At 36.4% G+C, this 72089-nt stretch overlaps 1 protein-coding gene across 2 annotated transcripts; it reads left to right on the plus strand.

Annotated features, from left to right (window-relative positions):
- Positions 1 to 8548: 8548 nt before the first annotated feature.
- Positions 8549 to 51518, plus strand: CRISPLD1 (cysteine rich secretory protein LCCL domain containing 1; the record flags this gene model as incomplete). 2 transcript variants are annotated; one of them, XM_079722718.1, is made up of 14 exons in its annotated part: positions 8549 to 8806; positions 34240 to 34358; positions 34709 to 34841; positions 35873 to 35988; positions 36766 to 36866; positions 38548 to 38688; positions 38858 to 38918; positions 39028 to 39094; positions 39284 to 39414; positions 41073 to 41116; positions 41210 to 41282; positions 44563 to 44638; positions 48611 to 48741; positions 51467 to 51518. In XM_079722718.1, 14 exons carry the CDS (start codon positions 8549 to 8551, stop codon positions 51516 to 51518), a joined length of 1503 nt encoding a protein of 500 aa, XP_079578844.1. The 2 variants fall into 2 exon arrangements, with proteins under 2 accessions (XP_079578844.1, XP_079578845.1); XM_079722719.1 differs by lacking the exons at positions 8549 to 8806; positions 34240 to 34358; positions 35873 to 35988 and having other exon boundaries at positions 34774 to 34841.
- Positions 51519 to 72089: the final 20571 nt, after the last annotated feature.

Raw genomic sequence — 72089 nt, forward strand, 5'->3', positions numbered from 1 at the left:
GATGGTGTATTTGCAGAAAAACATCAGGGATTTTCATTTTTCCACTTTTGTTAAATATGGTTCCTTAAAATTGCCATTAAAAGTGGGCTGCAGGGTTTTTGACAACTATTTCTTCATGGGTTAGCTAATGGTAGTTGAGAAAGTTTTTATCCTCCTTTTATTAGGATGAAAAGCCTGCTCTGACATTAATGCTGTAGATGAAAGGGTAGATACTTTTCCTTTTATCATGCCTGCCTTTCAACAGCCCTTCCCAGTAAACCTGAAAGGCAACCTCTAACCCAGGCACATTGTGAAGCACTTCTGCAGATCTAGAAAGAGAAGTGATCATCAAAAGATGAAGCTGCAGCCAGAGTCCTCATGCCACCCTGAATGTACTTCAGAGACACTTTTTCAATTTAAAACGTTTCTAGCATTTCCTACTGTTGTGGATATTCTGATTTACAGAAATTAAAATATAATATTTCAACTGGGATGGAGTTTTTTATATCAATGAATAGCTCTTTTCAGTTCTGCATCTACAGCTCCTGCTGTAATCTGTAATGCTGCAGATGCTAACAATACACACGTGCCAGATCTTCATAAAAAGACATGCAGGGGCTTCTCTGGTGGCGCAGTGGTTGAGAGTCTGCCTGCCGATGCAGGGGACACGGGTTCGTGCCCCGGTCCGGGAGGATCCCACATGCCGCGGAGCGGCTGAGCCCGTGAGCCATGGCCGCTGAGCCTGCACGTCCGGAGCCTGTGCTCTGCAACGGGAGAGGCCACAACAGTGAGAGGCCCGCGTACCGCAAAAAAAAAAAAAAAAAAAAAAAAAAAAAAAAAAAAAAGACATGCAATATAAGCCTTCAATAGATAAAACATAGTAGAACATCAATCAAGTAGATCAATGTTCTGAAATATACTTAAAAAATTTTTTTATTGTGGTAAAAGTCACAAAATATAAAACATACTATTTTAACCATATTTAACTGTACAGTTCGGTGGCACTAAATACATTCACATTGTTGTGCAACTCTCATCATCATCCATCTCCAGAATTTTTCACCTTTCTAAACTGACCCTCTGTCCCCATTAAACACTAGCTCCTCATTCCCCCTCCAGACCTCCCCCATGCCCTGGCCCCTGGCATCTACCAATGCACTTTCTGACTCTATGAATTTGACTATTCTAGGTATCTTATATAAGTGGAATCAAATATATTTTTAATAAATATTTGACATCTCTTTACTTTAGGAAACTTCATTTTCCTATGAATTTAGAAACGATAAATTGAAAAGAATAAATGGTTTAGAAGTGGATTGCATTCTTTTTTTTAAAAAAGAAAAGTTTACACACATAAACTTTGTCAATAAATGGCATAGGGCTGTACTCTTCAAACTTTTCCACTGAAGAACCACTAATGGTAGTGGGTCTGGAGATTTTGTAGAGAACAGTTATGCCAAGCTTAGTTTTCATTTTAAAATTAATCTGAATTGCCTGTCTGCTTTATAGATCATTTATGACATAAATGTCAAATGTTTGTTTCAATATAAGATAATTTCTCTCAAAAGAAAAATCTCTAGGTGAAAGTCATCTCCAGCATGATGTGGAGCTTTGTTTGCATTGTGGATTCTTGTGCTCCTGCCCACAAGCTTGTACATCCAGGGACATGTGTGTACTTTTCTGGTCAATAAGAATAGTCCAAAAATCCAAATTCAATTGTTCATTTAACATATATTGTAAGTAATATAGAGGTCACATAAACATGATCTCTTTTCTCAAGGAGGTTTAGCATTGTTGGAGAGCTAAGAAAATATAAGACTAGCCATAATTTATATAATAGAAATTGATAAGATTTAGAGGAAAATAAAATAGAGAATATTGTTGACTGGATCAGTGATTCTCTTTGTGGAGAATGGTTAGAGTGTGAATATTCAGAAGAGAATGAATGGAAGAAACTTCAACCAGTGAGAACTTTACCAAGAAAGGCACAGAAGCATGCACAGAAATTACTGAACGTGTTTTTTTTTCAAATGCATAGAAGCAGTTTTGGTGGTAGTAGATAACTTAAAAATGAATCATTGCATTTAGTGATTGCAGATCAGTCAAACTTCAAATGGATGACAAAATAGGTCCTCTGCAAATCTAAAAAGAAGCTTAAAATATTTACTTTTGTTTACATCAGGAGACAGATTAAGGAATTTTCAGGTTATGGCATCAACATGGATCTCAGCACTTGCATTTCTAAATAATCTGATTAAAGCATCCTAACTCTAGATTAAAGAACAAAGACATTTTTCTATCCCTTAATTCTGAAATTTACCTCTTTTCCAGAACAAATTCACAAGGAGTTTTATAGTGATGCTTATAAGATATGCAGGCTTTTAATATAATCTCTGAAATCTTTCTCTAAAAACTCAATTACTCCCTTGTCATAACATAAAAACCCATTCCAGATGGATCAAAGATCTTACTGTAAAATGTAAAATAATAAAGCTAGAAGATAACATAGGAGATTTTTCTTCATGACTTTGGGATAGGCAAATATTTATCCAACAGGTCTTACACATCACTAACCATAAAGGAAAAGATTGAAAAATTGAACTTCATTAAAATTAGGACATTCTGTTCATCAAGAGACATGATTAACAGAGTGAAAAGGCAAAAAAATGAAAGGAATAAGAAATTTATAATATACTTTACATTTAAAAAGGACATGTTCACAACACTTACAAAAGATTCTTACAGTTCAATAAGAAAAATGTATACAACTCAATTTGCCTACTTAAATTGTACATAAGTATATGTTAGTACCCAGAAGTTCTACTCCAAGCTATACAGCCAATAAAAAAGGTGTGAATATGTGTACAAAAAGGCATGTACAGGAATGTCCTTAGCAGCATTAAGTCCCAAACAGGACTATTAAAATTCAACAACAGAATGGGTAGAAAAATTGTAGAAGGCACATAAAAAATAAATAAAAGAACAAAGTATTGCTACATACAACAACATGAATGAATCTTGCAGACATATTGAATGAAAGAAACAAGACACAAAAGAAGCCAGACAATGAAGTTGTCTACTGTATGATTCCATGCACATAAAGATTAAAACTAATTTTGGATAAGAAATTAGAATATTACTTACCTTTGGGGAGAATGCACCAAGAAGGAGGCACAAAGGAAACTTCTAGGAGATGGTTATATTCTCTATCTGGATCCCAGTGGTTTTCACACAGTGTGTTAACTTTGTAAAATTTCATTGAGCTGTACACTTAAGATTTTTGCACTTTAATGCATGTATGTTACATTTCAAAAATAAGGTTATAATAATTGATTGAACACTTGTAGTTAGAGTAGAAGGACTTATGTGTGACTATCTTGAGGCAGAGACAAATGGCTGCTTTGGAGAAAAATGGAAACTGTGTTCTACTGTAAACAGAACTGGATACTTTATCAGCTGTGAGAGGAAAATTCACTAAGCACTGCCAGAAACATTATAGATTGTTTTTATCACACGGATGGCCAGTTAATTCTATCTTCTACTTAAAAATTAAACTCTTATACTGCACAACACTTTGATTAAAGCCCATTGAGTTTATAAAATAGCAACTATAAATCCTCTACTTTAGTTCTCATAATAATAATATTTAACGCTTATTGGGTACTTTGTGTTTATCTGTTTTAAGTGCTTCCATGTATTAACTAATCTTAATATACAAAGTGAAAAAGTGAGATAGCTACTGTTATTATTTTCTTTAAAGGGAAATGGATCCAGGGCTGGTAGAGGCCAAGTAGCATAATCAAGGTCCAAGGACTAGTGACACGTCATGAAACTAACTCGGGCATCTTAATTTAAAATTACATGCTTTAAAACATTGTACTACACTGATTCCACCTCACTAAACATAACACAAATTCTATTCTTACATCCTCCAATGGAGGATGGACTTACTAACAATATGGTGATAGAACAGTCAGTGTGCCTCAGTTTGAGATTAAAGTTTGGGGTCATGAAACTATACAGTGGGTGAAATACCCAGAGATGAATATATACCTGATTTTGCAATCATGGGGATAGAAAAAACACATACGAATATACTTAAAGATAATTCCTAAGTATGCACATGAGCAGAACATAATAGCAGCAGCAGCATAGAGAAAACATGACATTGCCAGAGGAAGGTATCTTCTTTGTAGAAATGTATCTATTAGAATGCTTTGAGCTGCAAGTAACTGAATTCCCAAGTCGGTGTGGCTTAAACAATACATTTACTGTTTGTTATGGCTAGAAAAACGGAGGCTAGGTGTTCAATGATTGTTCAGTGTCAGGGAGACTCAGGCACTATCTGCCTTTCTGCTCAACCAAGATGATAAGTCTGTCTTCAGGCTTGTCCCTCTTTGCACAGCAACAGGTGCATCTTTCAGTTTCACAAACTGATACTTCAGTGCCTGAAGGGACATTTCCTCTTTTTGCATCTCTTTTTATCACAAAAGAAAACCCTTGCCAACCCTCTCTTCACCCCCAAGCAGATTTCTTCCTTTTTTTCAGTAGCCAAGGTTGCAAGGCAAGCCCATGCTAAGTCAATTACCGGTAGCAGGGATGGAGTGTGATGATTGCCTTTGACCAATCAACATTCACCTCCTAAGGATGCCAGTTTGAGAGGATGTGAGAGGGCAAACACCCCCAGTAAATTGGAGGCTATGGGCTTGGAAGAAAGGGGATAGGAGGCTGGTTTTGGATTAGGCAACCAACAGTGTCTGCCACAAGAAAGTAGTAATGCTAAAAACAACTGTGGCTTTATAAGTAACAGCCTTAGCCACAAACCAAAGTGCCCCTTTTACATGAATTCTGTGACATTTTCTTCTGTCTACACACAGATTTCTCAACAACAAATTAAAAAGTAAACATTATCATCTTTGAGTATTCCAGAATATTGTGTCTGATTACTCTTGAAAATGACATTTTCAGCATATATATTAAATCAGACATGACACGATGTATTATTGAAGTGTTAATACTTAATATTGTGAATGTTTAATTATTTTATATAAAAATATGACCTGCAGTACCAAACTGGAAGCCGATAGAATCACTGAGACAAGGAATACAAACTTTTTTTTTTCCCTTACCTGGAGAAAGTTTTGGAATTAAAACCTTAAAAACCAAATCTAATTTTCTTTAATGTAAGCCTTTAGGTGTCTGATTTGTATATTGTGTGGAAAGGTTTATAATAGAAACATTCAAGAGTCAGTGCATTTAACTTCATTTCTTAGCATCTTAATTCCCTTCTTCACAACTTAAATTCTCTTTGAAAATGTTTCAAGTAATGTTATTACTTTTAACTGTTTTTTTTTTTTTTTTTTTTTTTTTTTTTTTGCGGTACGCGGGCCTCTCACTGTTGTGGCCTTTCCCGTTGCGGAGCACAGGCTCCGGACGCGCAGGCTCAGCGGCCATGGCTCACGGGCCCAGCCGCTCCGCGGCACGTGGGATCTTCCCGGACCTGGGCACGAACCCGTGTCCCCTGAATTGGCAGGCGGACTCTCAACCACTGCGTCACCAGGGAAGCCCTACCACATTTTTTTTTTTTTTTTACTTTTAACTGTTTTTTATTTGATACTCAGTATACTTTTCAATACCACATTAAAATTGCAGTATATAAACATGTTTGTTCTTCATCCGATGTGACAAATGATAGTTCTTTTACCACATACTTTGGGGACTTCCATCAGTTTCCAGGAAGGAAAACCAATGCATAAGAGTTATAACTATCTGAAAAGTGCAAATGTTAGTCTTTTTTTGTGCTTAAGCTGCTACAAAATTGCAAAATTGGTGTACTTCTATGAAAGTGGTACGTTCACCAAAACTTCACTTTCTGTGCCCTTCTGATAGGTCATGTTTCCCTTTTGTCTCTTTTCTATATTGTGAGACGAAGGAAGGTCTCACGTTCACCAGGGGCTTAGATTTGAATTTTTTGATCTGATAAAGTGTAATTGATTGGTATGGAAAGAGACAGGTAGCAACTTGGGATGATTTGGGAATTACTATCAGAATGTTTTACTGTATTTGACCATAGGCCATAGACGCTAGCATTTAGAGAAAAAAAATTGAGTTCATGGCTCACGACAGAAGGGAAGCAAAGGTAAGTAAATTAAATAAATGCTTAATAAAAAAACGTACCTGTAGAAGAGCACCACATTAATTAGGGTGAGCCTTTGTGAATTTAAAATGCGTAATTTTCCTACTTCCAAGTATAGCGTGAACAACAGCGAAACTCAGTTCACTACCTGTTCTAGGTTTGGATTTTGAATTCCTGTCAAGGTAGCACTGATCAATTAACTGAGCCTACCCTTCATATCAACTCCATAAATGATTACATCATTAGAAAAAAAAAAAGTTCTGTGGTCATCTTAGGACCCGAATGCAACGCATTTTATGCATGAAGTGGAGCTCTCAAGTGTCAGGTAATCCTGAGTCACAGATCACCCACCATTCTGTGAAACCCCTTCCCCATTTGGTCATTATCATCGAGGTTTCAACGGAGCCAAAAAGAACAACTTCCCAGTTCTAGACAATGAGTCTTGATAATGGAAGTGATGCCCTGGAGAAAATAAAAGGAAAAGACTTCTGCTCCCCAGCCTACCTTCTCCCCAGTCCCCTCTTCCAGCCCCAGTTCTCCTTCTAAGTCTCCAAAACCCAACGTGTTAACCCCACCTCCACCCTCTCAGCAGGCCCGCTGGGGGGCAGCTCCTTTTCTGTAAGGTTGTTAGAGCCATTTTAGCATCGAGTCAGGAAGGAACTAGGAGAAGGACCTCCGAAAGCAGGGGAGCTGTGAGGGGCGGGAGGACTTGGGGACCTCCTTGCATACGCCTCCCACAGGGTCCAGACCTTCCACGCCCGGGTCCCTGAAGACCAAAGCACACGCACAAAGGCCAAGTGTCCCGGCTTCGCTGGGCCGTGGGGTGAGGGGCGTGGGGAGAAGCAGGGAGGCCTCTCGTCGCTCCCGCCGCGGGCCCCCGTCCAGGGCCGGGCAGAGGTGGGGTGGGCGAGGAGGGGGAGCTCACGTCACGTGCGCGCGCGCTGGGACCGCAATAAATGCCCGGGAGCTCGAGGAAGCGGCGGAAGCGCTCGGCGCCTGGCTCTGCGCGGGGCGGCTGCACCGAGCCGGGGAGCGAGGTCGTCTCCAGCCTTCGCCGCCCAGCCCGGCCCGGGTCCCCGCCCCTCGCGCCGACTGATAAGGCTCCGAGAAGCTCGGGCGCCCACCCTGGCGAGCTAACCGGGCAGCCGCCGTTCCGCTCCAGCCTCGGGCTCTTAACTTTGGAGCCCTTTTTGCCTGCTCCTCCTTCCAGGTTCAGGGAGGAGCCGCGGAGGCCGGGGCCCACGTCCCCCTGCAGGCAGCGCCCCCGTCGCCCGAGGACACGCCGTGCCCGGGTCCTGCCCGAACCGGGCTGTCTATGTGCAGTCGTGCGTGCGGGCTGCGGGAAGCCGGCCGTCTTGTTCGGCTCAGCTCTCGTAGGGAACTTCACGCTGGAGAGGTAAGGGCATTGCTAAAACCGCAGCGCTGAGTCGTCAGGCTCCCGCCTTCTCCAATCTACTTTTGGCTTCTTAAACTCTACTTAAAAAAAAAGAAAGAAAGAAAAACAAAATCAACGTGCAGAGAATGGTCGGTCACGGAGGGTGGGTGGGCTGCTCGGAAAGCAGCCACGATGCAGATTTGTGGGAGCTCTTCTTCTGAGTTTGTGAGTTTCACCTCCTCCCGTCGCGCCCTTTGGTTTGGGTTAAGTGAACAGTGCGCGCCTCTGGCGGGTGGGAGGAGAGGCTGTGAAGTTGCCCGGGTACTGTTGGCCTTATCGGGTGCGGGCCACAGGTTAGGCACACACTTTCTAGGAAATAATGATTTTCTTCTTGACCTGTGGCTGTATAAGAAGAGACTTCCCCCAGCGACCGTAACTCTTCACTCGCATTAATTCAGGGGTCCCTCTCGAAGTACCCATGGATATATGTGTGAATAACAATTTGTACTTCTTTACAACATTCACCCTCAATTTCATAATTTCGTTGACATTCTGAACCAGAGATGGGACACTTGAGATAAAAGAATACCTTAAAAGAGAGAGAGAAACGTGAACCTCTGGTTTGATTGATAAAACATTTTAGGGACATCATACCCTTTGCAGGCTGTATGTAATATCTAGCCATTTAAAGCTTTGTAATTCAGAAATTATTTTCAAGCTTTGGCTCCTCTCAGTTACTTTTCCCTTTTATTTTTGGCGTCATGCACATTATCTTGGAAAATATTGCTGTCTATTTTGTGGAAACAATTGTGAAAAGTCCTCTGGAGGAAACATGGATGGGAGAAAATTTATTTCAAAAAGTGCATGTCCATTTGCTGGCATTATATAAACAAATCAAACTGGCTCCACCCCTTTGTAACTGTTGGATTATTTTTGTTATTAGAAAATTAAAATCTGCCGGGATTTTCACCCTAATTACACTGCATGTCCTTATAGCCAGACGGAGTGGAAGAACCTTTCTTGGAGCTTTTCCCGGGGACATCCTGAGATCATTCATTATGAAGTGTACTGTGCGGGAGTGGCTCAGAGTAACCACAGTGCTATTCGTGGCCAGAGCAATTCCAGCCATGGTGGTTCCTAATGCCACTTTATTGGACAAACTTTTGGAAAAGTACATGGATGAGGATGGTGAGTGGTGGATGGCAAAGCAAAGAGGGAAAAGGGCCATCACGGACAATGACATGCAGAGTATCCTGGACCTTCATAATAAGTTACGAAGTCAGGTGTATCCAGCAGCCTCTAATATGGAGTATATGGTAAGAAAATTTTTCAAATGGTATGTACATAGAAATGTTTAATAATGCTTTTAGCTTCCATGGTTAAATTCCATCATGCTAGTATTTAATCTTTTGCTATTTGTCCTCTATAAAATTTCAAAAAAATCTTTTTCTTCAAGAGAATCTTCTTCCGCATACTCTTTCTGCGGTACGCGGGCTTCTCACCGTTGTGGCTTCTCCCGTTGCAGAGCACAGGCTCCGGTCGCGCAGGCTCAGCGGCCATGGCTCACGGGCCCAGCCGCTCCGCGGCATGTGGGATCTTCCCGGACCGGGGCACGAACCCATGTCTCCTGCATCGGCAGACAGACTCTCAACCACTGAACCACCAGGGAAGCCCCCGCATACTCTTTTATTAGTCCTCCTTTCATTCTAAGAGCTCTTTGAATTTCAGAGTAGAAGTAAATACCTTTAGGTCTAATGTTCCTACTAAGTACTTTAAATTCTACTCTTAGGAGAAAGATTCCTATCTTGAAAGTGCTGAGAGTTGGTGTATTTGCTTTTAAGTCACTTAGTAGAATAATTGTTTCCTAATTCCTAACCGATGGAATCTTCTTATGAATGGTGGATCTGAAAAAAATCAAGGACCAATAATTTGAAGATGCTTTCCAGATGGCTGATATACATATATGGATAGATAGGTAGATAGATATAGATATATGTCATTTCTTTTTTTTCTAGAAAAGAGTATTTTTATTAACTGTCTAATGCCCCCATATTACCTTTTTTCCCTACATTTTTTTTTGAATTTTATTGTATTATTTTTTTATATAGCAGGTTGTTATTAATTATCCATTTTATACATATTAGTGTATACATATCAATCCCAACCTCCCAGTTCATCACACCACCACCACACCACCCCCCGATTTCCCTCCTTTGGTGTCCATACGTTTGTTGTCTACATCTGTGTCTCTATTTCTGCCTTGCAAACTATATCATTTCTAATGGGCCGTTGTTTCTTAGAAGTATGTAAATGACATATTGTAAAGTGTACATTTCTGTGCTTGCTTTATGTTAAGGAATACTTTGGCAATGGCTTTTTTTTTTTTTTCTGGATTTGTTTGTGAACTTTGACGTGTGAAAGTAAGCCTGGGTGAAGGATTAAATAAAAATATGTGACTTATCCTTAATAAGTCACTTGCTAATTCACTCTGAGAGTAAATTAGCAAGTTGGGGAAACAAAATTACTTTTTAAAGACTATTAGTTATTACTCTTGTAAGACTATAGCTCATTTATATTAGCATACTTCATACCCTAAATATTCAGAAAAATTTTCAAAAATCTATACTACTTGCATGAATTAGGAATGCACTAGCAAAGGCTGATATTAATCATTGGTGACAGCAAACTTAAGGAACAGTGGTGCTAACATTTCTCCTTTGGACACATTGCAGGGTGCAGTTAATTTTAATACATTCTGGTTTTTACTTTTTTTTTTTGCACTTACATTAGTTTTGATAGGTATTCTCTATTTAGGTAACTTTCATGAAACATGGAAATTCTAAGGTAACATTACACATTACAAAATATTTCATTATATTATTTTAACTTTTTCTAGAAAAATATTTTACCCTAAAGAAAGTAGGTAGCACTCAGGAGAACTCATCAGAGATTAAGAATCAGGGCCCAAACATCAGGCCATCAGGGTTTAAATTCTGGCACTGATACTAGCTAGGTGACTGTAAGCAGCTTATAAATTTCCCTCTACTTCAGTTTCTTCATGTCTAGAACATGCACTCACCTCAGAGGGTTGTTGTGAGGATTATGTGAGGAATGAGATGACCTGTGTAAAGTTTAGCTCATTATCAGGCGTATTGCAATTACAAGGTCCCAGTAAATGTTCCTAAGACATATAACCAATTTTATGTCTCCTTATACTGTTTAAATAGAATACCTGAGGAAATTGTTCCCTCTTTTCAAAATTCTGTGCACGATATGACATCTGTAATGGCTCACATTTCTGATTTTTGTGTATTTTAAAGTGTTTGTTCAAAGTACAAAATTCTATGACTTCTTCATCTGTGAGCTTTCAAACAGAAAGAGCCAGTTATGGAGCTTTTCCAAGTAGGCCACTGTATGCTTATTCCATGTGGATAGGTACTCAGTTGCTTTTTATTTAAAATAAGGAAGAACTTGAGAGTTTAAACCCACAAAAAGAAATCTGAGAATATTTGTGTGTGTTTTAAGTAATATGGGAGTAATGAAAGAACATTCTGTGATTTGTTTTCATGTCTGACTTCCAAAGAAAATAACTGCCTATTGTATGATGTCTGGTCTAAGATGTTTATATGAGTTTCTTTTTAGTTTCACTGGTTTCATTCTGTCCTTGAAATGTAGATTCAGAAACCAGCCAGGGTTTATGTTGTGTTGCCCTTAGATACTGTTAGTACTGGAACTATGTCCTGGCCAATAACTGGGCTGCAGAGGAGTTTATTTCCCAGTGGTAGTACTGGAACACATTTTCTAGAAAACATATTTATGGGAAAGTCTAAATGAACAATACTATTTTATTTGAAATACTGTTGGTTTATAGCTTACATATTAATAATGGAAGTACAGACGTAGATCAACCTGTGAAAACAACATTTGTTCAAATAGTTGTTTAAAGTGTATTTATTTTGATAAAACAAAATTAAAAACTAACTCAAGAGCCACTTCCTATAAAATCTGCAATGCCCTATGATAAGTACCACCACTTTTGGCCACTTACACTCTATGTGTCATATTACATTAAAAATTTGCATGGCCAGTTACCTTATTTACATTTGGTGCTTATTTCAGTCTAGTCTTTGTGCTTGAACTCCAGCAGCCAAGTCACATCCACATTTATTAACATCACAACGCTACCCATACTCTAATGCTCATTTAATAGGGTTAAAAATGGCTTCTGCAAGGCAACCTCTTCCCTTGAAGAGCTTATAGGCTGATTGAGAAGAAAGAATAGACATATTTGAAAATTTTCAAGTGAGCAAGGACACAGAGTTCTTTGTTCACGTGTATGAATAATGCCAAGGGAGCACAGAATAATGGAGAGTAATTTAAGAATATTCCTAAGCGAGAGAGTTAATCAGTGGGGAAGATGAGGTTTATGTTGTTCCTGGAAGGTGATCAGGACCACAAATTGTGGCCAGGAGTGGAGGCCATTTCTCAGTTAGAAGAAGAGAACCAACACACATGGAGTAAGTGGCAGGCTGGTTGTAGGAAACTAGAAGCAGAATAGGTTGAAGAAAGCAAAGCCCTGTGGCAGAATCAGGAAGGGGAGAAACGAGTTGTTAATTATAGAAACCAGTGAACTTAAGGAGAGAGATTACCAGCATTTATCTTAGGATACATTGAAAAACTGGGGCTTTTAGGTCATCAAATGAAGCTGTTACTGAAGAGGCAATGGATTTTTGAGGAAAAAACACTGGCGCTGGACCTAGGTTCTCGTGTTGTCTCCGCTGCTTACTAGTATGTGAAGTCTGATGGTCAGCAATCATTTTGGGCATTGCTTTTCTCATCGGTAAAATCGATGTAGGAATATAAAACCCACAGGCTGCAATGAGGTAAGAGATTTGATCCTGTTGAGCATACTGTTAGTTTTCTTCAAGCCTTTCCTTTCCATGGGTTTTGACCCCCTCACTTGGTTCTTTTATTTTTCTGGTTATTTCTTCAGCATATTCTTGTTTGCTGTTCATCTCTTAAAACTTTACTTTTGGCCCCAACGGTTTTACTTTCAGCCTTCTCCCTTCCTACAGGACTTTATCTACTCCTTTGACTTTAAATACCATCTGTATATTGATGACTCTGTAGTTGACACTCCATCCAACAGTCCTCTTTGAGCATTGTTTTCCTATTTCCTACTGCCCACTGGGTCCTCTCCATGTAATTTGACTCCCCAGTTACTGCAAGTTTAAGATTTCTAAAAAGCAGATGAGCTGCTTTTGTTCCATCCTTGCCCACGGTCCTACCTCTCTCCCTGGATGTCATGGACATCGGCTTAGTCCTCTCTAAACAGAAGACAAACAAACAAAAGGCAGAAAATTGGGCACATCCTCAGCTCCTGCCTTGTTCTCATTCCCCCTACCCACTTCCACGTAAAATTCACGCACAAACATAAATACACAGTTACTTGCCAGATTCTCTAGATTCTGTCTCAGAAATGTCTTTTGAATCCATGTCTTCTGTTTCATCCTAACGGATGCTCGTGGTCTCGCCCTCCTCCACCGCCCCTGTGATGGGTACCACAGCTTCCCCTGCAATGGACTGTACCGTCTAGTCCTACTTTATTTCTACTTTAGTCCGCCTTCCTCCCTGTTACTCAGTCTGTCTTTTCCAAATCTCTGGTGGTCACTCAGCTGCCCAAAGCTTCTGTGAACTTCTGGCTGCTCGCAAGCTAAAGCTCACCTTGAATAACTTACAAAAGGTCTAGCCCAATATGCCCCATAGCCTCAACGCCCTTGCGTATCTTTGAATCTGTGTTCACACTTAAAATATACACTGTTCTTAGAGATGATGGTGTTCCTCATGCCTCTGTGCCTCTTTGCGAGTTCAGTTTCCTCTGTGCCCAGAATGCCTGTGCATCCTGTCTCCTCCTGACAAATTCAACACTGCGCTCAGACTCCGTCTTTCTGTAAAGCTTCCTCTGATCCACTCATTCCCCTGCTCCACTCCTTCTGTGCTCCTAAAGGATTTTATTCAAGCCTATTTACAGTATTGAAATTTTGTTGCAATTCGATATATACATGTCTATTTTCCTTTCCAAGACTGACTTCCTAGAAGGGTAAGGATGCACCCTGCTTATATTTATTACCCTGTGCCTGATGCAAAGAAGTACTCAGTAAATATTTGTTGACTGAACATTGCTGAGTGATAGTAAATATGTGTTGAATAAAGGGAGGGATGGAAGAATAGGTAAGATTATATATGAGATAAATATGAAAGACAGGTAAGAAAGGGGAATTAAAATAATAAAAGTCCTGGAAGGTAGGATATCACCGACACCAGAGATAGTGACATGGAAACTGGAAATACCAGAGATGAAGGAATAAATAATTCAGGATTTTTTTTTCTATTTTTAAAAATATTCATGCTATACTAAAAATTGTCCTGTAATATACAGCTGCCGAGATAATACTCAAATGCTCTGGAATTTAAATAAGAAATTCATTTAAATTAATTTAAATAATAAATTAATTTAAATAATAAATTAATTTAAATAATAAATTAATAATACTTTAATTAAATAATTAAATTAATGAATATTTACCCCTTCTAACAAATTTTTAATAGGGCCTCTAAAACTTATTGATTGGCTAAAATCCAAAATAGCTCACTGTGATAGAAAGCGTACCTAAGTCTAGAATGTATTTTAGCAACATAAGGACATGTTACCTAAAAATGACATGCGTCATTATATCATGCTAATTATATAAGCCATTTTCCACTATTATAACTATTTCCATGTCTTTTAGAGAAGTTTTTTTAATTTAATTTAATTTACTTTTTATACAGCAGGTTCTTATTAGTTATCTATTTTATACATATTAGTGTATATATGCCAATCCCAATCTCCCAGTTCATCCCACCACCACCATCCCCCCGTTGACAGATACTCTGCTGGGAGGGTTGATGGCTGTGCCTGCTTGCTCTCACTTTACATATGGTGAGACTAGGGGCAGAAACTTTGCACAGCATTTTTCCAAATGTAGAACAAAATATATCTGGATATTTATCCTTTTGCTGGGCAACCAGAGGCTCCAAGCCAAATAGCCAGTGGTACTTGCAGTCCATGGTACATATTGATGCAAACAATGGCTTAGTTCCAGTTGTCACATATATTCTTTATATGGTCATGCTTAACACTGGAAATCAAGATATTTTTCTTCTGTGCTTCAGTGTAGCAGATAATTCCAGAAACTGGACAGGGGATAACCTAGTTTGCTGAGCAGGGTGATGCTAGTCTGAGTTCTGCCCTATTTCTGACTCTTTGTAGCATGAATCCAAGCCTGAAAAAGTGATTTTTAGCTTGTGAGTTGCTCTCACAAAACAACTCTCATAACTTCACATTTTCTGACATAATTTGCCACCAATGACATATATCCAGGATAAATGCAAAGAATGAAATGATGGCATCATAACTTATTTACCCAAAGCTCAGTGTCTACACATTTCTTTTTTTTTTTTTTTTTTTTTTTTTGCTGTACGCGGGCCTCTCACTGTTGTGGCCTCTCCCGTTGCGGAGCACAGGCTCCGGATGCGCAGGCTCAGCGGCCATGGCTCACGGGCCCAGCCGCTCCGCGGCATGTGGGATCTTCCCGGACCGGGGCACGAACCCGTGTCCCCTGCATCGGCAGGCGGACTCTCAACCACTGCGCCACCAGGGAAGCCCTACACATTTCTTATCTTGCTAAAAGTGGCAGGAATTCACTGTCAGTAAGGTTTTATTGCAACTCTTGATTCCTCAAACAATGATATTTCTCTCTGTATACTGGCACTTGCCTGGTAGTTTTCAAAAGTTAAATATTTGCATCTCTTAATGACATACAGTATAATCCATATGCACTTAAAGGTACATGAAATATCTTTCTTGCTTCAAAGAATGTTATTCTTATTTAAAGTTTTTAAAGTTTATTCTATATTTAAAATAACATTTAATTTTCTTAAAGTGTTTTTATTTTACTTCACTAATGTTGTTTAGTTACAATAAAGCTATGTTTTGTTTTAGTTTATTTGTCTACTGAATTTAAAAGTTTTCAAAACCTTAATTTGATACATAGTTGTGTGTTTTTTTGTTTGTTTTTTTTAAAGACATTGACACTTTAAATTAATGTAGTTTCCTTTTTGGAAGTTCCACTGTAGATGGCAGTACCTATAGAAAGAGAGTGACATTGTAGCTCAGTCCTACTGAATTTAGTAGTGACATTGTAGCTCAGTTCTACTGAATTTATTAGTGACACTGTAGCTCAGTTCTACTACCCTGGAGTTCTGGGAGGTTAAGATTCCTCATTAAATGTAAGCAGCAAATCTAGGATCTTAGAAAGGCAAGAGACGACAAGCAGTTTCATTTAGGAGAGTGGAACACCCAGAGACAGAGAAGTGTCACAAAATTTCGAAATTGTTATTGTTGTTTATTCCTTCATTCAACAGGTATTAGGAATTTATCAAATGCCAGGCACTGTCTAGGACCCAGCAGTAAACATAACAAACATTCTTCCTTTCCTGGAATATGTGTAAAGATCCTCATATCCCAACTCAGCAAGGGGGCCCATGTGGCTGACAGAGTGAGTGTGGAAGTAATGCAGAAAATGAGGTCAGAGCTTTATTTGAGGAGAACAGATACACGTCATTGTAGTCATTTTAAAGACTCACTCTAAGTCCGAGTGACAAGCCATTTGAGCCATTTCAACAGAGGAATATCATGATCTTACTTATACTTATTCAGAATCGATTTGGTTTGTTGAGAACAGACTTTAAAGTGGTGGGAGGTGGGGCAATGGTGTGAGCAGGGATTCAAGGCTATTGCAATAATCATTCCAGCAATTGATGGTGGCTAGGAGTGCGATGGTAGCCTTGAAGGTGAAGAGAAGTGGCATGGTGTGAATCCACACTGAAACTCCTTTGTAGTCATGACATCAATATTGATAAATTCAAGGAAGCCTTGTTGCAAGACTAGTGCAATTGACTTGGCCATCCAGGCAGCCAATAGGCTGGGAGTTACTGCATCTGGTGCAAGGTCTAAACCCACCCAAGCCCTGGCTGCCGTTTTTGAAAACTGGTGGCAGTTTCTATTTTGGTTTAAATATCGATGGGGAACTTTCAACTTGTATTGACTCTAGAGTGGTTACAGAGATTCTAGAAATCAGCAGGTTACTGATACCCATTTTGCCAACTCAATTCCAAGAGATCAGAGGAGGTGGAAGCAAACTCTGCCTCCTTGCTTCCCAGGATAAAGGTGCTTGCTGATTCTCCACGTGGTCTGCCCTCACCTCCAGTCTATTCTCCCACTCACCCTAAAAACAAGAGAAGGTGAGAACTTTAGCAGAACAGGTCAGTGGCCCAGTTCCTGTTCATTAAGTACTAGTTGCACCATCATGGAGTGGCTGGTTGGGATTTTATTCCATCTTGGAGGTAACACAGACAGATTTTGGATGTGGGGTGTGGCCGTAGAGATTTTGCCTGAGGAATTGGAAGTATTGGAGTTACCATTTTTTCAGATAGGGAAGAATGTGGATAGACCAGCTTTTGGTAGAGAAAGCTGGAGCTCAATTTGGGATAGATAAAATTTAAGATTTCCCTTAAATATCCAAGTGAATTTGTCATGTATGCAATTAGATATATGTAGTCTAATCTGGACCATACAGTTAGGATTCATCAGAATTTAGATGGTATTTAAAGCCAGTAGAAGAGATGAGATCATCAAGGGAATGAGTACAGAAAAAAGAAATGTTCAAGAAGTGAGCCCTTGACATACTTTACAGTGTAGACGAAGGGAAGGAGAGGAGCAGTAGCAAAGGGAATTGAGGACCAGGAAGAAAACCAGGGAAGCAACATGTCCTGAAAGCCAAGTGAAGAAAGACAGAAAGGATTATCAACTCTGGCAAATGTTGCTTGTAAAGATCAAGTAAAATGAGGACCCTTGAATTTTCAGATGTGGAGGCCACACTGGAGGTCTGATAAAACAGTTTGGGTGGCATCATAGTGGTCCTAGGATGGTTCAAGGAAGAATGGATGGGAGAAATGAGCAAGCTTGTTCACCCACTCATTCATCAAACATGAACCACCTCCTATGGGCCAGGTGGGCTCTACAGCCTTAACTCTCTTCTAACCAAAAGTTTTAACTTAGTTTTAGAAGAGGTAGTTTAGTTAGGGAACATATCCCAAACTTATAATTATGGTCAGTAGGAAAATGCAGTTTCTTTGCTTAATTGTTTTTGTAGTTACCTTTACTGAATGCCTTCATTAAAAGCAAATGTGGTCATTTATAATCACAATTAAGAGTGACACTTAGTTCAAGAACATTCTTTGCTCTTGTTCAGCTTTGTTCTTTCACATACTTCTTTTAGGAGTTTATACAACCACATAATTGTACATGATTTAAAATTTAAATTCTCATATTTTTGATGATTTTTAGTAATTGAATTAAAGTTTATGAAACTAGCATAAATCTATGCTCATTTTATATGTTATTATGTATTTTATATATACATAACATAAAACATTTAGTTCATTGGAAGAAAATGTGAAAATTCAAGTGGTAATGACTTGTCTGGTGAAGGTATTACAGTAAGTATGCTTAATAACCCTTTCCTTATTTTTCTAAGTATTTGTTGTCTTCATAATTTCAAGAAGTTACAGAAAGGCATTTATAATTGATTAAAACAATTTGTTATTCTCATTGATAAATTTGTGATTAGAAAAACATTTAATTCAACAACTACTGTTTGAGCATTTTTGTGCCAGACACTGTTGTTTGATACTGAAGCATACAGTAATGTATAAAAGGTTCAACAAGCTAATGAAAATAAGCAAAGTGAGATGATAGAGAATGATAAAGGTGGAGCTAACATGTTAAACAGTTGCGGAAGACCTCTCTGAGTTAGTGGCTTTTGAGCTGAGAGCTGAATTACAAGAAGGAGTCAGCTACACAAAGCTACAGAGATCTAAGCAGAAGGAATACTGAGCAAAAGGTCTTTAAGTCAGGAATGAAGTAGGAGTCTTCAGGGACCACAAAGATGGCTAGGGTGGCTGACTTTTATCTAGTAATGAGGAAAGTGTTAGAAAATGAAGTAGACATATAAGCAGGGGCCAGAATTCCTTTTGGGTGATTGGTGAAGGGAAATTTGGATTTTATTTCTAGTGATCTAGTGAAACAAGATCATTGGAAAATTCTTGGCAAAGGATTGACCCGGTCATATTTTTGGTTTCATAAAATTACTCTATGTTATGGAGAGTGAGCTGCAGGAGGGTCACAGCTGAAAGCAGAGAGATAGTTAGGAAGCCATTGGTATCTTGTGAGTGAGAGATGATAGTGACTGGGACCAGGGTGATAGTGGTAAAGATGGAGAGAAGTGGGTAGTTTCAGGGTATGTTTAGATGGTATTGCTGATAGTTTTCTAATAGCTTTAATGTGAAGGGTGAAGGATAAGGATCTCAGATTTTTACTCAAGCACGTTGTTGGATAGATGAAGCATTCGTTGAGACAGGAGGAGAAACAGAAAGGAGAAGGTGGCCATGAAATCAGGTGTTTCTTTTTGGCCAAGCTTATCTTGCGATGCCATGTCATCCTCAGTTGAGTTTAATGGTCAGTGGAGAGGTGGGACTTGAGATAAAAATGTGGAAATCATGTAGATGCTATTAGGGACCATCTTAACTGACTGAACAAAACCATCCGAGGAGAAGATTTTTATGGACAGAGGTTAAATGCCTTGAATTGAGCCCTGGCCCAGTGACATATGGAGGTTGAGCAGAAAGAAGAAAGCTAGCAAAGGAAGCTGAGAACAAGTGGTCAGTGAGGTTGGGGGAAAAGACAGGCTACACTGGTGTCCCAGAAGCCAGAAGAGAGTTCAACAGCTTCCATACTGCTGAGGAGTGAAGTAAGAGGAAGAAAAGCCAAAGATGGTTTTGTAGACATGGAGGCTGTCGGTGACTTTGATAAGAGTCATTTCAGGGGTGGAGTATGACCCGAAGTCTTACTGAAGTGGGAGGAAGAGGATAAAAGGTGGGGAAGTTGAGAAGGAACTAAGTAACTCCTCAAAATACCGTTGCTGTGAAGATCTGAGAAATGGAACTAGCTAGTGCTACACGGGTATATGGCAATGCTCTTGGTTTTGTTCTTTAAAGAGCATGCTTGTAAGTTGATGGAAATGCACAAGTTGAGAAAGCACTTGACATGGAAGGGAGAAAATATAACTCCAAAGTCAGTTCATTTATTTTGACAGGAAAGGCTGAGGTTGTAGGTACACAAGCAGGTCGTCTGGTGTACTTAATGGAAAAAGAATTTTCATGTGGGTGCTTCTGTTTTCCCAGCGAAGTATGGAGCAAGATCGTCAACTGAGATTGAGAAGGCAGGAATGGAGGGGTGTGAGGATAGGATATTATGAAATGGTAATTTTGGAGTTACTATCTAAAGATCTCTGTCGAGTCAAATGTATGAGATGTTTTGAAGTACTTTAAGTTCATTTGGTTCACCATGCTTTAAGTTACAAAATCTAATAGATAGGGGAGAGGTTTACTAGAGTATGTGTTACTAGAGTATGTAGTAGCAAAGTATTTCCAAAAAGCAGGAAGATTTAAAGTAATGATTTCTCTGGTTTGCCGTAGGTCACCCCACTCTTTCCAGCCACATCATGTGGTGTCACTTGCTTGACCTCTGAAGACATTTGACTAGGCAGCTCCTGGAGATATGAAAGAGATTAAAGGCATGTTAGCCCGGGTGGGGGGAGGGCGGTTGATTTTTTAAGTATTCAGATATTACATAATACAGATCAAGTACAGATAGAGATATAGACCAAATAATGTGTTTGAGGTTCAAATTGCAGAGTGAGGTTAAATACACATAGTTGTATGGGAACTCTAAAAATTAAATTATGGGAATGACCCAAATATGTGACTTGGATTAGTGGGTTATTAAACTCACCAAATGTAAAAACCTGGAACTATGATCCAGTGAAGCTTACTTATTTTTTTTCTTTTAACTAGTTAACAGAATCAATGAAGTGCAATTAATTCTACTGCTTAGATATAACTTATTGGGAAAAAGGCAACAGATTTTCTCTATTAGAAGCTCATTAACCTAAAGGCAATATGTGAATATGGATACAATGTATTTAATAGTCTGTACATGCTTTATATTTTGTTTTTAATCAAAGAAAAATTTGAAGTCAAACATCAGGAAATTGAGTAGCAAGCGTTTTTCATGGGAAAGCAGCGAGGTATGATTTGGGGAATAGAAATAAGGGATGCTTTAGTCTAGTGCCACTCAAACTTTACTGTGCATATGAATTCCCTGGAACCTTGTTAACATACAGATTTTGATTCAGTAGGTCTGGGTGGGCCCCAATATTCTGCATTCCTAACAAGCTCCCAGGTGAAGAGGCAGCTGCCGTCTGGGAATGGAACTTTGAGTAGAAAGCTTTAGGCTCTCTGGAGAAAGCGAGGTCTAAATTAAGACATTAAAAGTTGACTCGAGGATCCAGATTCTTTATTTTTCAGCTCAACTCTCACATTCACCTTCTCCTTTTTATAAGGTAGCAATTCTAACTATTAGTGCAGGGAAATAGCAACTCCTTTTCACTCCCTTTCATGCAGTGCTTAGAAACCAAAAAGATAAAGAAGGTTGAACAGTAAGAGTCCCCAAGACTCAATGTTTAAATCTGCTTGGACGAAGGGTAGAAAATGAAATGTCAAATGTAGTTGATGGCACAGTTCTGCAGGATGGTGGAAAGTGAAGTGCAGTCAGTGACAGGATAGACTCTAAAGGCCATATGAGTGAGAAGGAAGTAGAATTCCAAAGTGAGCAAGAACGGGGCTGGCAGTGTGGGGCTGGGAAGGGTCAGCTAGATCAGATAATGAGCTATTAGATAAGACCCAAGAATGAGCATGGGAGGTACTCTTTATAATTCTCCCCTTTGCGTTATTGTTGCAACTCAAACAGTACAAAGTAACCGTCTAAACAGGGGAATGAAATATAAAACTATATCTTATGTTTGCTCAAGACATGGCAAATCCAAATCTGAAATACTGAAAGATTGACTGATATGATCAAAAGAAGCTACAGTGAGATCAGATGTTGTCCAGAGGCAGGAAACCAAAGAGATAGAAAAAAAGGGGGGGGTGAGGGGAGGCTTTTGAATGAAGATGGAATAAGAGCGTCAGAACTCCTGTCTAGAAAGAAAGGGCTGAGCGAAGAGCTTTGTTAACTGAATTCCGTGAACGTAGTGAATACATCTAAACAAATAAAAAGCAGTGCTATTTCACAGGAACATCTATACTGTTGTTCCATATACCCTGGATTTTTTTATGCTGTAGGGATCTTGCCAAGCCCTGTTGCTTTTGCAGATGTTAGAATGACTTATGTGCATCTCGTTTTCTCTCTAGTGAATTTCTGCTCTTCCTTCAAGACTCACCTCTAAAGACTAATCTGCTCTTGTCTAAACCCTCCTGTACGGAGTTAGGTGCACTTCACCCCAGTTCCCTGGCTTCCACAGCGTCTCCTACCTGCCTTTGCCTCTGTTATTTACATCCTTGTCTCTTTCTCTAGCCTTACTTTCCTTTGTGGGAAGGAACTGTGCTTTCGTAATTTTTGCATTTCCCCAGCTGAGAGGCTGACACATGCTCTAAGCTCAGTTTATGCTAGTTGAAAGGGAAAAAATGGAATGAATGAATGAAAAAATAAAAAGATGATTGGATTTTCAACAGTGATTCTAAAATGGGAAAAATGAAAGAGGATTTGATTTGTTTTGACAAGAAAATACTATTAGAAAGTTGCCAAAACATTCATTTCAAAGTGTTTATGTTTTATTTTTAAGTACATTTAGCTTTTTAGTTAGGGTAAAATCATTCTAATAAGTATGACAAGTGGCTAAATTAGCATTGAATTTTAGTGACTTTTCAGAGTTATATTGGGTTATGGACACCTCTGTCTCATGAAGTGGGGATGGCCAGACCCTTCAGCAAGTAGGGATAGAGTCTTCCAGGAGATACAATGATCAGAATGCCATGGCTTTTGCTGGAGAACTGTTTTCAAAATATAAATCGGAGTGTGATAAGAAGTACAAATGAATATATTTTAAACTGTATATAAATCTAAAAGTATTTCAGAATAAAGCAGTAACCAGGACAGTTTTCTTAGAAGAGGTACATTTTGAAATAGTGTTTGGAAGACGTTATAGTCAATGTGTGGTAGGGACCGTGGGTGAGGGCATTGGATGATGAGAACCTTAACTGATAAGATGTTGATATGAGAATATGTGTACAGTTGATTCAAAGGAGAGGGCATGGCAGTCATGATCTGTGAGAACAGATGAAAAGATGAAAATAATCTTGCTCTATCCAGTGCGACTCATGGCAGACTTGAGCAACATAGCCCTATACATTTTCCTTCTCTGCATACCTATGAAGAAGCATTTTATTTGACATAATTTGGTATTAGTTTGACTTTTGTAAGTTATACAGTTATTACAAAGGATTTCCAAACTTTGATTTTATTAACACTTTTTAAACTATTCCTCTGTGTGTGTGTGTGTGTGTGTGTGTGTGTGTCTGTGTGTGTATGTACACTAAACTAAACCTAAACTACACAGGTACTTACTTGGAGGCTTCAGTGGAAAAATCATCCTGGAAATTTAATGTGAACAAAGGTCCTGACTTATAGAGTTGATTGTCAATAGATTCAAAGCAAAGCTAGGCATAACTTACTCTAAACTTCGTTTTATAACTAACAGTGTGTTAAATTTGAATTCTAAGAAATTTACTTTTTCACTGGAAATTTAGGTGGCAGTGATTATCTTTTTTTAATCATTCAAAACTTAGGATTTAAATTTCTTCCTTAGTCTCATGAATATTAACAATGCATCATAAAGAGGCTCTGTGAATCACAGCAAACGAAGCAGATTCTTAGAGGAACAGAGGAATAAGAGAACATTTATTAAGATATATTAGGTATCAGGTAATATGTTAGGCAGCTTACTAATACACATTCTATGAGATGTTTTTATTCTCAGATATTATTTCTCATTAGGAAAACAAATGCCACAATAACAAGGATTTAACAGGAAAAAATGAATGAAGGCTCTGTATGCAGAGTTGTGGGCAGGGTTTAGGTGAGCCACAAGGATGGGGGGACACCCAGGCATGAATTGTGGTACCACAGCCTGGTGAGGACCAGAGCCTGGTAGTAGGGCTGTATGAAAGGACACAGGCACCATCACTGTGAGGCAGTGTACTCACGGGATGAGTGGGGTTGAAGAGGGGGTAATACATACTGAAATTCACCTCTCACCCTCTGACTTCCTGTCCATGTCTTCTACTGGCCAAATTCAACTAGAACCCGGGAGCCAAGAGAGCCTGAAGTAACTCAGGATGTAGAGTTGAGCGTTTTGGAACATAGAGTATGGCAGCAAGTGGCTGAGCGTGACTGTGGGAAAAAATGAAGAATATTTAACACACTATTCTTTCTCAAATTTTCAAATAAAGACTTTGGTAAACCGTATTTTTTTTTACATCATCTTCTTAGTCATTGTTTAGTTGTTGAAGACAAATGTATAGGCAAGTTCCTAAGGGACACCTAAACATCTGATTGAGCATGCTATGGTTACTAAACCAGCTTTGAGTTTCCTAGCAGCCAAGGAAAACAGGAGACCATATGGTTTACATAGCTCTCAATGACTGGAAGCATAATAATTTACCGTTCTTGAAGCAGGAATTATTAGTGAAAACTTAACACAGAATTCCCAATATAGGAACAATGAGCAACTTACTATAGCAGTTTCATTAAAAGTATGTAAACATATGCATTTAAATGTTTCTTATATTAGCCTTTGGTTTAAGTTGAAGTAATGGTGTTAAATTTTAGGTTTTGGTTCTATTTGTCCATAAACTTTATCTTTTACTAATTTTTCCAAAAAGAAGTTTTCATTCGTTAACCCATCTCTTTTTTCTTTTTGAAAATTAAAAAGACATCCCCAAGTACAATAAATAAAAGCAATTAATATTTTATTTACTTGCAAAACTTGTTACTTTCAGTTTGCTATTTAAATATATGAACTAATGCATGCAGAGGGATTTATTATGAAAGTTTATCTTTCCTAGCATGCATATTTTAGGCTTGACTTTTAGATTAATCGTATATCTATCTAAATTTATGAGCTATAAATAAACTAAAACATAAGTCCTCATTTTTATAAATTGGCTCAATATTTGTAGATGAAGACTTAAATAACTGATAGGTGGTACTGTACTTTCTCAAGTCTCCTTTGAGGTCTCCTTAAACATTCAGAATATAGTCTTGAAGATTAACTACTTCTCTCCTAAATGACAACAAACATAATGAAAGCATTATAGTGTTGAATTTATCACAAAGTCAATACAAAGATAGACATATATGACCTTTACAAAAATAATCCGAGTTCAACTTTTCAAGAATTACCTTTTGTTTAGCCTAGGTACATCATGAACACCCTTTCACCCGAGTTTATATCACACATGTGTGTTTGATGCAGGGAATTTAGGTTCTTATATCTCTGATCCAAGTTATTGCCCAGGACAGGCCAGCTGAGGCTAGAGATAATCGATGAATACATACTGGCAACATAGCCAAGTGTATTAGGTGACATTAGGAAAACACAGAAAAACTATGAGACACTTTTCTTTTTTTTTTTTTTTTTTTTTTTTGCGGTACGCGGGCCTCTCACTGTTGTGGCCTCTCCCGTTGCGGAGCACGGGCTCCAGACGCGCAGGCTCAGCAGCCGTGGCTCACGTGCCCAGCTGCTCCGCGGCATGTGGGATCTTCCCGGACCGGGACACGAACCCGTGTCCCCTGCATCGGCAGGCGGACTCTCAACCACTGCACCACCAGGGAAGCCCATGAGACAGTTTTTGATTTAAAATTCTAGTTTGAGAATTAAGACTGAAAGTAGTAGAAACAGATCTAGGAGAACACACAGTAATTGGTAAATTATATGTTTAAGATGGTTCAGAGAAGGGTGAGATAAATGGAGTATGTATTGTGGTTGAAATGACTTCCAAGAGGAGAGTGATTGTGAACAGGACTTTGGTGAAAGGATAAAGTTTAAGTAACTAAGGAGGGGAGGAAAGAAAGAACAGTCCTGTAGGGGAAAATTTCTGATGGATTCAATGACCGAGAAATATGGACAGACAGGTACTAGAACCTTGCTTCTTGAAGTATTCAGTTTACGGTTCTGGCACCAGTGTTAGAAATGTCATAACTTTGATTTCTCTCCTCACCTACCAAGTCAGAATCAGATCTCCTGATGATTTACCGGCACTTTAACATTCCAGAGAGCCAGCAGTAGAGGACGCATGTTGAGGAGTGGGTTATAAGTGAGGTAGGTAAGTTATAGCCAGACTTGAGAGGGCCTTGGCAGGGACATGAGAGATGAATCAGCAGATATTCTGTAGAAATGTAAAGATTTTGTTGAATTAATGTCTAGGCTGCCTCACAAAGACAATCTGCCCTACACCATGCATTCAGTCTGTCTGTATAATATTGAAACAATGGGTTTAATTAAAATGATCTTGTCAGTTTATCCACACATTAAATTTCCATTCCAAAAATTATTTTAATTTTAGTAAAAGGAAGTGGCAATTCGCTAAATTATCTTTTTTAAGACTTTGAAGGCTTTGTTTTGAAGTAGATTTTAAGTAAAACTCTGCCGCATCTGCCTCGCGTCTCTGTAATTTCCAGGAGACCCTAATATGTGCATTGCCCTGAGGTAATGCTGCTACTTTCTCAGTACCTGGCAAAGCCTCTATGTCCTGAAACACAGGTGTTCCCTTTGAAATCTGAGTCTCGTGCATTTTCCCTGTAACTACAGTCTTTTCAAAGCAGGTGGAGCAGAGAAGTTAAACACCTGAGGTAATATCTGAGTTGTAAGGAATGTACTACTACTGTTTTCCGTAGTGCTTTTTATACCAGATGACTTTGTCACAGAAACCTCATACATTCTTTTAGCGTAGATTGAATGATTGATTAATTGATTTCATTGATGTCTATTTCTTTGTTATAGTTCTGATAATTCCACCATTGGGAAGAAAAGAAAGTGGCTAAGATTTTATAATGAGGCATTATTTTTGGAATTTGAATCTGAAGTTTTGTGAACCGTCAAATGTGTTACTTCCGTAGAAAAACAAATTCTTTCCTGGAGATCAAGTTATTGCTATTGAGAGGATAACACTGACAGCTTATTCCATAAGATTTTGGGATTGCACTTTCTGGTTTAAGTAGGAAAACAACAGTGATTTGGGAGGGATTTATGTTGTGATATATGATGGATATTTACAAACCTGTTTTTCCAGAAGGTATGACAGGACAAGAATTATCTTTTAAAGGTGGTATTTAGAAAGAGATAGCTCTATATGTCTTTGATTTTCTTCAACTGCTTCTATATTCATGAGCTGGTTGAAAAATCCTGGTGTTCCTTTTAGCTGTGTAGAAAAATTACGTGTGGAAGTCCGTGCCTTATTTCAAAGGTTTTACCATTGGGTTTTCAGGACTAAGCTGAAGAGAGACCCATTTTGAACTTTTTACTGGGAATATCTTCTTGTCTTATTCAATTATGTTGAAGTTTTACTGGGAAGTTTTATGGAAGGTTTTCAGTTGTATTTCTCTGTTTTGGACAATATTAAAACTTTCTCCAATAAAGGTGATTCGGAAACAGTTCTCTAGGCTCATAATTAGAAGATTTGAAACCTTCTTGGCTTTGCAGTCTTGAAAATCACAAATCAACTTTTTCTTCTTAGCTAAGAAATAACCTCTCGGGGCTTCCCTGGTGGCGCAGTGGTTGAGAGTCTGCCTGCTGATGCAGGGGACACGGGTTCGTGCCCCGGTCTGGGAAGATCCCACATGCCGCGGAGCAACTGGGCCCGTGAGCCAAAATTACTGAGCCTGCGCGTCTGGAGCCTGTGCTCCGCAACAAGAGAGGCCGCGATAGTGAGAGGCCCGCGCACCGCGATGAAGAGTGGCCCCCGCCCTCCACAGCTAGAGAAAGCCCTCGCACAGAAACGAAGACCCAACACAGCCAAAAATAAATAAAGCAAACTGTCAACAAGTAAAAATAAACACTATTATATTTAAAAAAATAACTGGAAGTAATTTAAAAAAAAAAAAAAAAAAGAAATAACCTCTCTTGTCATCAGAAATATTATTTTATGTTTGAAAGTTTTCATGGGATTCTACAAGCAATACGGGGCACTCTAGAAGAGACTATAAGTACAAAATAATAGAATTTTAAAGCTAAAAGGAATTGAAGAGACTTACTCCAGCTTACTAATGTCAGAGACAAGGAAACAGAAGCCACACTTGACATAATCAAAGAGATAAATTTGAAAGTACACAATTTAAATGGGAAAGAAGACTCTTCCAGGGTGTATCATGTATTTTAATTAACCTTAGTTTGAATAATGGGAACAAGTGCAAGCTTAGTTTTATCTCTGTCTATATAAAAAAATGAAAGAAACACTTATCATTAATGACCTTGCTTGAATATGTCTAGAAGACATAGCCTTAAGGAAAGAGTATTTTCAATAATCAAAGGTATTTTCAATATATGGGAAGCTGGAATGGTATCATTACTTCTGACAGCCAGTGACTGCTGAGAACTGAGGTAGGCTTAGAGACATGAGGGTGGTTTTCTGTATGCATATGTATATGACATGTATATGTCTAAAAAGACAAATCTTTGTGGGATTCATTTTCAAATTTTATTGCAAATGCTTATATAGTTTTTTAAAATAATTTCATTGTTATTTATCATTTTTAGTAGGAAGGTAAGACCAGAGCTTTCAGCCTAGATCTGGATTTCCAGTGTAACTGCATTTTCAACACCACTGTGCTTTGATGTTATTACTTTGCCAGAGAGCAATGCATATTTTAAAAGTCCATATTAAATTGCAAATTGTTTCATGGACTGGTGTTAATTGCCATTTAATTAAGATACCTAATAGTAAGATAGTCAAAGACTTTTTTTTTTTTTGCATTTATCTTGGAAATCCAGTAAAGCTGTATCAATTCTGCAAAAAGTTGTAATGAATTAAAACATTATTTCTAGAGAATGGTAGAAAATCTTGCAATCCTATTTCTCCCTGCTTAGAATGACACTGAACAGTTATTAAATTATGTGAGAGTTTCCAGTCAGGAGATTATTTCTCTGTTCATTTAAAGGTATCAGATCATGCTGGTCAATTGCCTGTTAAAATTTCTTTGTTTACGCATATATTTTTTCATTGCTGAGCCTAACTATATAAAATAAACTACTTCACAGCTTCAGTGTCACCTAGCGTATTTCCTTTGGTAGACTAATTATCATGATACCTTCACCAAGAAGTGCTTATCAATACCTTTGTGGATAAAGGGATTTCCATTATCTCCATCCCTACCTCTGATCTTTGAGGATTTATGTATAATTACACAAATTTGCATCAAGCAGATAATATCACAAAACTTTACTTCATGTGCTTTAATGCAATCTAAAATAATAATAATTCATTAAAAAGTTCAGATTAATGTTTGACTTATATTTGAAAAAGAGTCTACTGTTCACTTTAGCTTTGTATACTAATATTTTTGAAGCCTCAGTTTTAAAAAAATGGTCTTCAGACAAATTCATAGTGACTAATTAACATTGGCTTTCAACTCTTGTTTAATGTCCTACAATAATAATTTTGATGCTATAAAGAGTCAGTGATTTCCAGGACATGAATTTTAAAATTATGTAAATCTGGAAAGAGCTATAAATTTACAATAGTCAAAAAATATATTTGAAAACACTTAATCCTTTGTAAGAGAGAAGCTATTCTCAATATCAAAGAGAAAGAAAGAGTCATATTACTAATGACTGTTTTTGCCTAATGTATAGGGATACAACTTCTGGTAAGCTAGCAATATCAACTCTATTAAAAACTACAATCCTGAGTGATTTGCAACTGTCATTGACTGTTATTATAATAGGATAACAAGTATTCTGATAGGAATATGAATTGTGTATGCCCACCATATTTCACAAACGATAGCAGTCAATGGAATTTTCTGTACATGTCTAGCCGCATAATTTTTGATTTTTACGAACAGTATTTTAGTGCTAAAACTACTATATGTTTCTAGTTTTACTTTTGAAAGTGCTTTGTCAAGGTTTAAGGTTTCTTATGTACACACACAGAGGAAATGATAGAGCCACTATGGTGAAATGGTCGAAGAATGTCGCTGGAGACAAAGTACGTTAATAGTATTCTAAATGTTTCTTTTAGTAATAAAACTTCAGTTAAAAACTTTACTATGTTCTCAGAAGGAGCGGCTTACTTATGTAGATGGAAAATAGAGTGGTTTTTATTTCTGCACACCTCAAGTACCCATTCTATAAAGAAATGGTAATTTTAAGTGTGGCTTGGCTTTAAATTAGTCCTGGGTGAATAGTTCAGAGAGAAAAAATGAAGCCGGTTAGGCTATCTTGACTTAATTTGCAATCTAGAATTTAAATAGAAATGTATAGAGAGTAACCTGCATTTAAATGGGATGGGTATGAATTATTGCCAGTCTTAAAACATTATGTTGTAGCATAAAAATATACATTCCATGCTGTTGTCATGTTAAATGATAGTATTTCTTACAGGACAGCTATATTTTCAGTTATTTGTATAAAAAGAATGTACTTGATTTGTATTATTATTATTTTTTTAATTTATTTATTTTATTTATTTTTGGCTGCCTTTGGTCTTCATTGTTGTGCACAGGCTTTCTCTAGTTGTGGCAAGCGGGGACAACTCTTCGTTGCTGTGCGCAGGCTTCTCGTTGCAGTGGCTTCTCTTGTTGCGGACCATGGGCTCTAGGAGTGCGGGCCTCAGTAGTTGTGGCACGTGGGCTCAGCAGTTGTGTCTTGCAGGCTCTATAGCGCAGGCTCAATAGTTGTGGCGCAGGGGCCCAGTTGCTCCGCGGCATGTGGGACCTTCCCGGACCAGGGCTCGAACCTGCGTCCCCCGCACTGGCAGGTGGACTCCCAACCACTGTGCCACCAGGGAAGCCCTGATTTGTATTATTGAACTTGCCCTAAACACCAATGCTTCATTAGATTTTTCAAGAAATTACTTTTAAAATTGTCACTAACTAATATTTATTAAATATTGATAGCAAATTTTAGTTGCAGGCCCTCTGCCTCAGTTCTTATATTAAAATAATATATGTCCCTATTTTAATATTATCATAGTTAATTTGATATGCTCCACCCCCCATTTTTAATGGATTAAATAGAAGACAAGTTATGCTATAAAACAACTTATCCATAACATATACTCAACAATTGATAACTCAGAGGGACCTGAGTTATCTTCTATCTTCTATCTCAACTGACACATTTTACAAATAAGAAAACATAGCTTAAAGCATTTTAATGATATGTCTTAGATTTTTTTTCCAGTTTCTACACAACAGATATATAAACAGACTTTGGAAATACAGCATATTTGTGAATTTGGAAATGGTTGTATATCTTCTCTAAAAACGATCCATCTTCAATTTCGTAAGAAAAACTGACATCTAAGGTTGTAGAATTGTGTGTAAAACAAGACTAAATTGACCTTGAGTAAGGGTCTTAAGGACTCCCTTGGTGGGGTTTCTTGCTCTGGGTCTCTCACTTGTTTGCAGTGACCTGGACGTGCAAACTCACAGATCTCTTGACTGGGTTAGGAAAACTCAGACAGTGGGAACTCCTATTGCATATCTGTCTGTCTCTGTGTGGTCTCTCCATCTTATTTTTTTCAGCTACGTATTTAGGATAGCTGAACTCCTAATTTCTTGACTCAGGTCTTTTAAGATGTGTGTCTTTAAAAGAGAAAGAATCAGATAGAGTCTGTATTATTTCCTAACCTAGCTTGGGAAGTCTCACAGCGCCATTCTGTTTGTTGGAAGGGAATCACTATCTAGTTTAAATTGAAGTGAAGGGGAGGGAATTCAACTCCACCCTTTGTGGGAGGAGTGTTTTAAAACCATCCCAGTGGTTTCAAGGCTTTTTTTTTTCTTTTTTTCCATCTAGGAATGTTTACGTTTTTCTTCTGGTTCCCGGCTGCTCTTTGACTATGAGATTGCTATGTTGCTAGATTAGAAACCTGTGGATAAGTATAGTTTCACTATGCTTATGACTAAAGTATTATATGAGAACCTGATTTCCAAGATTGAAAACAAAAATTTGATTGTCTCTTAAGGACAACTTACTTTCCAGGGAACTCTACTTGGGAACATGTTTGCTTTTGAGAGATGACCATCTCTCCAACCTTCTGAAAACAAAAGGAAATCAGCATCTTACTCATTTTCTGGGATTTCAGCCAAATTCTTTGCTTCTTACCTAATTTGTCTGGGGATATAATGACAGCAAGTTGAATTATGCCTTTGCATATTACATAATATGTAATTATAAAAATTAGGTCTAACTTAAGTAATGAATTTAATTAATAGTATGCTTGTATTTGGCGAATAAAGTGCTTACCTGATAAATACGTATTGGTGTCAGTATCACAGAATCAGTCATCTTGAACATTTGATATTAATTCAAAGTGAAATTCAAGTTTTTATGAAAACCGGATACTTTTGCTGCTGTTAATTATTTTAGTGGCATGTAAATATACTTTTTTTGTGTGTGCTTTTGCTAGATAATAAAGATGCACTATAACAAAAATATACTTACCCTAATTTTGTATACATTTTACTTTTTGGCTTTGAAAGCATGATTTTATGTATTTCAGATCCACAAGTGAATGAGGAGGAATGTTTAATATAAAAAGATTATATGAAGAGTGAAGAAACTTCCCTTCCCCACACATACTTTTTTTTTTGGTGCTTCTTTCTAGTGTCTTGTCCATTTGGCCTACAGTCATGATTAGGTTTCTTCCATCCTTTAAAAATCAAAGAAAGTAAAATTCTCTCTAGAGCCTGGCATCAAATCTTTTTTGGCTTCTGCTCATCTTTCTTCTTCGTTCTAAAGTATTAACCAAGTAACTCCCACTTGCCTCTCCACTTTCTCTTTCCAGTCACTTATTAACCTTCTGTGCTGTGATTTTCTGCCTAGGACAGATCTGAAATTGCTCTTAACAATGAATTAGCACCTAGCAGACCTCATCTTCCTTGACTTCTCTGTAACATTTGACCTTAATTGCCCACTCTCTTCTCCTGGAATCTCTTGTCCTGTCACTTTTATAATTTAATCCTCTTTCAGTTTTCCCTTAGCCTTTCTGATTCCATTTTCCCTAGTTCATCTTACTAACTCATTGTTTTTTCTCCCCTTCAATTTTGATAACCCCAGAATTTTCTTTTCATTTCTTTTCTCATTCTATATCATCTTCCTGAAGAAATTCATCTCTGAGTGAATAACTTCAAAATCCATATCTTCAGAGTGTATTTCTTTCCCCAGAACCCCAGTCATCTATTTCCACTTTCTACTTGACATATATACTGCATGTGTCACAGACACCTCACACATCATCCTTGAAATATGCATTGAAGTGAATAGACATACACTTCTATTACAACAATCTATTTCTCTTTCTGTTTTTCTTTCTCACAGTTTGGTAACCTCATCAGTCTTCACCCCTTTTTTTCTTCCCCTCACCACCTACCTTCAGTCATCCATCAACTTCTACGAATTTAAATTCCTAAACATTATTTCAGACTGTCTGCTTTTCTCCAGTCTCACTGCTATCACCTTAGGTTGTGTCCTCGTTTTCTAGTTCCAGGACTATTTTTCTACCCTCTTAACATGCCCAGAATCCTGTAATTGTGCCAATATTGAGTCCAGTTCTATCCAACTCTTTGTTTTTACCACCACACTCACTATACTGCCTGATTTTCAAATTAACAAATTGAATATTAAACCCAGGACATATGAAATTATTTCAGTAATAATTTTATAATTTTAAATATCGCTTTATGAATTATTTTTAAAATATGAATTAATATTATTGAATTTTGTACACAAAAATGCATTTATATTTTATAGGATACAGATTCATTAACCATTCATGTATTGAGCAAATGTTTATTAACCACCTTGCCATGTGGCAGACACAGATAATAGGCCGAAGATACCAGCGTGAGTTAAATAACTGCCCCCAAGCAACTCACAGTCCCATGAAAGAGACATATAGATGAATACTAACACGGCTGTGTAATAGCTGCTAAACAAAGGAGCATAACAAAGCTTTAAGAGCCCAAAGTAGGGAATAGATTACTTCTAAGAGAACTGAAAATGTGTCAAGAATGTATTACATAAAGCTGGATTGTGAAGTAAGAGTTAGAGCCTGTCTGACAAATAATTGGGAGAAGGAAGTCTTAGGCAGAGGAAACGATTCCAGCAAAAGCAAGGAATAACATGTTTTATGACAGGGAACAGTATACACAGATTTGTTGGATGCGGTTAGAGGAATCACTTAAGCGTATTTGTGTTAACTTAAGCATATTTGTGTCCACTTAGGTAATTCTAAACACTTGTAGAGCAGAGTGGAGGGATGAGAGGTGGATGAAAGGAGATTAATTAGGAAGCTAGTGCAAAAATCTATATGAGAGATGGAGAGAACCCAGACTAAGATGCTGACTTTGCAAAGAAGAAGGGAGAAAACATAAGAACTGAGTAACACTATATTCTAAAGAAATATCCAAACTCTATATATACATTATCTGTTCGTGTCTGTATTTTGTTTTTGTTTTGAATTGTAGACATGGGATATAGAACTGGAAAGATCTGCAGAATCCTGGGCTGAAACTTGTTTGTGGGAACATGGACCTGCAAGCATGCTTCCATCAATTGGACAGAATTTGGGAGCACATTGGGGAAGGTAGCTTAAAATACAACTTCTTGTTTCTGAAAACATAAGAGCTTGAAATGAAATACTTACTAATTCATCACTGTAAGTTTTCAAAGGCTTAGTGCCTAAAAGGAAAACAAGCAGTCACACCAAGACAAATAAGAAAAAATAAATATCATACCAGAATGATCAGTAGTATTTTAAACTTATTTTTGTTTCAAGTAATTGATATATTAGTGATGTAAAGGGCAAAAGTATTTAATATTAATAAGTTACACAAAACTGCCTCTCTACCAAACTTCATCAATCTTTTTGGCAATATTTGGTTTTATGTTTTCTCCAGCCTTACTTGATCTTTGTGGTTATTTTCTTTCAAATAGATATAGGCCCCCAACATTTCACATACAAGCATGGTATGATGAAGTCAGAGACTTTAGCTACCCATATGAACATGAATGCAACCCGTATTGTCCATTCAGATGTTCTGGTCCTGTATGTACTCATTATACACAGGTATGTTTTGGGTATATTACACTTCATTCGTTTAATTTGAGTTCGTGTAAACTAACAAAGTTTTTGTGTGTGTGTGCGGGTGGGAGAACTTAGGATACTGAACATTTGCCTTCCTTATGTCATTTATATGTTTATTAAAAATATATTAATATTGATTTATGTAGAACACACATAAATTTTTATAAACAATAAGAATAATTATCAAAAAAAGTACAGGCATTTCCTTAAAAATATTACTTCAATGATTTTACATATAAAATACTTTAATATGACCCCAATAAATGCAAATGGGAAGACATTTACCATCTTCAAATTCAGATGTCAATTTTTTTATTTTCAAAAAATAAAAATATGGTTTTATTCACCATGACATTCAATATTCACATGTGTGCAGCATTTATCATGTTTTTCAATTTTCAGTGTTTGGATTGGGTATTGGACATGTTCTAAAACTTCTAAATCAAACAACAAAAGGCAGATTTGACTAGATAAAGCTCACTACAGATCTGAGTTTCTAGAATTTCTATGACTGATTATTAGTACTATAAAGCAAATGGTTCTGTATGCCTTTGCATGGGACAAGATTAAGATCAGTATTGGACTCCCTGATAGCCAGTGGCACAGTGAAAATGTCACATCGTATAAGAAATTTGAAAACCTAAACTTTTGCTCCAGTACTTTCTGCTTTACGATGAGAAATTCTGTTCATTTGGTAGGTAAGTTTCTTCACAGGAAAATTAATACGGCATTTAGGTTTGTGAGGATGTAACATTTGAATTATTTAGTAATAAATAAGAGGTTTATATCTTATATCTGGATGGAGTTATATACCTGTGTATCTCTTTTTTTTTAAGTTAAATTAAGTACTTCCCCAAGTCTCAGGAAAAATATTGTTTCTGACATTGCCTCATTTCATTTTGAATAGTAACTGTTGGTTCTCCAGTTCACTTTTATGCATTTTCCCTCAGATATGTTGTTGTCTTACTTCATCTCAGCCTACTTTTTCTAAGCCTTTCTTTTCTCTAATGTAGGTGGTGTGGGCAACAAGTAGCAGAATAGGCTGTGCCATTAATTTGTGCCATAACATGAACATCTGGGGGCAGATATGGCCTAAAGCTGTCTACTTGGTGTGCAATTATTCCCCAAAGTAAGTAAACAAAACACTACTTTCATATGTAAGTATTTCTTAACAACATAAAAATAACTTTATATTCTTGATTTTTTTCTTTATTTTCAGTGTGTATTATTGAGTAAAGTGCATTGTCTTAACTGAGTTTATGTCATATGGCAACAATTATGGTTGCCTGTTGTGTAAAATTGGTGCTTAAAAGGAATATGAAAATTGAAAATATAATCTTTGTAAAGATAGGAATCATATTTTTAGGGCTTCAGTTTTATTTACTGCACTACTATATTGTGTAAATGTTTAATAATTTTGGTTTATTAGAGATGAGAAACTATAGACTGAGAAATGTATTTTCACCTATGTAAAGACCCTTCAAATAATTACATTGAAAATACTGTACAACTGAACTTAGGGTCAGGTCTACGTCTAAAATCTGTTTTTATTAAAACAAATGGGATATAGATGAATATTCCATAGAAGAGGTTAGTGTTTTGCAGAAGTTTGGTTTTTCAGTTTTTAGCAATATATATAACGTATTATTTAGAATATTTTCAAAAGAATGAGGTAGCAGTGTATGTTTAAACTTAGTAACAATGATATATCACTTCCCATCTGTCAGATTGGCTATCATTAAAAAGAACATAAATAACAAATGTTAGTGACTATGTAGAGAAAAGGGAACCCTTGTCCACTGTTGGTGGGAATGTAAATTAGTGCAGCCACTGTGGAAAAACAGTATGGAGTTTCTCAAAAACTAAAAATAGACCACCTCTTAATGGAGTGGATTATCTTTTTAAGGGGAAACTGGTGGGGCCATGCCCCCTACAAACATGGCCGGCCCTGTTCTGCTTGCCCGCCTAGTTTTGGAGGAGGCTGTAGAGAAAATCTGTGCTACAAAGGTATGTGATATTGTGTTGTAATAGTCAGTTTGATTTATATTTTCATCCAACTTCTGCATTAATATGTGTTTGAAAGCCAAAAGCACATTTAATTATTACATGAAAAGTTTCTAGAACTCTATTTCAAATATTTAGAAGTCATTTAAAATATTTTTTTAAATTTATAATATTAATAAGTCTATTACACCAACATGTATTTAAAGGAAAGTTTCATGATTTTTCCAGATAACCACTTAATTCTACTTTGAAATTATCCCAGAGTGACAAGTATATTTTCATTCTTAAAAGCCATCTTGATATAGTGTTGACTAGAATTATTTCCATAAATGTCATCATTTCTGAAAAATTTAGCAGTTTAACACAATTTATTTTAAGCACTTTAAGAGTTTTTGCCTAAATAGCTATCCATGAATCTTATTGAACCATGCCCAATGAATTATACTAATTCTCTGCTTCTTACTGCAGAGCATACAATTTGTCATGCCAAAATAACAACAACAATAACAACAACAAAAATATATAATAGTATTATAAAACTGTTGCAAAAAATACTGTCTCAAATGTACTGGATGTCCTCAAAAATAAATATAAATATGATGTCCTTTTTGTAACACATGAAGATAAAACTTACCTGACAAAGCTTTGTGAAAGTCATGCTTTTTATTGGGCATCCAAGTGAACAAACATTTTTACACTCTTGTACTACTTTGTTCTTAATGATGACTAAATGAAGATTAATGCAGACCAAGTGTATTAGAAAATATGTGTAAATGCAGCCACTTTTCAGTACTTATAAAGAGGTATCTTTTTTTCCTTAATGATTGAGTGCTCACTAGCTATAATAAGTAGACAAGAAGTAAGCATATAGTTCACTGTGTAATATGAGCCATTTTTAATTCCTGAAAGCTTTTTTCATTGTGCCTGAGTCTGTTTTCCAAACCTCCACCCTGCTTGCTCCATTGTCAATGACCACATTGTCTTGCTAGAGCTGACTTTCCTCTGAATTCCTACTTCCTTTTTCTAGATTCTGAATTCTTAGACATACATGCAAATAACCACATTTCCAAAATGTGCCCCTGTCAAGCCCTTAATACAAGCCAACCTGGAAAAAATACTAAATTCAAAGTTTGCATATTTTCCATTGTTAAGTTTAAATTTCTGCACATTGAATTTCTTTCTGCAATAGAAACCTTTCCATGGAAACTGATATTGTGGTAAATAGCAAGGGCATGTCAATCCTTCTTTGGCTGAATTTCCTTTCAGGAGAATTTTAAATGTGATCCTTTTGAAAATTTTAAGTGCTATCCTCTTGAAAATATGATTTCATTTGAGAAAACAAATTCAAATTCACTAAGCCCGACTTCATTAGATCACTGTGTAGACCTCACGATGTCATTATGAAAGGTAATCGCTGATACCACTTTAAAATATAAGCAAAGTTTAGAAATGATTCCATTTAATGTTAGCATAAATGAGTCAAGGGCTCAAAGATTTATGCCTCTGTTTTATTTATTCCAATGCAGTATGTAAGATCACCACCTTAAGCCAAAACCTGTGCCAATATACAGTACTGATTTTTCTAGTAGCTTTCAGTGTTAAACAGGCATATAAATGTGTATCATTTGTAATTTGTGCACATTTAAGATGGATTCATATTTCTTAAATCCATTCTCTCTAACAGAAGGATCAGATAGCTATTACCCTCCTCAAGAAGAAGAAACAAATGAAATTGAACGGCAGCAATCACAAGTCCATGACACCCACATCCGGACAATAGCAGATGATAGTAACAGAAACGAAGTCATAAGCACACAGCAAATGTGTAAGATCTCTGCATTATTTACATTTTAAAGTTTACATTGCTGGCATATTCAACTCTATTTTATTAATCTGAACAGCTTTAGAATGGCAAAAACTTGGCGTTAGACTGTATGGGATGAATTAGAGCAGCTGTTGCATCATCTAACTTATTATTATTTTCTAAATTTTAGCTCAAATTGTTTCTTGTGAAATAAGATTAAGAGACCAGTGCAAAGGCACAACCTGCAATAGGTAATATTTATGATTACTCTCAAAATTAACTGGCAAGATATAAAAAATATTTTCATTTTATATGGACATTCAGAGAAGCTAAATTTTGTTCCCCATTTCTTTTATTTAGATATGAATGCCCTGCTGGCTGTTTGGATAGTAAAGCTAAAGTTATTGGCAGTGTACATTATGAAATGGTAAGTATTATAAATGTCATTATTTGAGGATAGGATCCTTTCATATAATATTTTGATTTTTTAATGGGAAAAATATATATGTATAGCTATTTTGTTCAGAATTGTTTAAAGTCATACATAGTAACGAGTTGTATCCTATGCAGAATTCTTATCATTTTAACATCCTTTTATCCCTTCCTTTTCTCCCAGCAATCCAGCATCTGTAGAGCTGCAATTCATTATGGTATAATAGACAATGATGGTGGTTGGGTGGATATCACTAGACAAGGAAGAAAACATTATTTTATCAAATCCAATAGAAATGGTGTTCAAACAATTGGGTAAGTACCTAAATAATCTTTTGGACCAGAGATTTTAAGTTGTAACAATAAGTTACATTCATTTAGAGCAAAGCATAGAAGAATTTAGTTTATAAAGAGAGAAGGTAATTTTCGAGGTTCATTTCAACTACATAATTTCCATGGGCAAAAAGAAGGAAAAGTATCTGAATTCAAAGTTGAACCCTTTTGCTTATAAAGATCATGCTAAAACTCTAAATTTTCTACTTTCATTAAGAATGTACAAATTTATAGTTTTTCCCATTGTGAAGCAATACATTTTTCGGCTATGATAAAAAGTGCCTGAGAAGGCTAATTGATTTGCATATTCTTCCTGCCCTGTTTGGGAGAATTATTTATTTCATGCAACAGTAACTTTGTTAATAAGATAGATTACTAGGTAAAAGAGCATTTTGCAAAGTCTCTAAATATGTAATACACTATGTCACCTTTCTTTTGTCTGTTAAAATGTAATTTGACCCAACATAAAAGCATTGATTAACTTTTGAAATGTTTGTCATATTCATATATACTCTATAGAAAGTAGAAAAATGTAGGCTTTTGAAATATCTTTGTAGTTTCTCTTTCTCCTATGTAAAATAATAGACATTATTGAACCTCATAATGGAATGCCTTTTCTTAGGAAATATGATAGTCTCCCTTCCTTTGTAACTGAACAATTGCATGAAACTCCACAGTATAGATTCATAATAATAAGAAAGAATTTGTTAAGAATCCTTGTAAATTGGTGGAATGATGCCGTCTGTATACAATTTTATTCAAAGGCCTGATGTGTGGTTTTTAGCCATTAGTGATTAATCTCTTAAGTAAAAGCTTTACAGAAACACTTATTGATTAATTTATTCACTCAGCAAATACTTACTTTAATAAATAATAAATATTAGTTTTTAGCTTTGGTAAGCCAAACATTGGGTGTTGCATTAAAGAACATTTATTTCCTATTATTTACCTTTTTCTTTTAACTTGTTTTTTTAATTGTTTATTATATAAACTCTCTTGAAATGTGTGTGTGTCATATTAAAGTACCATCACAAATAAGCATTACCTTTTGCAATAGATGTTTTTTATGAAAGCCTGGTTATAGATAAACCAATTAAAATACCTATTCTTATATTCTTTTATATTCTTTTTAATAAAACATGAAGGAGGAATTCATTCATTTATTGTAGACATTTTACTAGATACTAGGGGGAACAAAAAAATGAATGATGCGTATTCCTTTAAGGTACTTATTATTTAGTAGTCTTTTTACACTGCCTTGTATTGACTATTTTGAAAGATTAAATTGTTTGGTTCTGTGGTAACAGGGAATGAGTATATTGAGAGTTTTAATTTTAATAGGAAACAAATATATAGATACAAATGTGTATTATTTTATGCTGTTATATATAAGTTTTTGAGATTGTTAATGAAAAGAGATCTTTCTCTGATATCAAGAATGGTATTTATTTGGCTCATACTTGAAGGTAATATGAATTTAGCATAAAACAGATGATTAATTCTTATACTGCTACATGTCTAGATATTTAAATAAGAAAGTTTAAGAAAAATAAAATATTCATAGACTTAAAAATGTAAGAATTTATGTTGATGGTGATGCAAGATGTTGATGATTGAAATTTTTATGTTTTTATCTTCAGCAAGTATCAGTCTGCTAATTCCTTCACAGTCTCTAAAGTAACAGGTTAGCACTTTTTTCGTCTTATTTTCTTACCACTCTGTTGCACATTATTCTTTCTAAAGGATTTGCTTATTGTTTTGTGTTTGAATTCTTCAGTTCAGGCTGTCACTTGTGAAACGACTGTGGAACAGCTCTGTCCTTTTCATAAGCCTGCTTCACATTGCCCAAGGTACAGTTTTCTAGATTTTCTCCTTCATTTTTAACCTGTGAACAGGGGGCCTTTTACCCTGGATAACTGCTTTTGCCTGAGATTCCAGTGTCTCTAGGACTCAGAAGATGTATGATCTTGAACTGCTAGCATCAGGGAGCAATGGACACCACAAACTGCACGTACTCTAGGCACTCCTAGCGTACTTTCTCCCAAAAATGTGGGTTTTTTTTTTTTTTTTGTCTCTACGAAAATCTTTATTTTAGCATTTAAAAGAAAGAATCACATGTTCATTCCCCTACAGCTGTATGAAGCTTGGCCACCCAGTAAGTTACAAGTTACACACGTCAGGCACTTGTCTGGTCATTGCATGACTCTTTAATGGATTACATCAGGGCCAAGCAGCCCCTTTCCCTATGATTAGATGTAAAGGCAGGTACTGTTAAAATGTGTCAGCATTTTTATTCAAAGCATAAGGGAAGTTGTAGATGAAGGAATGTTTACTAGATCACTATCTACATTCTCACAGATATATAACAAGGTGTTAAAACCAGAGACTAGAACTCAGACAAGCAAAAAGCTCCTGCAGTCTTTCTTTGACCTGAACTTACCTACGTAGAAATGAACTCAGTTTGAATCTACTGATCTTGGCCTTCCACAGACCAAGTGCTAAATATGGTGAAGGTAGAGCATGCACGGCATGATCCTAAGGGCGGAGCAGCTGGTTTTATCGCCATAGGGTGGGCAGTGAATGCGCAGCAGTTCTCAAATGCAAAAATAAAATTTTATAGTCAATGGGGACACCCTTCCTCCTACAGAAGACATCTTTTATAAAAATCAACCCTTTAATTCAAAGTTATAAAAACGTATTCATTTATTACTTATATTTAAGTGGTTCTGGTTTAGGTGCTAAAGTGTACTGTGTTATACAAATTTTAGGAACATGAAATTTAAATAAGAAATGTAGGGCTTCCCTGGTGACGCAGTGATTGAGAGTCCGCCTGCCGATTCAGGGGACACGGGTTCGTGCCCCGGTCTGGGAAGATCCCACATGCCACGGAGCGGCTGGGCCCATGAGCCATGGCCGCTGAGCCTGCACGTCCGGAGCCTGAGCTCCGCAACGGGAGAGGCCACAACAGTGAGAGGCCCGCGTGCCGCAAAAAAAAAATAAAATAAATAAAATAAAAAATAAATGTAACCATTTCTTAAAAACTGTGTTGAGGAAGATCTGCTTCAATTGGTAAAGGTAGTTGCAATGAAGTTTTTTTTTTTTTTTTAAGAATACTTTTTGGAAAATAATCGATACTTTTATCAAACAAAGATTTTCATATAGTTTTTTTGTTGAGACTCTGATTTACTATGTAAAATGAATTATGTTTTTTCCAGTCTTAGCTTTGATTTCCTTTTAGTGTATGAGTGTGTGTACTTGTGTGTGTGTATTTGAATTCAGAAGAGCCAATCAATTTAAATAAGTGCCACTTGGCAGTTTCTTAAACTCTGGGAGTGAATTTTTTAAAATATCATGTGACTGACTGAACACTGATAATTGGACCCTATGTTTAAATAAAAGAACTTTTGGAAACTTTGATAAAAGGAGCTGAAGTATCAGGAAGGGCGTAGGATATCTGGAGGAAGAACATTCCATGCAGAGGGAAAGATAAACTCAAAGGCCCCAAGGATGAGATTATTCTGTATGTTTGAAGAATAACCATTAGGCCAGTGTGACGGGAGCTGGGTGAGAAAGTGAAAGAGGGGTAGGATATAATGTCAGAGAGGTAATGGGAAGACAGAATACTCAGGACTTATTGGCTATTGTAAGGATCCTGTCACTTGTTCTGAATTAGATGGAAAGCCACTAGAATATTTGGAGCAGAGGAATGATATGATTAGACTTGTATTCTTCAGTGTAAGTGTGTGGCAAAATAGATTGGAGGGGGCAAAATCGGAAGCAGAGAGATCATAGGGGAGCCTACTGCAGTGAGCTAGATATTGGAGGATAGAGCCCAGAGTTAACAGTGATTGAGGTGCTTAAGGATGTTCTGATTTTATTTCAGTGTACAACGAATAGAAATTGGGTTGAATATAAGGTTGAGGTAAGGAAGGGAGTTAAGGATAGAATAAAGGTTTTTTTTGGCCTGAGCACCTGAATAATGGAGTTGACATTTATTGTAGGAAGCCTACAGAAAAAAGATATTTGCAGACTGGATGAGAAGTTTAGGAATTTGGTTTCAAACATGCTAAATTTGAGATATTTATTAGGTCTACGTGGAGATATTCAGTAAACAGTAGGACATACAAATTTAGAATTAAGAGAAGAGGTCCCAACTAGAGATATAAATTTGGAAATCAATAGTTTATAGATGATAATCAAAGCTATGGAATTTTATGAGATACCAAAGATGTGAACATAGAGAAAAGAAACTATGAGATGTCTGTGGCAGACAATGATTCAGTTTTTCCAAGTTATATGTTTACTAAATTCTGCAGTCATATTGGGTAACAAATTCCCAGATACTGAGAGAGAGAGATACTTCCTGATGTTTCTTTCTGCTTTGGATCCCCAAATTAGAAAGCTTCCTGGCCAAGCTTTTTTTTTTTTTTTTTTTTAAGAAAAAGAAAGAGAAAAGAAACACATCTGTGCCAAAAGCTGGAAGTAGGTAAAGTAAGCAGAACCAATTGTGCTTACTGCCAGGATTGTACAATTGACCTATTTCAGAAGGCAAAAATGTGTATATATACACTGGAATGCTACTCAATCATAAAAAAGAATGAAATTTTGCCATTTGCAACAACATGGATGGACTTGGAAGGCATTATGCTAAGTGAAATAAGATAGAGTAACACAAATACTTTATGATATCACTTATATATGGAATCTAAAAAAGAAATACAACAAACTAGTGAATATAACAAGAAAGAAATAGGCTCACAGGTACAGAGAACAAACTGGTGGTTACCAGAGGGGAGGGGGAAGTGGGGAGGTACAATATAGGGGTAGAGGATTAAGAGGTACAAACTATTAGGTATAAAATAAGCTGCAAGGATATATTGTAAAACACAGAATATATCCAATATTTTATACTAAGTATAAATGGAGTATAACCTTTAAAAACTGTGAATCACCATATTGTATACCTGTAACTTATATAACATTGTACATCAGCTATGCTTCAATAAAAAATAATGAATAGGATTTAGAATGCTGAGTTTACTTTTCTGTATGCATGTCTATGATCTTACTAATAAGAAAGACTGAAATAACCAGCTACTTAATATTTGTAAGTATATATTTATTTTTTAGAGTATACTGTCCTCGGAACTGTATGCAGGCAAATCCACATTATGCTCGTGTAATTGGAAATCGAATTTATTCTGATGTAAGTATCCTAATTTATGCAGCTCTATCTATCTATATGCATGCACACGTGTTTAAATGTATATATGTACATTTATATACAGAAAAAGGAACAGATTCTGTGTTGATATACATATTCTCAGAAAGGTCAATTATCAGTAACACTAAAAACTAAATATCTATATGCAAATATGCATGCATAATCATTTATCTTGACTAAGTTTTTCTTCATATTCTATCTATATCTCTTATATCAGATACTAAGTGAAATAGCTTGGATGCATCCTTGGGAAGGAAAAAGCATTTTACTTTTCTTTAACCTTCCTTTTGGTTCTTCAGTACTTGAAGTATAAACTGGATAATTAAGAGTTTGTCAAATGTATGAACAATATCTCCACTGCCAAATGGGCATTTAGCAAGTAGTATAGAATCAAAAACAGGTAGTCATTAAAATACATACAAAAGGAAACCAGTTGAAGGTGTATTGTAATGGATGCCAGGACTGGGGTTGGACCAGGAAGATTAGCTGTGATGGCTTCAGGGCCCATAAGTGCTTTCTGATCCAGGTTTCAAGTGAGGGTTGGTAAAGAGGATTAGCGCACATTTTAAGTGGGGTGAATGGCACCTACAAAGACATGGAGATGAGGTGAGAGCAAGTGAGCTGAAAGTGGGCGTGACTTGTAGGTTTGCTTGTATCTGAGCTGGTGAGATTTAAAGCTAAAAGGGCCTGCAGCCAACTTAGTGTGACGGATGGAGGGAGGAATCCGGCTCTTGAAACATGTAATTGGAGAGTCTAAATACATGCTGATAAGTTTAGATTTTATGTGGCAGACATTTGGAAACCACTACCAATATCTAATCCAAAGAGTTCCAAAAGAAGTTTAAGAAATATATTCTTGATGTACTTATTCAGTAGAATAGTATGGAAATACAATTGTGAAGAGTCCTGAAATGTGAGTATTACCGCCACTTGGTGAATTCATTTCAGGTTCAGGTTTTTTTTTTTTTCAGTTCAGCTTTACCGTTAAAATTATTCTCCAAATCTAAGTCTCTCTCCTAGCTCCAGGTTTGCAGTATCTTATCTGCAATTTCAATGTCCTGGGTTGGTATCTTAATTTGGTAGTCCTCACAATTTGTGCTTATCTTCTTGTCTCTGAAAACATGCTTTTCCTAATTTTTCTGCGAACATCATGGTCATTCTTTACCTTCTGAATTATTGCCACTTTCTCTGTGAAGTGTATTGCTGGTTCTCCTAACCCAAGTATGGTGTTGCTTTTCTTTTTTTTTTTAAATAAAGTTATTTATTTTAAAAAATGTTTTTTCTGCATTGGGTCTTTGTTGCTGTGCGTGGGCTTTCTCTTGTTGTGGCGAGCGGGGGCTACTCTTTGTTGCGGTGCACGGGCTTCTCATTGCAGTGGCTCCTCTTGTTGTGGAGCGTGGGCTCTAGGCACGCGGGCATCAGTGGTTGTGGCACGTGGGGTCAGTAGTTGTGGCTTATGGGCTCTAGAGCTCAGGCTCAGTAGTTGTGGTGCACAGGCTTAGTTGCTCCACGGCATGTGGGATCTTCCTAGACCAGGGCTCGAACCCGTGTCCCCTGCATTGGCAGGCGGATTCTTAACCACTGGACCACCAGGGAAGCCCGGTGTTGCTTTTCTTTAACCCTATTACTTTGTTTTTTCCTTTTATTTAGCACTTAACTGATTCTGTTAGGCATTATGATTGTTTCCCCACCTCTTTTATTAATTTTTAAGTTTCTTAAAGGCAGCAGCTGGGAAAATTATGCATTATTTTTTCATCAGCAATTTTACATGTGCCAAGGTGTGAACAAGACAGGGCTAGTTCCTGCTTTAACAGAACTTAGAGCATGTAATGATATCAGACATTTGGCAAACACCTTGAAACATAAATGTTTGTTTTAAAAAATTAATAAATATATATGAATGAGGAAATCTAGAATCATCAGAGTTTTCCAAAGAAATCATTCTTCCCAGGTTGTTCCTTTAAGTAAAAAAAACTTTTAATTTTACTCCTGTCTGGTGAAAATCTTTCAAAATAATCCTATACACTTCTGTACCTATAAGCCATCTCTTTGCTAGAGTTCAGGTTTTTATTAGGACTTATATCCTGAGATCATTTTATCTTTCTATCTCAGGGAAATGGGGTAAGAAATTTTGTATTAGTATGTAGAACAAGTTGGAAATATATATTTTTTATGTGCTAAGTACAGAATCAGAGATTCAGCCATTAATTATGCAATCTTCCCATCCCTTACAAAATACATTATCTATTTAAATACAAGATATGGAAAGATGAGAAACAATCTATCAATCTCTCTCTCTCCCCCATCTTTCTCTCTTTCTCTCTTTCCATTTATAGAGTTACAACTTGTACATTCTATTGCTTTGAGCTTTTATTTCTCATTTATGACAGATGAAATTAATTTCTGCATGCATTAAAAATGTTCCACTGTTTTCACAGATATAGTTTTTTCTTTTCGTGGTATATTAGTTCTTACAAAGTGCGGTAGGAAAAGAAAATCTCTTCTGACCTTTGAACTCAAATCGTAATGCCTGCTGACTGCATAGTTATGGGCAAAACAATAGTTTCAAACCATATTAAGTGCTTGGATTTAGTGAATGTTATATCTAAGCACTTTTATTATCTTGGGAAAAATGCTGATGATAACCTTTTAACAGAACAGGATAAATACTGAAAAGTGTACAGTTATTTTTAATTCCATCTGTTATGAACCATATCAGACACAAATATTAATTCAGTGAGGGACTTTAAATGGTGAATAAAATGTGTCCTCAGAGTAAGGATACGGGGTTTTGGATGTATGGTATTTTGTGATATAGCAAAAACATGAAAAGTATTAGACAGCTTGGCATTCAGTCTCTCTGATCTAATAAATACTGACTGATGCCACAGAGTTCAGAGCACAGTAATAAAGCAAGGTCATGTAAGATGCACATGCTGATGTGAACTTTAAAAAGCACATTAAGTCACTCACATGTGCATAGAGATAAGAAAAGAATACACCAGTGGGTTCAGAAAAGACCCATCGGGATATGGGGTAGATTGCTTTATACTGAAACAGTTCAAGCGTTTCATTTTGTAGGATTTTGTCAGGCTATACTCAGCTATTGACAAATTTTGGTAGAACATTTGGATGAAAGCAATTGTCAAAATCTACAGATTTTTTCCAAAAGGAAAGCGTTGACTTCTAGAACTCAGTCGTGTTAAAAAAATGGGAAGTGTTTGTTGGACCTGAAACAAATTTTCTCCTTTATAGAAATTCCATTCAATTCAGATTATATAACTGGTACAATGCAAAAATAGAACTTTCTTAGTACCTCATGTCAGACCATTCAAATCAGAGTGATGTACATTGCAAATCTATGTAGAAGCGATGACTATTCTTCATCTTTTTTTCTTCTTGGGCTTATTCTTTTGGGCAAGTTTTCTCTACATAGGTTATATTATCTATTAGGAAAAACCTCCTCATTTAATGTATGCCTGTATTTTGGAAAAGGGACTGTAGAGATATACAGAACTATGTTTGAGTTGCTCAAAGTCAAAACTGAATATAAATGAGGTCCAGATAATCCCCCCTGTGAACGTTGGGTCAGAGTGACCCGAGTAGGAACTAGCAAAGGCTGAAATTTAAGAGTGATAAGTAGGCCCTTGAAGAGATAAAAGGAGCTAATTTGCATTTTATTGCTTGGACAGTAGTAAAAGCTTGCTGTTTGCACAGATTAGCTGGTCAAAGGATCTTATCCTTGCAGCCACCCTTAAGATCTACCTTCAGGTGCGACTTGCTTGGCTTTAACTTTGTGACTTTTAAAACATTCCTTTACGCACAAAACATCATCCTGTAACTGCTCACTGGGTATCCACATAGAGACAGATACCTTGTGTCCAATAGAAGAGTAGGCTGGACAAGTTCAGCAGACGTTTTCTAATGATGGTGGTTTTTTCCTTGCTCCCTCAGCTGTCCAGTATCTGCAGAGCAGCTGTACATGCTGGCGTGGTTCAAAATCACGGGGGTTATGTTGACGTGATGCCTGTGGACAAAAGAAAGACTTACACTGCTTCTTTTCAGAATGGAATCTTCTCAGAAAGGTAAATAAATTGATATATATGTTTATAAACATATATGTATTTAGATATATCATCTTTCCCATTATGCTGGCTTTACAACCAACTCTCCTTAGCATGGCTTTGAGGTTTCGTGACTGAGCCAGTGTGCTTCCTTTGCACGCTGTGTAATAGTAGGTCTTCCAGGGATGGGAGAAGCTGCAGTACCAGAGATGCCTGTCTCCTGCAGGCTTATAAAAATCAACATGAAAATCGGATTATGAGTCAGAACCACTCTTTTGTTAATTGATCTTATAATAAGGAAATTTCTTTCATCCTCTTTTGGCTTTTCTAGGTTGGTTTTTACATGTAACTCTTTCTAGGTAAGCGAGGTACTGAATATTTCTCTAATCCAGTTATCTGACAAAGTATTTGACCAAAACAATGAGTCTGATTTTCCCCGGAACCAAATTCTCTTTTTGATTGGAAGTTCGATGCCTAATATGATGTAAATGAACTCTTTCAGGTCATCTGGTATTTGGCTTATTAGTATTATATATTTCAGTGGTTTGAGAAAATTCATGTGACTTACTTTATCAAGTAATAATAAAAGTTAAGAGAAAAAAAACCTGTAGTGAATTTTTAAAATCATTGGTACTTGGGGAAGTAATATTAAGTCCCATGTATTTTGTATAGATACAGATAAATCCCTAACTTTTAAACATTTACTAGGTTCTTCAAAATTGCCAGTGGAGGGTTTGCACATATGGTAAAGTTTCTGTAAAGGACACTAAAGGATGTGCCTTGCAGGATACCTAGATTGCCTTCCACATAAGCATCTGGGTGCCATCTTCATAAAATGACAGCTTTGTATTTAGCATCTATTTTCAGATGAGACTGTATTAGGAGGCCATTGTTAAGGAGGTGGCTTCTCCACAACCTGGCTTAGCTGGCTCATATCAATGCCCTAGAGTACTAACTTACCATTTCTTAAGTCTGAAAAAATTTAAATTGTATTGCCATCATACTTAGTAATATTTTTAACATCTAAAAAAAATTTAGTGAGGAAATTTAATGGTCAAACCTGTAAGATCCTAAGGATTTCTTCACTGAAATGTAAACAAACACACAGAGCTCGCTCCCCACACCCTTCCCCCATCTCTCTCCTTCTCTCTCTCTCTCTGTCTATATATATATATATATATATATATATATATATATATAGACAGAGAGAGAGAGAGAGAGAGAGAGAGAGAAGGAGAGAGAGAGAGAGAGTAGATGGATTTATAGAGTATGATATGCAGTTTTGTAAGCTAAACTGAGTAATGTGGCTTCATTTACCTGTCATATTTCTTAAATTTATTTTAAACCTATAAGGTAGATCATATCCTAAGAAAACTGGGAACAATAATTATTTATGAACATCTACTATGAATTTTCCAGTTGCTGGAGGGCCCTTTAAGTATATTAACTCAGCTCTACCAGTAGCCTTACAAAGTCGGTTCTATAAACTCTAATTTACAGACATGTTAACTGAGGCTCAGAAAGGTTAAATGATACGCCCAAGGTCATATAACTAGTCAGTCTCAGAGCTCAGATTCAGAACTAGTTCTGTTAAGTTCAAAAATATGTATTTTTCTGGCGTATCACTGTGTAAAAAGACACTTTCCAGGGCACTTTGTCAGTTTGTTTCCTACAAATAAAAATGGCTTTCAATTAGCCGTCCGCTTGTATGAAAAACCTGGCTTGTGTATGTGTTTATTGTGTAATGTGAGTGCACACTTGTGACATTCTCATCTCTTCTTCTAAAATTCTCCCCTTTCTTTTCTTACACATGAATAAATATGAAAAAGAAATTGCACTTTGTCTCTCTCTTAGCATTTGTGTTTATCTCTAAAAGCTTTTTTGTATTATTAAGAAAATAATACTTTATGCAAAAATATGGACTTCAAAAGTTTACATTTGATTAGAATAAATAATGATTAATGCCATTATCAACCAGGTTTAACTTGAGCATTTAAGCAAAACATACCTTGATTAATATTGTCAAATAAAATATAAATAATTTAATAAAGAGTAAAAGGAATGATTTTGCATTGCTTTAAAGTTCTGTTTTAAAATACTTCTGAAATGAGATTGAGTGCTTTGTGTGTGTGTGTGTGTGTGTGTGTGTGTGTGTGTGTGTGTGTATGTTTCCTTTTCAGTGAAGAAATACTTAGGACCTTCCATATTTGACCATTAAATTTCCTAAGTTTTTTTGAAACCACAGATGTTAAAATATTAATAAGTATGCTAGCTATATAATTTAAATTTTGTCAGACTTAGGGAATAATAAGTTAGTATTCCAGAGTATCTCTTAAGTATCTCCCTCTCTTTAACTTGTAGTTAGCTTTTAACCATGCCGGTCAGTTGTAAACCTGTATCTTAGTACTTCCCCAGTAAAATGGCATAAGAGCCACTTAACTCTACTTTATTGGAACTAAAGGTGGTGATATATGAAAACATGACCTGGAATCTATAACGTTCTATATAAAGTACTATTATTACCACTCTGCACCTTAAATTTTTTTAGTAAACTTGTGTACAACCAAGATTTTAAGAATTATGTCATCCTCACTCAAGCTTTCCAATAACTATAAATTATAGTAGTCTAAGAAAGTTGACCATCTGGATTCATAGAGCTGCTTTCTTGACTGTCATAAGAAAGCATGATTTGTTTGAAGGATTATATATGGAGATGACATCAATACACTTTGTGTATTTTTTGCAGTTTACAGAATCCTCCAGGAGGAAAGGCATTCAGAGTATTTGCTGTTGTGTGAAATGGAACACTTGGAGGAGGAACACTATTCCAAATGCCATATTTCTGAAGTTTGTATAAAACTGTAACATTACTGTACAGAAGATATCAACTATTTTCAACCCCCCATGAGTGTCAAATGCATATAAATTGTGATAGACTACGTCTATAAAATAAAACATGGGACATTATTAGTTTAGGGAAAAGTAATGAATATGTAATGGTATTAGAAATCCTGTGTTAAATATTGCTATATTTTCTTAGCAGTTATTTCTACAGTATTACATAGTCATAATTGTTCTACATTTCATATGTTATATTATATGGTGCTTTGTATATGCCACTAGTAAAATGAAACTAAACATTGAATGTGAATGTTCCTCAGAAAATCATCTGGTGCATTTAAAAACAATAATAAAAATAGTAACTCTAAAAATGAAAAAAACACGTACTGCATTTTCCCAAGTTCAATGCTATGATTACCTACTCCATATAATATCAAATTATTTTCCACATAATACCTGTATAGTTTTTCTCTTTTATCAAGTTTAGGCATATAGAATATTAAGTCCTGATATTGCACTTATTTTGTATAAAATAATTCCTTAATATCCAAGTGAATCTGTTAAAATGTTTGATTTCTTGGGAATGGTCTTAATAGTAAATGGAATTACGTCAGAGTAGTGGTACGAAAACATTTCTAGTGATCAGATAATAAATATAGGATTAAGCATGGGCAACCAGAGCTTTCTATGTATTGTTCAAACTGAGGTCACACATTTATATTGTATCCTGGCAAATACTCCTGCGGGCCAGGAAGTATAATAGCAAAAAGTTTAACAAACATGAACTGATGTATTGCATCACCATTGCCACTGGTTTTCTTAATGGTAAATGGCCTTGTGTATAAATGTTGCCATATTATGGTATCTATAATGGTGATATATTTGTTTGTATGAAAAATGTATTGTGCTTTAAGACTAAAAAACTGTAAAATGTTAATTTTGGTAATTTTTTTTTGTGCTGGTGAATTTACTCTTTCCTTGTAAACATATTAAAATTAATCATGTTTCAAAGTATTTTTTTTAGTCCCCTTTGTATCCTTATTTTGATTTAGAAATCATTTTCAGTTAACAAAATTATTGTAATTCTTTTGAATTTGGGTTTTGACATTAATCTGAACAACACCCCTTATATAAGATGTTGCAGAGTCACCCTGATTATTTAGTTATTTGTTTGTGAAAGAGGAGACAGACAATCATATATTTAGAAACATTATATTAAGGGAAATTTCGAAAGAGATTTATTTATAAACTAGAAGGAAGGAATCTGAAAGATACAAAGTGATTATGAAAAACTGGGAACAAATACTTCAAATATTTTTAGAAAGGAAATGAGTAGGTGTTTAGGAACAGATAAAAGAGATAAATTACAGGAGGGATCAGAGAAAGCAAGAGATCTGGATCATACCAAAACAGGAAAGAAAAGAGGGGCTCACATAAACAGCTGCTGGAGAGGCAAATGGTGAAGAAACTAACATCATGATCAGTTATCAAGTATTGGCTGGGAATTGGTTCAAAATGTAGGTAATCAAAAAGTAACCATTTATATATTAAAAATGTCAAAACTTAAAGCAAATTTTGTGGGATCATATTTTTTTCCAAAAGACACATACAGCTTCTTAAATACTGTGATTGAAATGTAAACACATATAGTGAGATTCATCTTCTGTTCCTCACCCCTCCCCCGCGAGTAGGGACGCCCCATTAATTCTGTCAGTATAAGGATTGTTATATTTGTCTCTCGTTTAGCTATTCATCATCAGTTTTCTGTACTGTTGCCATGTCTCCAAGTGGAGCCTTTTCATTTTGTTCCTCTCCATTCTTTTTCAGTGCATCATTAATTTTTACTGGAATTACTCTCTTCCATAAGTCCATTATTTAAGAAAACCAAATCATCTTATAAAAGCATTTAAGACCCTCCATAGTCTTGCTCCATATTGCTTATCTCTGCTGTTCTACAGGGTGTGGCCTGGAGTAAGTTATATAACTTTCTATGCTTCAATTACCTCACCTGAAAAATGGGACAAATAATACCTCATAGGGATTGCTCTAAGAATTAATTGAGATATTATGTATAACCTACTTAAAAGAACATTAAACACAAAATATACGGTCAATATACATTAGTTTTTATTACTAATATCTTTATAAACATTTTTGTTGTTATTTACCACGGGGAAACTATGCATCTGTCATAATACACTACTGATCCTTCAACATTTAACTAAATGTGAAATCCTCCAGGAATTTTTCTGCAACTCTCCTGGTAAGAATAAAATAATGCTCTCTAATATGCCTTTTTAACGTAACCATATTAATTTTAAAATTTTGCCTTATATTATATTTAGTTCTTTAAGGATAAGTTCCTGGATAATGGTAATACTTTTATCTATCTCTGTACCCCAGAGACACAGTAATTTTTATCCTCTATAAATAGTGGGTCAGTATTGTTGAATGAATAGTCCAACAATTCCTAATTTTATTCTTGATGACATAAGTAAACATTGTGCATGTTGTCACAGCAGAAATAAAATATTATAGCTAATTAAAATAATTTATTGATAAACATTCTAAATGTGGACTTAACACAGAGTTCAATGCTTTTATAATAGTATCAATATTAACATCATTATTTTAGCTTTCAAAGTTTAACAGACCATATGTTAACTATTACTTTAATGTTATGCATCTAATAAAAATAGTGTGGGCATTTCAAGCAAAGCAGAGTAATCAAAATTTTTTTCTTTCCTAAATCTGTTGATAATTTACATGCTATAGTGTATATTTTTCTATTCAATATTGTAACTTGAAGTCTTGACTTTTCTCTAGCATTTCTACAATGTTCTTGAATATAAACTCATTTGAAGAACATGGTGAGCTAAGCAAAGAAACAAAGCTATGATTTTTGCAAACATACCAAACTTCAAGATTTAGGGTTTAAGCTAATTTATTGCACAAAGAATTACATTGTTTAGGTGGATTTAAAACACTTATCTGATGTGGTATTTAAACCCTGGCACCATAATATTTAGGAGCTGAAGAAATAGTTTAGTCAAATTACCTGAACCTCTTTCACTAATTTGTTGGAATTAAAGGCTAAATTATACTTTTGAGATTTTTAAAAGACAAACTTTTTAGAACTCTACTATTATGCCTACCAGTTAGATATTCTCTTTTTTTCTTATTCTCCAATCCCTGTCATGTTCTGCAAAATAATGAGTATAAAACAATGCTGATAAGCAAATATCTTTGTACTAGATCATTAAATTGTGAAAAGCTAATTTTTCAGTGACTACTAAAAAATATCTTCTAATTAAAACTCTAATTGTCAACTATATTTATGACTATGCTGATGAAGATGAAAACAGAGGGCCTACACAGGGCTGTATCTGATAAGCTCACTTTTAAAAAGGGACATGTATGTAAGATGAAATAGAAATAAGGACTAAATATTTAAAAGTGTATGGATTGATTTAAAATAACATTAGGAGTGTTAAAATCCCCACCTGACTGAGCTCTTAACTTATGCTAAAACCAAGATTTTTTTTTTTTTTAAGCCGTATGGGAACAACTTGTTTAGGAACGATACAATGAAAAACACAAATAAATGAACAAATAATAGCCCCTCCTGAAGCTTTCTGCTTTCATTTATTCTAGGAGAAGGGATGACATGTATTGAGCACCAACAATGTGTTAGAAACACTGATTTAGATTTCATGTATATTATTTGATTTCTTACAACTTGTGAGGCAAGATTATTTTCCCAAATTTATGTATTAGAATGTAGCTTCTAAAAGGTTAAGTAACTTATCTCCATGTGAACTCTCAGAAGTTATTTAAATAAAGTTATGGACTTTATTTCAGATATTAATGAACTAGATTCAATCACTTTAAATCAAATTTATTGAGGTATAATTTACATTCAAGAAAGTGTATGCATTTTATACACTTTGATGAGTTGTATTAGTTTCCTAGTCCTGCTCTAATGAAGTACCACAAAATGAGTGGTTTAAACAACAGAAATTTATTGTTTCACAGTTCTGGAGGCTAGAAGTCCCAGATCAAGGTGTTGGCATGGCCAGCCTCCCTCTGAACACTCTAGGGAATGATGTGTTCCATGCCTCGCTTCTATCTTCTGTTGGTTTGCTGACATTTTAATGTATTCCCTTGGCATGTGGCATAAACCCAATATACACACGTTATCCTCTTTATGTGTGTGCCTGAGTCCAAATTTCCCTTTTGTATAAGTACACAAGTCATCCAATATGACCTCATCTTAACTGATTACATCAGCAATGGCTCTATTTTCAAATAAGGTCACATTCTGAGGTACTGGGGATCAGGATTTAAACATGTGAATTTTGGAGAACACAATTCAACTACATGAGTGTTGACAAATTTATACATTTGTATTTACTACCATTATAAGGAGATATAAAACATTTCCATAAACCCCCCAATTTTGTGTTGCTTATTTCCAGCCAATCCTCCAAATGCCCTCAGATTTGGCTATCACTGTTGTGATTTTTATCAGTATTAGACTGAACACCTCTAGGATTTCATATAAATATAATTATCTATATAGTATGTACTGCTTTGTGTCTTGCTTCTTTTACTCTGCATAATGTTTAATGTTTTTAAGATTTACTCATGTTGTTACATTTATCAGTAATTTTTCTTTTTTAAACATTGAATAGTACTCTGTTGTATGAATTTCCATCAATTTACTCATCCATTCATCTATTGCAGGTGAATGTTCCATGTTTTAGGTAATGTTGAATAAAGCTGCTATGAATATTCATGTACAAGGCTTTGCCTATACACATATTTTCATTTCTTTTATATACGTAGGTAGAAGAATTGTCAGGTTATATAGCAAATATGTGTTTAAAAGATTTTTGTTCACCTTTTTTTCAAAGTGGTTGTACCATCTTACAGTCCCACAAGTAATGTAGGAGAGCTCTTGGTTGCTCCACATGTTTGGCAAACTCGATTACATTTAATCTTTCTAATTTTAGCTGTTCAATACATGTGTAATCCTCTCTCATTTATTGCGGTTTTACTTTGCATTTACCTCATGAATAATAATGTTGAGCATTTTTTCATGTGCCATTTATATATCTACTCTGTGAAGTGTCTATTCAAACCTCTTGCCCATTTTTAAATGATTGGTTGTCTTTTTATTATTGAATTACAATAGTAAGTTTTTTATATATCCTGGATATAAGGCTTTTGTCATATACATCCATATACATATAAGCATATGTATTTTAAGCAGTATATATGTGAATATGTATTTGCTTTTTTAATGATGTTTTCTGGAGAGCAGAAAATTTAAATTTGATGGAGTGCAACTTAATTTTTTGTTTGTTTTGTGTTTTATTACAAGTGTTCTTCAAAAGTCCTAATTTGGCTTTAATTTTTAAAAACTATTTTCACTGGATATAAGATTCTGTGTTGACAGTTGTTTGCTTTTAGCATCTGAAAGATGTCATGTCATTGCCTTCTGGCTTATGTATTTTCTGAAGAGAACTTTGCAATCATTCTATTTGTATCCGTCTCTACATAATGGTTCTTTTTCCTCTGGCAGCGTTCTAGATTTTCTCTTTATCACTATGTAGAGATTGTTTAGTCTCATACTAAGGTCTAACCTTTTTGGAGTCTCTATGAAGTGCTCCCACTGATACGCAAGGAATAGCCACTCCGGTTGCTCAGAGCTTGTTTCCTGGGTCCTGGTGAGCTCTGTTAAAGTTCCATTTATTCTTCTCTCATTGCTCTTTTTAGAGTCAGGCTGGTATTAAGCAAACACTCCAGGGGATCCTATGAACATTGTGAACCTGGGCCAACCTTGCCCAGCGGCCATCTTCCTAGGGCCAGCGGTTCCCCCAACTGCACTCTAGAAGAGGAGCGAGGAACTTCCTTGCAGCCAGACTCAAGGCTCTGCGCTGTAAAGGTACACAGCGCCAGTCAGGCCTCCCACGTGTCTCTCACCAGCCGACTTCCCGGTACTGCCTGGGATGACAAGGCTGAGGAGTTCCCCTGATATCCGGCCCGGAGTCCCCAGCCAGATGGGCCTGGCCCCTCCCTACACGGCGTCGACCTGGGACCGATCCCAAAGAGCCAGGATGTCGAGTCGCAGGATGCGCATGCGCAGTTTGGCAGTTCGCTCGCCGCCCCCACCCCCCACCTCATTCTCACGGAACACCTGCTCTCAGGCGTCCGGAAGCTGTACGGCTGTGTGAACAGGGCCGGTCCAGCCTCGCAGCCCGTCCACCTGGGGTCAGCTGTTTCCCCCACTGCACTCCTGACGTGGAGCAGGGAAGGTCCTTGGAGCTAGACGCTTCGTGGCCCTGTGCCGGGAAGGTACACAGGGCGGCCTCTGTGGGAGTCAGGCCTCAGAGGCATCTCTCAGCAGCAGAGAACTTTCCCACGGGGCCCTGGACGGCAAGACTGAGGAGTTCCCCAGATCGGCTTCAGGGGAACAGGCGTCTCTGTTTTGGGGCGGGCTGGACCTTGGCAGCGCCTTGCTGCTCCGGAACTCCCAGCCTGCGGCCTGGCCTCTCCCGCCACTGCCCAGACCCGGCTGGGCAGCGGGCTGGACCTTGGCCCGACCTTGCGGTCATAAAAATAAGCCAAATCCTGTCTTTATACTTAGCCGGGAGGTGAGTGTTCATCTATAGCTGTTAAATACAAATAACTTTTATTTTTATTTTTATTTTTTTTGCGGTACGCAGGCCTTTCACTGCTGTGGCCTCTCCCATTGCGGAGCACAGGCTCTGGACGCGCAGGCTCAGTGGCCATGGCTCACGGGCCCAGCCGCTCCGCGGCATGTGGGATCCCCCGGACCGGGGCATGAACCCGTGTCCCCTGCATCGGCAGGTGGGCTCCCAACCACTGCGCCACCAGGGAAGCCCATAACCTTTATTTTAACTTAAAGAATTCCACTGGACGTCTTTAATTGACTTCAGTTATCAAACATCAGAGAAGAATTGAATTGGGAACTGTTGTCACTGCTTAATAATAAGATTTTTGCTCCTACTTGGCTCATGGCTCTGGCACTGCTGAGATGTGCAATGTAAGGAAATCATTATGATAATGTATCCAGAACAGATGTGCTGGAAATTGTTCTATAACTTTGATACAGTTTTAATCGACAAAAAAAAAAAAAAATCTTAGCTTTCTTTGAGAACTATAGTTGGACAACCTCTGTCTATGTTGTATATGAATTTGTGTGTGTGTAAATTTACATTTTTCATAGAATGGTGGTGTGTTAGATAAATGTCTTAGTGTTCATCTAACTACCGTTCATCATCTCAGTTTGCAGGTGGAAAAACTGAGTATGCACTGACTCGGCCTAAGTCTTATAGAGCTGTGAATAATTTTAAGTAAGTTCTTCAGACTTCCAGTCATATTTTCTCTATTTCCCTGAGATGAAGCCAGGAATAAGCACGCAAACCCAATGTTAGAGTCCCGATGCCTAAATGCTTTGAATACATCCTTGCACACTTCAGAAAGTATCAACAGTCGGTGATTATACTACAAACACTCTACCAGTAAGGGTGAGTACCACACTAATAAAGAATAAACCTAATTAGGTAATTTAATGTGTCAATTTAGAAGCATATTTGTTTGTTGCATCAGAATCTCTTTTTTAAAAAGTAAAAAGAAAAAAAAAAAATCACAACATATACACTAAGTCTGTAAGATGTTAAAAAGCTACCAGACAACTGGTATTGCTGTGTGAAATACTAAGAGGCCTATCAAATGCTTTTATAAATAGTACTAGTAATAGCCATTTTCAGAGTGCTTATTACGTGCCAGGCATTGCCCTAAACAGTTTATATGGAAACTCACACAGTCCACACTACAGTCCAGTGAGGAGAGGGCCATTGTCATGTTCATTTATAGATGATAAGAGTTCAGTAACTTCCTCAAAATCACCCATAAAGTAAATATTGGAGCCAGGATTTGAACTCCTAAAATATGGCTCTAGATTCTGGCCTCTTATTAGTTATTTCTCTCCACAGCCAGCATCTTTTATTAGCTGTATAGACAGCCTAATCTCTTTATGCAAATATACTTTTCAGAATGGGTACAAGGTATGAAGATACTTTTGTCATAAGCAAATGCCCTGTAAAGTCATCTACTACAGAGGAGGCTTCAATAACCAGGCTAACAAGCTCCCCACCGGGGTAAGCGACATCACCTAGACAAGTAAGTTTCCTGTTTTTCTGCCCCACGTTTTAGCCTCTCATTGGCCTCGTGTTGTGAGGGACTCCCCAACCCCGTGAAAACGTGTCAAAGCTTGCCCAGTAAAGTTTGTGTGTGCTCCTGCCACCTTGTGGTTGTATATTGTTCCTTGATCAGCTCTGAAATCCCCTACACTTGATATATATTTTCCATTTTGGTCATCTGTTTTTTATTCCTTTGTTCCTCCTTTCCTGTCTTCTTTTGGATAAGTCAGGTATATTTAATTATTCCTTTTTTTTTTTACTTTTCCATTAACTTTTTAGCTCTATATTCATTTATTTTTCTCATAGTAGTAATTTATAGGGACTGTAATATGCATTTTTATTATATTACTGTCTATCTTAAATTAGCACATTTGTCACTTCTAAATGCATGTGCCTTCAAACAGTTTAATTCATTTACCACCACTCCTGCCTTTTGTGCTCGTGTTATCATAATTTTTACTTCTACATTTGTGATCTGCCTTATAAGACATTATCGTTGTTCATTGAAGTAGTCAGTATTTATTTACATTTACTTTTTCCAGGATTTGTTTACTTCAGAAGTTCTGTGTTTCCATATATTGTCATATTTTATTTAATATGAGAAAACATAATATACCATAGTGTAGGCCAACTGCTTATGTATTTGCTCAGCTTTTATTTATCTGATACATCTTTACTCCATCTTCAGTTTTGGAGGACATTTTTGCTAGAGAGAGATTTCTAAGTAACTTGTCTTTTTCCTTTTGATCACTTTAAAGCTATTCCATGGTCTTCTGCCTTCTATAGTAATGATGGCCATTAAGCTTTAAGTTTAATTTTTGTCCTTTTGAATGCAAAGTGTGATTTTCTTTGGCCGCTCTTAAAATTTTATCTTTATTTTTTGGCAATCAGACTGATAACCAATTGGTAACTAAAATACCTAAATCACCTGTAGATTTCTCTTTTCCTTTTTTATTTTTCTTTGATTTGGGGTCATTTATTTCTTTTCTTTTTGCATGCTTCATATGTTTGGATTGGAGGAAAATTGTAGAAATTCTAAATGATGTTATCTTCCTCCAGGTGGGCTAAAATTTCTTTTGCAAAACAACCGCAGCACTATCGGATCACCTTGGTCCTATTAAGGCTTGGTTTTCGTTTTTGTTAGGGCTAGTTATTTTATTTTTGTCTTTATTCCCAAAGCCCTCACTATTAGAGCATAGCCTTTCTTGGGTCTCAAATTAAAGCACTGGGTAGTAACGAAAGCCACCCCTAACCTTGACTGGGTTTGAACTCCAACTTTTCTCCCTAAATCATGTGGCTACTGCCATGTCTGCTTTAGCATTTTAACCTCCCAGATGCTATTTCTGGTAAGTTTAAAAAACATTTTTGAGTGTTACCCTGTGAGTGCACAGCAGGTCAGACAATGATTTCGGGCAGATGTGTATAGTAATTTTTAAGCCCTCTCTCTGAGGTTTCCTTCTCCACTGGTGTTTGCCTATTAAATCCCAGCCAGTATGGCAGCACCAACATCTGGCCTCAGTCTTCTCAACACAGTAAGACTTACACTTTCTGCTTCTGCTCTATCTCCGTTGTCTGATATTTCATTATACAATTCCCTTCTCACAAGGGTTTTACCCCTTCAAGCCCTGCCTATATTTGGTGCTTTCCAAATCCATGTTTTATAGATTTTTTGAAGCTTTTATAGTTGTTCTGTGCTGGAAGGCTAGTCCAAAACAGGCTGTTCTACTCTGGCTGGAACCAAAAAGCTACAAATGTTTGTTTTTATAAGCTGTATTTTATTTGGAAGAGGTAATGAAGCCCATGGCAACAATAAAAAAATTCAGATGTTCTGAAGATATATCATGAAAAGTATATTACTTTGAATTTATAAAGTTTCCCTTTATAAATTCAACCAAGCCTCATATGGATTTACAGTCACAGATCTGCATGTCTTTGTATTTATGGATTTGTGCATACATGCATGTGAACTCTTAACCATTATGCTATTCTATCTAATTAAGAAATTAACACCTTCTTCTTAATTTAAAATATTTTGGCCAGTCATTTTTCTTTTCATTTGTAAACTTGTATGTGTATGTTGTTAAATTTTTTTAAATTAATTAATTAATTAATTTACTTTTGGCTGTGTTGGGTCCTCGTTTCTGTGCGAGGGCTTTCTCTAGTTGTGGCAAGCGGGGGCCACTCTTTATCGCGGAGTCTCTTGTTGCCGAGCGCAGGTTCCAGACGTGCAGGCTCCAGACGCGCAGGCTCAGTAGTTGTGGCTCACGGGCCTAGTTCCTCCGCGGCATGTGGGATCTTCCCAGACCAGGGCTCAAACCGATGTCCCCTGCATTAGCAGGCAGATTCTCAACCACTGCGCCATCGGGGAAGCCCCTGTTGTTAAATTTTTTAGATCTTTTCCTTAATGATTTTGGATGTCATTCTGCTTAGAGGAGCCATTCTTACTTCAAGCATACATTAAAAAAAAAAAAAAAACTTAAATGTTTTCTTCAAGCACTTTAAGGTTTTTATTTATTATGTTTAAATATTGGATAAATCTAACATTTATTTTGGTATAAGGACTGAGGAAGGAGAAATCCAACTATATTTTTCCAAATGGCTATCCATTTTCCCTAGCACTGTCTTTCCCACATAAATTTGAAAATGCTGTCTTATTTGAACTAAACTTCCATAAGTATTTGATATAATTATTGACTGTATCTTCTGATCTATTGATCTAGCTATCTATCAGCCAATACTAACATGTCTTGTTAATTTGCTTTGTAATATATTTTAATGTTTGGTATGGCTTATGGCTTACTACTTGTGATTTTTTTTTTTTTTTTTTTTTTTTTTGCTGTACGCCGGCCTCTCACTGTTGTGGCCTCTCCCCTTGCGGAGCACAGGCTCCGGACGTGCAGGCTCAGCGGCCATGGCTCACGGGCCCAGCTGCTCCGCGGCATGTGGGATCTTCCCGGACCGGGGCACGAACCTGCGTCCCCTGCATCGGCAGGCGGACTCTCAACCACTGCGCCACCAGGGAAGCCCCACTACTTGTGATTTTTAAAAATTGCCAGCTAGTCTCACATGTTTATATTTTCATAGGAAGTGTAAGTCATTTTTTGTCAGTTAATAGTCCAGTTTGAGACACAGGTATAATATTGGATGCCTTATGCTTTTGGTTATAATTACAGTTCCTGCTACCATAATTTTTCTTCTTTTTATTAAACCGGATCAATGATATCCCCAGAGCCTGTAATGTGAGGTCATATGTCATATGCACTTCGTGATGTGGTGACATTCCTGCTCCCACTGTACACATCCTCACTTCCCAGCAGAATGCTTCTGGGAGAGATCATCCTTTTCTCTTTCTGTCTTGTTACAAAATAACTCTAATCCTTCTAAGTAGGATTTAGTAGACATAAATGTATAAAACATATAACAAAGAAGTATTTGATATAAATAGGCAGCAAGTTGTAGTCTCCACCATAAAAGAATAACATAACCAATATCTTTCAACATTGAGCTGTGCACTGAATTTAGAGAATGTTTTCACTTAGTTCCTGGTTCTCATTCTATCTGCTATATATATGCATTGCATTGGAGTATACACAAATTCTGAAACTTTGCAGCTTGTACCTTTTAAGTTATGATTCCAACCTGCATTTTATGAAAGCAATAAATACCATAAAACTCATTTAATATTAACATTTTTCTTTTACATCCTTTAGTAGAGGAAAATGATCTTAATTTGATTTTTGTTAGTCTGATGAACATGTCAAATAATAATTCCTCAAATTCCAGTAGTGTCTTAAAATTTACAAGCTTTTTTCACATATAGTATTTAATTTGAGTTTGACAAAAAGTCCATGAAATAGATGTTTATTTTTCCATTTTACAAATGGGGAAAGCAAAAGCAGAGATGTTAAATGATTTTAGTGAACTCCAAAGTGATTTGAAAATAAAATAAGACACTTCTGCTTTAAGTATGATTGCTATTAATTTTGTTTATTAAAAATATTATTAAGAACCTATGGAGGTGATTCTGAAATTTTCCATGCATTTACTGAAAGAGTGAAATTATTGAAATAGTAGAGTGACATACACATTTTAACTGTTACTTATATTAGAATATTGTCACAGGAGGTTCAAAAATAACACTTTTTTCTCAATCTAAAGCCTGTGAAATTTTTTACATCAAAAAAACAAACCATCGATAATCACAAAGACATAGAAAAGTGTTACAATCATACATTCCAAAAGGGGAAACTAAATATTTCTGTCATTTACTACTTTATTTGAAATATCTATCAACTTAATAAGGAGACATTCTACCACATAATTTTTGAAACTGATGTTGAGTCTTTGAGAAGATTTCTGGTCTTGACTCATGTACCAAAAAAAGTATTATGTAGTTTAAGGATTTATATTGGATCTTAGTTCAGATTTTATTTTATACTTATCATATAGTCTAAAATCATTAGAAATATTTCATCCAGAAATGGTTAAATGAAATAGTGTAGATAAAAATTGAGCAGAAGATAAGTTTGGAGAAAAGAATTAGAAGGGCAGAGAATTAAAATAGGCTACTTTTATAAATGATTGGAAGACAAATGACCCTTGGTATATTTCGTTTTCTTCACAGAGTTAACAGATACAGATTAGAGACTTTTAAATATCCTCAGTGCTTGGAGATAATCCTTCATTCATTTGGTTGACGCCATATTGAAATACAGGGCTACTGCAGTCACATAAGTAGGGCAGACACTTAGGATCAAAAGTCAATGAGTCGTTTTGCTGACAAGAAGTTAAGAGTTGAGAGCTTTGATAGTGTCAGGTCATTGGGGGAACCCAAGATCTGGAAGATCAAAAAATGGTGGGAAACTAAGTGGTTGATAAATTAGGCCAGAGTCTGGAATATCTAAAGTTGATAAAGTAGAATAAACATAATAGAAAAATAAAAACAGTGAGAATACAGAAGAGAATAATAGTCTGGACAGGTTTATTTGTCTGTGATGTCAAAGAGAAATGTATGGTTCAGCTGCCCTGAAGGCTTGTGTAGGATAGATGCAACAAAGGTAAGTGTGTCATGTGTGTCTTGTATACATTACTGTAGGAGAATTTATCGCTATACCTTTCCTTGTTGAAATAGTGTTATTAACCAAAATGCTTGACCTTCTAACTGCTTTGTGTAAAAAAGAAGAAATGATGCATGCGATCTGGTGTGGACCCAACTAAGATTATTTAAGAGGATATTAGTCCATTGCAATGTAAGTTCTACTTTGATGTATTGATTTTACTGCCTTTAAGAGACTTGTTACATTATAAATCAGGATTTCATTGAATACTGCCATATTTTAATCATTAATGTTTTTATTCATAGGATAGAGTTTATAAATACTTGTACATTTTGATCTACGTACAAGAATACACACACATAGTATATGCATATTAAGAACAATTTATGTATGATCACAAGACCAATAATTTATTTTTTATATATGCATTTTTTCTTTTTATCTGCACACACTCTGTTTCCTTACAATACCACAGATGACAAAGTGTTGAAATTATAGCATCTCACATGTAATACAGTAAATGTGAAACTTAGCAAACATTTGAAAATAAGAATATAAATTAGGAAATCATTCATGTGCTCTTTATTAACAGGTATTATTAAATATAAACTTTATTGCATGTGTTAAATTGTCTTTTCTGCTTTATACATGTCGTCTTGTTTAAACCATTTAAACATTTTCCTTTTGGCAATTGAAGAAATATAACAATTCCGAAAGGAAAGAAGGAATGTTCCTCCACAGTGAAAAAAAAAATTAGACCAACCCACAGATAATTTCTGCTGGTTCTAATGGCTCTTACCCAGCTCTTTTGGTTAATATGACATTCTGTTTGACAGTAGCCTTCAGTGTAGCACTGCCAGAGAAAGCTAGCCTGGGCATGCAGCAGCCAAATATTCTTCCACGTCCTCACACGCTGAGTAAATCTTTGCTTACTGGCAGCCTTGCCCGCTGGTTGGAGCACTTGACTGGAAAGGAGAAACAGATATAGATGTGAAAACTTGGGCAGGGTGAAAGAGGAGAAATGGAAAAGTTCAGGAAAAAACAAGGGGAAAGGATTTGAGAATTCTTTTCCATAAAAATAAAAAAGTTAAAAAATTTTAGAATGATGAATCAAAGCGAGAAATGTTCCTGTGTAATTCATAGCCACACAACGATTGCTTCCATGGATTTTAAAAGCAAAGCAATTCAATGAAAAAAGTCTTTAGATAGAAGTATCAACAGTATTGACTTTTTTACAGGTTATTTACACTTAGAGGAAACACAGTTCTAGCAAGAGTAAGATGAAGGTTTACTTCCAGGGAAACATGCCTCCATAATAAACAAGGAAGTACTGTCTTTGTTCTAATTATTTATGAGCCAAAATTTAGCATATATATTATTATTTAGATAATTTAAATATTAAGAATATTTAATTGTAGGGTAATAACCTAAGTAGAGCATAATTGAATTCCTGACAATAATATAACCATAACTAGCATAAACATTGTAATAATATTTATTGAGGGTCTGTTATGTTCTAGATGCATATAATTTATCCTACACCTTATATAATGAAGTGGATAAAACCTAAAAGGTTTCATTTCTGGAAAGATGACAGTGAGGATCAAGGACAAATAAGTCTTTCAAAGACAAATATGTTTTCAAGAGCATTATTGAAAATAACTACAAGTATAGATTAAAATATTTAGGGCTTTTTTTTTTTTTTTTTTGCGGTACGTGGGCCTCTCACTGTTGTGGCCTCTCCCGTTGCAGAGCACAGGCTCCAGATGCGCAGGCTCAGCGGCCATGGCTCACGGGCCCAGCCGCTCCGCGGCATGTGGGATCTTCCCGGACCGAGGCACGAACCCGTGTCCCCTGCATCGGCAGGCGGACTCTCAACCACTGCGCCACCAGGGAAGCCCCCTAGGACTCTTAATGCCACATGCTTCCTAACCTACAACCATTCTTTTTTTTTCTACAGCCATTTTTAAGCAAACCATTTCCATAAGTAAAATGTATACAGGTAACTGAATTTGTGTGAGGATAGAACAACAAACCACTGTCTTACAGTATCAGTGGTGACTAAACATCCATGAATGGAAAATGTATGAAAAACTGGCTAATAGCAACCCTTCCATCAGATTTGTCTATAAAGATACTAGACAGAAGAAGATAGATATGTAAATTTTCATAAGCATCAATTGTTCAAGGAGAGATTTAGATATCTTGGAAGGGCTGGATGTGTCATGTAAAGGATTAAAACAACAAAATATTACATAAAGAAATTAGGGTTAATAGAATAATAAGGCATAAAATAAAAAGGATGCATATGATGTGGGTGAGTTATGTTGAAGGCAGGACAGACATAGAAAGCAGATGAGAATAATGGAGCGGGTATCAGGGGGTTAAAGATCATGGTCTGAGATAGGGTAGCTGGAAAATAAAGGTATCCCTGAGCACTAATAGCAAGATAGATGTAGCTGGTGAATGAATGAATTGAGAGATCAAATTAAGAAACTCTCCCCAAAAGCAGCAAGATCGTATAAAGTTATAGAAAACATACAACAATTGCTAAGAGAGAGTGAGGCCAGAAATAGAAATACATAAATCCCCACAGAAGCTTCAGAAAAAGAGAAAAATAAAAGTAAAAAAAGAATTTTGAAGAAACAATTTACATAAAATTTCCCAGGATAGAAAAATACATGTGAAAGACTTGAGATTGCAAGTATTCAGAGAGTACAAAACAGGAGAAAGGAAAATTCACACCTAGTACAGTGAATTTTAAGAATATCAAAGTCAAAGGGAAAATTCTAAATATTTTCAGGGAGAATGAAAAGACCTACAAAATAATAAGTTTCAGATGAACATCAAGCGTTTCAATAGCACCACTGGGTACAAAATTTCAAAGGGGTAATATTTCTTAAGTTTTGAAAATGAAGAACTTAGAATTTTCTATTCAAACAGGTTGCTTAGGAAACTCAGGACTTGAGAGACTCCTTGGGGGTGAATTCCCTGGGTTTCTTTATTGCTTCATCCTGACGTCCTGGTTAGGGTGTTGCAGAAACCTCCAACCTGGAACCATCTAAGGATACAGATACTTCTAAAAATTTCCAAGAAAAGCATAGCCTAAAAAAGAAAACGTTTTTGGCAATATCTACTCTACTCAAACATCAGCAGAACAACTGACCCTGCCCCCATGGTTCCAGAGAAGTGGAAGGTGAGGTTGATCTTTCAACCCACACCTGCCTCACAGAATCCAGTGATGCTCTGAATGCCCCCCCCCCCACCCCGAGTGCTGGCAGGATCAAGTAGGCAGCTGACCTTACCTCCTCAACCAGCTGAAGCAGGAGGTGTTTCCATTCCTTTGCTGGGGTGATGGCAGTGGGGCTGAGCAGAGCACTGATGTCTATTCCACACCCAGCAGAAGCAGGCGGCAATCCCTCCAGCACTGCAGCCAGGTAGTGTCAGTGTGATCCAGTGGTGAGGTAAGCCTCCACTGCAACGTGGCATCAAAGAAACCGAACAAAGTGGTGCAAAGCCAGCTACTCACTCCTCTCCTCCAGATCAGTAGGTCTCAGTGGGGAGGCTGAGTATCTACCTTCACCCAGGATCAATGAGGCAAAAAGAAGTGGTAAGAAGTAAGGCTAGTCTGTATTCAGCTTCTCCCTCTCTCTTCCCCTAGTGGCAGGGTCCCAGTGGGGAGTTGAGTTTGTACCCCTGCTTGGAGATGGTAATGCTGCACTAGTAGACACCCCACTTGTGTGAGGTAAGTTGGTGAGGCCAAGCAAGAAGCTGATCCCAAATGCCTGCTTGGCCCTTGTGTATGCTTCAACATGGAAAAGGTCTACTATAAATATAAGTACAATATATACACATATACTTATTTATTCCAGTGTCTTACAATGTCTGAAAGTCTAGAATGCAATAAAAACCATATCAAGAACCAGGGGAATATCATACTATGGATGAGAAAAGACAGTCAACAGATGTCAAAAAAGAAACAAATCAAACGTTGGAATTACCTGACAAAGATCTTAAAGTAGCTGTGATAAAAGCACTTAAAGAAGCAATTAAAAGTTCTCTTGAAATGAATGAAAAAAAAAAAACCCAGAAAATCTCAGCAAAGAAAATATCAAAAAGGAACTAAATGGAAATTATTGAATCGAATAATACAATAACTAAATGCATAATTCTCTGGATGGGTTCAGTAGTGGAGTGGAGATGTCAGAGGATAAAATAAGTGAACTTATGGACATATTCGATAAGATTTACCTGATTTAAGTAACAGAGAGAAAATGGAATAAAGAAAGTTAGTGGAGTCTGGGACGGTGGGACAAAAACTAATTAGCTAACATTCATATCATTGGAGTCTCAGAATGAAAGGAGAAAAAGAGTAAGACTAAAAATAATGACCCTCCTCTGCAAAAGACACTGTCAGAACAAGAAGACAAGTTACAGCCTAGGAGAAAATATTTGCAAAACACATGTTGATAAAGGAAAATTATCCAAAATAAACAAAGGACCCTTAAAACTCAACAATAAGAAATCCAGTTTAAAAATGGGCAAAAGATCTGAATAGACCAAAGAGGATACACAAATGGCAAATTATGAAAAGATGCTCAATATTATATATCGTTAAGAAATTGCAAATTAAAATGACCATGAGATATCACTACACAACTCTTAGAACTGGAGAAAATCCAAAATGCTGAGATCATCAAATCCTAGGGAGCACGTGGAGCAACAGGAACTCTTATTCACTGCTGGTTGGAATGCAAAACAGTACAGCCACTTTGGAAGACAATTTCTTTTTTCTGTCTTTTTTTTCCTACAAAACTAAGCATACTCTTGCCATATGATCCAGCAATTGCACTCCTTGGTATTTAACCAAATAAGATCAAATCTTATCTCCACATAAAACCTGCACATGGATGTTTATAGCAGATTTATTTATAATTGTCAAAACTTGGAAACAACCAAGATGTTTTTAAGCAGATGATTGGACAAATAAACTGTGATACATCCAGACAATGGAATATCATTCAGTGCTAACAAATCAATGAGAAAAACATATATCGTTTAGTAGAAAGTTTTGGGAGAACTGGTTTATGATATGAAGAAGATTAAAAATGGATTCCAACCTAACCCAATACTCGCAGGTGAATGTCCAATGAATTAATGTCAGATGTCTTAATTAGGAAAGGTAAAATACTAAAGATAATAAAACTAAGGGAAGGAGCATATCTCTGTGACCTAGAAGGGAAAAACAACTTCTTCAAGATCACAAACCAAATCGATTCTTTCAATCATACCAAAATTAAAATTTCTATTTAACAAAGAATAGCATAGTAAAGAAATTGATAACTATCAGAATGAGAGAAAATATTTTTAATGTCTAGAATCAATAAGGGATTAAGATCCAAAATATACAAAAATCTCTTTAAAATAATATAAAATATGACCCCAATGGAAAAACCAACTTTTTTTGTCAAAGAAGAAATCCAAAAAGCTCACAAAAATATGAAGACACACTCTAACTCATAAGTGGGAAATACATGTTACAACAATACTGAGGTATCACTTTACACCTATTGGACCAGAGAAAAAGTAGAAAACTGGAGAATGGCGGGTGTGGGCAGGAGTGGGGATATAGGACCTCTGCTGGTGCAAAGTCTGACTATTGCAACCATTCTTAGAGCAATCTGGCAGTACTTAGTCAAAGTCTGTATATGTATACCCTACCTATACATCCTCCCTGACAGAATTTTACTTGCCCATTTATAGTTGGAATGTTGGTTGTCCTAATTTGGTACAACTTATGAATGAAGTTCCATGTTTATCATTATTGTTGTGAGTTCAGTCACCTCTTTTCTGTTTTTTTTCCTCCCTCTTTTTCCACTGTGCCTCACCTCAGTAAGACATACCACTGCTACATTCATTTATTTTGCTTTAATGGAAAATTCATTTTAAATATTTGTTAGAAGAATATTAAATGTGTGGTATAGAAAAAACCTGGTCAGTGGTAACATAACCTTGTTACTTGGTTTCAGATGAAAAAAAATTGTTTTAAAGGTAATTTAAATGATATGGAAACTATTTCCAAAATGAGAGAGGCCACAAAGATCTCAGTTTTTCTTTTGATTCAGTGATAAGGTATGGAACCATTTGCTATGCCTGTCTGGAGGCCGGGACACTAAAACTGTAGAGGTTGTGTATTTTGTTTCGATAAGTGAGTCTAAAGGAACAGGGTAGATTAAGTTTTTAGATTCTTGCATCATCTCATTTATAGTCACTATAACTAGAAATCATACGGTTTTTAAATGAGAGAGAAAAATACAGTGCCTCAGACAATACTGATGTTGAGTATTAGTCCCCTTTCACTAATAGTGTAGAGGTGGGTGGCAGTCTAGGGCAGGAAAGTAGTTCTGCTCCCCCTACTTCATTTAAGGACCGGGGTTCCTGTTTGTGTTCCTCTTGCTCTCTTCTTAGATGTTTCCCCCATCTGTATGGTTAAACCCGTGCCACTGCTATGAACACATTTCAGCTTATCTGAAGGGGAAGGAGCAAAGATGAGGCTAAGCTCTCTATCTTTCAAATGATGATAACAAGGACATTTTCCTCATTACTTTTGTTCACATTAGTCTGAACGTTCTCATATGGTCACCCCTAGTTTCATGGAAACTGGGAAATGTAATTCTTTTCTGCATGGCCATAACCTGGCTAGATCTCTGTTATTAGGCGTGGCAGAGACTGGCTAGCTACTCAGCAAACCCATTTTTTGGTAACCTTTACTAATTCACTGTGGAAAAGGGAAAAACATAGTAGATGTGGGGCAACTAGTAGTCTGAAATGCCCTCCGTTATTCATTGTCAGATTGGATATAAAAGCAAGTTCCAACCAGCTACAAGCAAACCACTCTAAATGTAAATACACTAATATATTAAAGGAAAAATGATGGAAAATGATATGTCATGTAAGACTAATCAAAAGATAGCCAGAATGGCTATATTAGTGTCAGATAAAGTAAGCTTTAGAACAAGGAATAGACATTTCATACTGATAAAGGGGTCAATTAATGAAAAGGATATAGAACTCCTAAATATGTATTCACCTAATAACACAACTTCAAAATACGTGAAACCAAAACTGATCTAAATTCAAATAAAAATACAGAAATCTAAAATTATATTTGGTTAAAAAATGCACCCTTTCTCCTTATAATCAGAAGCAAGGCGAGGATATCTGCTCTTACCACTTCCAT

Source organism: Hyperoodon ampullatus (assembly GCF_949752795.1).
Source record: "Hyperoodon ampullatus genome assembly, chromosome: 17".
NCBI lineage: Eukaryota > Metazoa > Chordata > Mammalia > Artiodactyla > Ziphiidae > Hyperoodon > Hyperoodon ampullatus.